This window comes from Rattus norvegicus, chromosome 15, assembly GCF_021556685.1.
Source record: "Rattus norvegicus strain SHRSP/BbbUtx chromosome 15, alternate assembly SHRSP_T2T, whole genome shotgun sequence".
Lineage (NCBI taxonomy): Eukaryota > Metazoa > Chordata > Mammalia > Rodentia > Muridae > Rattus > Rattus norvegicus.
In genome coordinates, this window is record NC_141548.1 from 91,639,097 (window position 1) to 91,711,185 (window position 72,089).

Sequence of the window (72,089 nt, forward strand, 5' to 3'; positions counted from 1 at the left end):
AAATCTATATCAAAAATTAAGTTTAAACGGTGATAATTATCTGGTTAATATTTAAATAACCACAGTACAGCTAACAATGACTATTTAACTATAGTAGTTTCTTTTCTTGCTGTTTCTGAGAAAATACCTGAGCAATGTATCTGAGAGAAGGAAAGGTGACTTTGGAGTTAGAGCGGGGACACGCACTCCTTTACTGTGGCTAGGGTGTGGGACAAAGCGAGATGGAAGGTCAGCTCCAATTCCATTCTCAGTTTTATTCATTTATACATTTCACAGGTCTCACTGATAGTGAATGCTTCTACTTCAATTAATGCCATCTAGAAACTCCTTCCCAGTCATGCTAAGGATTTTGTCCATGGCTGGTCATAGAATGTGTCAGAGAAACAACCAGTGTAAGCCATCACATCGCTATAACATCTCAACGGCCAATATTATTTAATTCAAAATGCACCTAGACTAATTTTAAATATATATTAAATGTATAAGAACTTTCATCATTGGCCCAAGTAAGAGCAATAGAAGCCCCATTCATGACTTAGTAATTTTGCTCTATAATGTTTGTTTTATTTATTATTAATTCTTTGGTTTTTATTTTTCTGTGCTTACTATATCTCTAACACACTTGGTAGAATTTAGAGGAAAGTTTAACAAGTTCATCGAGCCTTATATCTTTATATGGTGTGCTAACATTCAACTTGGATCAGCAGTCTTGCATGGGAAGAACCATCTTTAGAAAGAATTCACCAATACTTTTAGATATCAGGTTAATTTTGATGTTTATCTTTGCTCTACAGGTCGAAGGATAAGCATCAGAATTTCAGTAAGTAGGTAGATTAGAGCAACCACTGTTCGTTATGCTACGATGACAAGATGACTTTCCATTCACAAAGAAAAAGTGAAGGGAAAATCAAATTAAAATGCATGATTATACATGGACTGACCCTGGACTCTGACCCCATAGGTAGCAATGAATATCCTAGTAAGAGCACCAGTGGAAGGGGAAGCCCTGGGTCCTGCTAAGACTGAACCCCCAGTGAACTAATCTATGGAGGGAGGACGGCAATGGGGGGAGGGTTGGGAGGGGAACACCCATAAGGAAGGGGAGGGGGGAGGGGGATGTTTGCCCGGAAACCGGGAAAGGGAATAACACTCGAAATGTATATAAGAAATACTCAAGTTAATAAAAAAAAAAGAAAAAAAAATAAAAAAATAAAAATAAAATAAAAAAAATAAAAAAAATGCACGATTTGGAATCTCAGTATAACAGGCCCCTCAGATTTTAAAAATTGGCATTTTTCTTTCCTTATATATGCCTCTGACACCATATGCTTTGCCTATAGTACATATGTGTAACAGTATACATTCTCTAGACAGGTGACTTCTGTACACAGATTTTTTTTTCATATATTGGGAACTCTGGATGTAGCAACATTGTGTCAGATCTTCTTCATTATGGGCAAGGAGGCAGAAATTACAAATGACTGCCAGCCTCAAATTTGATAATTCAGTAAGGAGGAAAGGATGATTTCTCCGAAGAGGGCCATTCTGTCCTAAAATAACTGTAAGCAAATTGTTTTGATGAGCATGCATGTGTATGTGTGCAGGAACATTCACACATATGCCTTCTTTCCTAGTCTCCATTACTCATCTTATTTTTGCTAGTGTTTCACATTGAATAGCCTATAGGACATGGCAGATTTGCATTCTCTGTTGCTGTTCTCTGAGTGAGCTCATTTATTCCTTTCACTTTAAATATTCCCTCTACACACACAGCGTACAATGTCATATCTGTGCATTAGGCTTTTCTTTGAACTTCCACTTTGCATCTAACTGCTTTACAGATTTAATAACTCAGAAGCTTATATATAGATGTCCATCACATGTTTTGTCTCTCACATCAGGAAAAGTAATTTAATCGTCCAGCTGCTCAATCAGAACACTTGGCACCATCTCTTTTAGAGGCCATACCCAATTCTTAAACCCCTTTTAGCTTAATTTTTGAGACATATTTATTTACATATGTTTTTGTCTCCCTTGTATCTACAGATAAAAGTTATTACCCATTTTGGAACAATTTGTTTCCCTATATTAGACAATTTCTAGAAATATTTTTATTCACAAACCCATAGGTAAAAGCATTCAGTGTGTGGAAATCAGGGATGCTAACGATAACCCATGCAGAAGAGAGGATCCCCTTGCAAAAAAGTACACTGCTCAAAAATGGAAATTATATCGATATTGAGAAATATCCACAGAAACTAAGATACTATCTATTATTACTTTACTTATCTATGCATTGTCTGATGGATATACTTCTATGTACCTTTTGATGTTTCTCTGTATCCACTGACATTCATAAACAAGGACTCCGGAATATGCTGTTTTCAGGTTAAGAGGCTTTTCTGATCATAAACATTACATGAATGGTGATCACTCCCTTCTGATTGCTTCAAATGTAGACTTCTTGAAGAGTTTTCCTTCTCCACTCAAAGCTTCAATCATCCTTCTCTGTACCTTTGAGCACTTTATTTTCTCTTTGAATTTTAATCATATTCCTATCATTTTACTAACCATTAAGGGAGAGTGTAATATAATAAAGAACCTCTTTGATGCTTATTGATATACTTCTTACTAGACTTTATTTAATAATCCATGAATCCAAAAATGTTTGTTTGACTCAAAATGGATTGAACAAATAAATGCTTCTCAAAAAAATTAATAGCCAATAGTAAATTATAAAAATCTAATACCTTTAACCATCAAAGCAAACGGTAAATGACTATAGTTTCAATGTGGCCAATGCTTCTTGTCACCATGGTATGACCTATCTATCATGATAGACTGTACCTCTGAAATGTGAGTTCCAGTTTCCCTGACTCCCTTAAAAATATTTTCATATTTCTTTTCATATGGTATGTTAAAAAGACACTTATTCATATTTAAAGTTATGAATAAGTTTTGAATTTTTATTAATTTTTTTAACTTAAAACATTTTAAACTTAACTATGTATTGATCATATTCTTCTGTCCAAATCATTTTTCTTTCCTAATTCTTTCTCTATCCACCCAACTTTAAGTTCTTTCTCAACAAACAAAAATCCAGTACAACTACAAAACCAAGAAAACATGATTAAAACCAAATTCTGAAACAAAACAAAAACCCACAAAATTGTAGTCTGAAAAAGACACACACACACACACACACACACACACACACACACACACACACACACACACACACAACCTGTACAGTCCATTATATATGTCAGTCAACTACTCCTGAACATGAGTCCTGTCCTGGAGTAGTTGATATACTCAGTATAACTCTTTTGGAGAAAACTGAATTTCCCTCTCCCAGGTTGTACAAATGGCAGTTCAGCTGTTAATGTTTACCCTGATGTCTAAATATTAATGCAATTTTAAAAAATATAACTGATAAAATATAGTAAGTACAATAAAAATTATACAATAAATGTAAGACAAAACAGAAGGAAAAGAAAAAGCCCAAGAGCAGACACAAGAGTCAGAATACTAGTCCGTCATGTACAAAAACTAGTCCTTCTGGCACTTGGGCATCTCTTCATGACGCTCAGTTGAAAGTCATTTATGATAATACAGATTTAGAAGTGGCAATATTTTTCTCTCAACACTGCTAGCTCCCAAATAATTGATACTGAAACTATCAGATTTATTTAACAAGCCTTAAGGCATAACAAATGATCAGATATTAATCTATTCTAATCCTCTAAACTATTCTAGCTACTTCCCAGCCAAAATCCCCCTGGTACTTGTATTTCAGTATTAATCTGATTCTCTTTGCTTCATGTGAGCTCTCATGGTGGCTCCTGGTCCTGACACCTGTGAATCCTCTCCTTTCTCTCTACCTGTGCCATGGGATCAGAGGACCCTACTATCTCTGCCAAGTCAGTGGCTGATCAGATTTTTATTGACCAATCAGAGGTAATTGAAAAAAATTTGCACAATATAAAGATCAGGGGATTTTTGGAATAAGCATTACAATGGCATGTTCAGATGGCAACTAGGTATGAAGACACAGAAATCAGCATTCTAGTAATACAAAGATAATTTTTACACAGTACACAATAGCTTTATGCAAGAACAACCATAATAAACAGAAGACCTGTTAAAGACTTGTGCAGGCCCTGTGTACGTTATCTCACTGTCTGTGAGTTCATATAAGTTTTGCAGCTGGGGATTTATCTGCTTCCCCTAGTGTCTTCTATCTCCTCTGACATTTACACTCTTTCGATCTCCTTTTCCTGTGGTCTCCTTGAGTACTGAGTGGAGGCATTTGGTGGAAGTGTCTTGTTTAGGGATGAGTATACCACTTTCTGCATAATGCCTAGGCCTGCCCCTCTATATTGGTTCCCATATGCTGTAAGAGGAGGCTTCTGTGATGAAAACTGAACCAGGCCCTGGTCAGTCAGTACAGCGTCTGTTTTGGGTTTGGCTTATTTCTTGTGGAGTGGGCCTTAAGTCAGATCAATTATTGCTTGATTCATCCCAGAACTTTTTTTTTCTTTCTTTTTTTCGGAGCTGGGGACCGAACCCAGGGCCTTGAGCTTGCTAGGCAAGCGCTCTACCACTGAGCTAAATCCCCAACCCACTGAGCTAAATCCCCAACCCCAGAACTTTTGACAATACTTATTCAACTCACGGAAGACAGAGATGTTGAGTGGTGCATATAGAGTCTTCACCACTTTGTTCTAGCATTTTTGGTACAGAGACCTATTTTGCATGCTCTCAATAGACAATGAATGCCAAGCCACCTACAAACGGCTTCTCTGCAAATGTGTACTGCATCCATTGTATTTTCATCTTTCCACTCTTACTTATTCCTTCCAGCTTCTCCCAGATCTTCGCACTCAACTCCATTTACTTTGTTTGTAGAGCCCTGCATTGCATCACGGTCAACTTTCCAGGAGTCATACTCATGAAGGAAACGTACTCTAGCTGCTATTACAGTCAATGTTCTTCAGCTAGGAGTGAATGCTGTGTGCCCCTAGCCAGTACAAACTAGAATAGTGAATGGCTTTTATGAATTACTTTTATGCAGTTCTTATTCCAGTTACCATCGCTACTGTGGGTTTGTAAGCCCAACAGTCCTTGTTTATCTAGAAGATGCTCTTTGGCATGATCACCTCTGAACTGTGACTCTTACATACTTTCTCTCTCATATTCTACATATCCCTCCAGCCTTGAAGACATAGGTGTGAAATAGATGTCCCGTGTGTGGCTAAGCTCTTGTACTTACCAGTGGTGAGATTCTGAACTTAACAACTATCACCTGTAAAAATATGTTTTTCTGATGAGGACTGAGACTTATGCTGCTCCATGGGTAAAAAAAAAAAAGATGCTCACTGAGAATGTAGCTGCAAAAATATGTCTGCCGTGGGTTAACACCTAGGGTCTAATAACTCCTAAGTTATGAGCTCTTGACCAGAATTGAAGTTTAGTCTATGGAGAGATGTGTTTTTTCATGTGGAGAAGGAATATATGCAGATAGACAGTAATGAAAGATATTTGTTACCTGCATAATGTAATTAATGCTACTGTTATACACATGAAGAATATCTTACCAGTCCAGTTATTTCTGAAGCACTCAGCTGGATGAGAGTCCTGTTGACTTTTCTCACCTGCTCTGAACACAAGCCAGTATGGAGAAAGTTTCCAATTCAGTACAAGCCTTGTTTCCTAGTCTACAATAGCATCTGGTTATTCCTCCCTCTGGACCCAATTTTGCCCTTTTTCCTCAGCAGTTAGATTCAGGTTTGTGTCTTCATTCTCACTGTGACCACCAGAGGCTTGACTCCTACTGAAAAATGCAGCTTCTTCTCCTTCCCTAAAATTACATTTAGTTTGTTAACTTAGCAGTAAACACTCTTAAAATCTATTTGCTTCCTATATTCTCATGAAACTTAAAACCTCTCATTGTATGTAATGGCAATTTTGTAACCGACATAAACTTTTATATACTGATCTGTTTTCAGTGTGATCTATATTATTATTTTATAATTAACATTAGTGCTTAAGATAAGAATAATAGAACTTGTGTCCATCTAGGTCAACCAAGGCCTGGGTTATGGAGGAAAGAGAATAATCTGGCATTAAAAAGGACATATATTGTGAATTTATTTATCAGTAAATTGTGACATATGGCAATGATATTTGTCTATTATTTTAACATAGCACATTCATGATGGAGAGTATAAGAATGTTGGTAAACACCAATCCTTGAAACTATTAATGATATGCTTACAACCAGGATAAGGTTGTCTTCTAAGATGCTTCATGGAGTAGGTGACCCAGACAGACACAGACACCCACAATCAAACAGTAGATGGGGCTTGGGGACTCTTGTGGAAGAATAGGAAGAATGACTTTGGCCCTGAAGGGGATAGGAACTCCACAAGAAGACCAACAGAGTCAACAAACGTGGACCCTTGAGGCTCTCAGTGTCTGAACTGCCAACCAAAAAACATACATGTGCTGAACCTACGCCTCCCCACTCATATGTACAGCTTAGTATTCACATGAATCTTGAACAACTGAATAGGGGCTATCCCAAAAGCTGTTGCCTGTAAGTGGGATATGTTCTTTTAGAGGGGCTGCCTTGTCTAGCCTCAATGGGAGAGAAGCATCTAACCTCACAGAGACTTTAAGGGTGATAGAATACTTGAGGTTGGGTACCTGCTCAGAGAAGAAGGGGGAGAGAGGGTGAGAGAAATATTGTGGGAGAGGGTGACCTAGAGAAGGGCAGTGAGCAGGAGGTAAAGAGAATAAGTTAAAAAAATAAATTTCAAAAGACGAAAGAGAGTATTTATTTAAACGGCATTTTAGGGGGTTTCCAGAGGAAACACAGGGAAAGGAGATAACATTTGAAATGTAAATAAATAAAATATCCAATAAAATTAAACTGCATTTTGAATGTTAAAAAAATTCTTTGAATATTAAAGTCCACCAAATTAGTGACAATTCCACAAAGGTTGGAGGAAGAGGCAAGCATTGTCTGACTTGACTTAATGCTCGACATGAATTGAGACACATACTCAGTAGTGCTTTTGTAATTAAGAGCCTGAGATTACAGTAAAAATCCAAATAATACAGGCTCAAAATGTCATGAAAAATGGATCATAATGATATTTTGCTATACTCAAAGACTATTGCCTTATTCAAGCCTTATCAGAGAAGTTTCATTCTGCACAATGTAGTACTGAATGCAGAAAATGACAGCCAGACTTTAGGTAGAGAGCGAGAGAGCAAGAGAGCTAGAGTGAGAGCAAGAACGAGAGAGAGAGAGAGAGAGAGAGAGAGAGAGAGAGAGAGAGAGAGAGAGAGTAAGAAGTAATGGAGGACACCATAAAAACAAGTCCCTTTAAGTGAATTGAGCAAAACTCATAAGAGCTCAAAGAAAGTGAATACAGAGAGTACACAGGTCTGCTCCAGGTCTTTCTTGTAGTCTAGCTTCCAGTTTAGTATTTTTATGGGAACCGACATTTGTGAACAAATGGGTCTTTCCGGTACCGTTTCTTGGAGCTCTTTTCCCTTTGTTTTAGTGAAAGCTTGGATATGATGGTTTTGTTTGATACTATTATATTTATCTTGTTTAAAAGTAAGGGCCAATGTTCTTAACCAGATTAACAATACTGGGTATGTGAAATCTCATTCCTGTGATGCAGAATGCCTGAGCTATAAGGTATGTATTATCATACCTACATGCTCTATCATAGAATGAGCCGGAGAGCTAAACGATTTCTTCTTTAATCTGCTTTTTTAATCTGCTCCTATATTATCTAACTACCAGACCCAGGACAAGACATATCTTTGACCATTTTCTCTCTGGTTTTTAGAATACACTACAATTTCACCCCGAAATGTCATATATATATATATATATATATATATATATATACACATCCTTTAACTTGGATATATACATATATGTTTAAAGGATATATATATATCCTTCACTATTTTCTCACAATTTTCTTCTTTAAATATTCCTTTATAGGAATCTTTCTTTTTCCAACACCCAGAAATACAAAGACAGACATATGCTTTTTATCGTCAAAGAATTCACCACATAAACATTAAAGAAATAAAACATATTTATTGAAAACCTAGTGTCCAAACTCAACATTATCTTGAATATTTGTATAAGCCATAAGTATTTTGAAAATGAATTATTATTATAGAAAATTTTGGAAATTCTATCTGATATTTAGCATTGATTCTTTTTTTACTCTAAAGTACCCATGATAAAGGGAGAGATTTTGAAGCTTGAAGACTGATGTAGAGAAAGAGCAGTAACAAACCATTTATACAGATGTTGTATCTAGATAATTTTGTACTCCTTTCCCATTGTATGGTCATATAAGAGGATTTTACATTATCTCTATTCTGCCTTCAAGAGATTTACAGCAGGAAGTTAATGAAGCACTCAGCAGAATTTTAGACACAAAACAGGCACGGAAGGGGAAGATTACATCAGAGAAAGACAGACTTAATTGCATTGAAGATAACAAGTGGTCTCTTTAGGTGTGTGTAGTAGAGAAATAAATGAGAAATAACTGTCCAGCCAAGCTAAACAAAGCCATCAACCTGCTGCCTGAAGAAGCACTGGGAGGAGCTCAGGAGGAGGGATGCACTGATTCCATAAGCCATAATGAGTAAGATGTTTTCTTTAACCCAGAGAGATGCAGATAAAGAGGAAACCAGTATGGAAAGTAAAGCAATTGCATGTAATAAGAAAATGAAAGCAAACCAACAACAAATACACTTCAAGATATTCACCAGGTTTGTCCTGCTGAGCAGCATAAATACGCCACCTGGGATGCCAAGACTAAATGGACACTTGAGCAAACAATTTTACTTAAAGTACTCTTGCTGTAAAATTATGAAAAAAAATGCAGTCTTTTATCCCACACTAGGTCTGGCACCATAGTGCCCCAAGATATCTGGTGGATATCATCATCTGTTAGCAAAGCGTCTCACCCACTCTGCTCCATCCCATATCACACTGCAGATGGCTTCTCTCTGAGTCTGGCAACAATCTCTACCCATCTAGTTCCCAAGGCAGGTTGCCACCATGTCAGAAATAAAAATCCCAGTTGCATGGTGGCCTAGTGTCCCCAGCCACCACATACTCACTTGAACTTAAATCACCACATGAAAGAACATGCAACACAATAACCACAGATCCAATTGATAAGATATCATTGCCACCCAGACATACAAAGCCCTGTACACATCCATCCCTTAAGAATATTCAGAACAGCTTGTAAATGTGCAGAGAGGAATCTTAACATCTGCCTCCATGTTCTCTCGGCTGCCTCTCCCTCTTGTTCCAGTCTCCTCCCCTCTCGAAAACTTTTCTCCCACCCATCCTTCCTTCTCATCCAATGACAGGCCTCGTTCTCTCTTGTACCTGCCTTCACCTGTGTAAGGACATTATCCCACAATATACAATTTTTCTAATAATGTAATAGGAACTTTCCATTAGTGTTAACATAAATAACTAGTGTTTTCATTTTGTGGAAACCATTCTGCACAAAATAACCAACACCTAAATATATGACCATATTTTCAGATGAAAATGATACTTCAAGTGATGCTGTTTATATTTTTGCTGTGAGCATTGCATTATATGTTCATCTCAGCATTCTTTTGCTCCAATTTGTCTAAAAGGTCACTTTTATTATCATCTTTTCCTATGGAATAATCTATATACCAAGTCTTCAAATTGATTTCAAAATTAATAGTAGCCCATTTAAAATAATTTAGTTCATTCATTCTAATTACCATTATGTGCTATATTGATTATTTAAATATGCAAATGTATATGCATTTGAGTTGGAATGATGTTAAGGTATTTACAATTCGATACATTGGAAACTATCAGAATGTACTTTTTTTAATATTCTTCAATAGCTAGGTAAATGTATTCATATTTTATATAAATGTGGATGTGTTACTTTATATCTTCATATAATGAAATGTATAGGATTCTAATGCGTTACATACAGTTTGATTTTGCCTTAATATGACAACTTTGTGCCTCAATTATTTTCACAATAATGTACTATTAAATATACATATATATATACATATTTATGCATGTAATAGTAATTTGTTGAGAAATAAAGGCCATGAATTTGATGGAGAGCAGAATGGATTTAGAAGGAATAAAGTAAGGTCAGAGAGCTGTAATCATCTATAATCTCAAATAATAAGAATATTTATTTTATAAATAATTTTTTTTCTTCAAAAGTATTGTATATTTATTCAATATACACTGATAATATTAATCCACGGCTAACTTCTGCCAGCTCTCCCAGTACTACCACTTCATCTCCCTCCAAGCTGCAGACCTTCCTTTTTGATATCGATAATCTGCTGTGTTTGATTAGTACTGTGAGTGGAGGAGTGGCCATGACCTCTATCATTGTCCAGGTTCCCACAGGCAAGTAGTTCTCCATTCCCCTTCAGCCATTGATGAACTGCCAATGGTTACTGTGAAAAGTGAGGAGGCCGGATTTCAGGCAGCCTTGACTCTATAAGCCTCCTATGCAGGCAAACTCAGCTGCTGAGACTTGATGAATGTCTTGGTGCACAGCCTGCCTAGAGCTGGCACCTAGTAGCTTTACTCCACATCTGCTCCTTGTTAGTAACCTTCACAAAGACCGAGCAGAAAGAGGGAAAATTGTTAACCCACACTGTACATTATGACTACCCTTGCTTCTGTTTCTGCAAATACTTCTTTGGGAAATGGAATGGCTAAACCCAACTATATGTTAATGCTTAATGAAATAACATCTGTTGCTATATTTACCTCAGGCTAGTCTGCTGACATCTGCCTCTGATTTATCTGTAACCTCCTTACTACCACAGATAGACGGTTCCAGGATAATCTTTTTATAATTATTGGATGTAATTCCTTTATAGTTAATGAAGCTGACTTTTCATTATATTTAGATGTTCTTTGTGTTACTGACTAAGAGCGTTCTTTTTATTTTCCTTTTTACATTTTAGTACAAAATTATTCCTGTAAAAATCAATCAACTAATATTTTAGATACATGCTTTAAAATATCATCATGAGTGAGGTAATCCAGACCCAAAAGAGCATGCATGGTTTGCACTCACTAATAATTGGATATTAGCCAAAAAAGTACAGAATACCCAATATATACCCCACAGATCATAAGAAGTTAAACAAGAAGGAAGGGCCAAGTGAGGATGCTTCAATCTCATTTAGAAAGAGCAACAAAATAATCATGGGTGGCAGAGGGAGGGAGGGACTTGAGTGGGAAAGGGGAAGGGGCGGACAAATGGGGATCAGAATCAGCTATGAATGGAGACAGCATAGAAGCCCAGAGAGCCAGGAGAATGAATAGAAATCTGAGGCTTCCAGGGTCGGAGATTGGGAGAACTTCTACAAAATCACAGTCCTGGTGTGGCTCGCAGAACTCAGTGTGGGCAATCTTAGCTGAAATACCCAACAGTGGGGAGACAGAAGCTCTTGAGATCACCTTCAGTTGTTAGACAGGGCCCCTAGTGGAGCAATGGGAGCACCAACCCACCATCAAATATTTCAACCCAGAACTATTCCAATCTAATAGAAACGCAGGGACAAAAATGGAGCAGAACCTGAAGGAATGGATGACCAGTGACTGACCCAACTTGGAAATCATTCGATGGGATGGAACCAAACCCAGACACTATTACTGATGCTGTTTTGCTTGCAGACAGAAGCCCAGCGTGGTTTTCTTCCGGGAGGCTCTACTAGCAGCTAACTTGAGACAGATGCAGATACTAACAGCCAACAATTGGACTGAGGTTGGAAACGCCTATGGGAGAGTTAAAGGAACTAAATGGGATGGCAACCCCATAGCAAGGCCAACGCTTTCAACTAACCTTGAGTCCTGGGTGCTCCCAGAGACTAAGTCACCAACCAAAGAGCATATATAGGCTAGTCCTAGGTCCCCCACTCCCCAGCTGATGGCATATGTGTAGCCTTGTCTGGCCTTAGTTGAAGGTGAGCCCAATCATGGAGAGACGTGATGTCTTATGAAACAGGGATGCAGGCAGAGAGGACACCCTCACAGAAGCAAAGTAAAGGAGGGATGAGGGTAAAAACTCTGAGTAGGGGGACCAGGAAAAGGATAAACATTTGGTATATGAATAAATGAATTATCTAATTAATAAAACATTTTTTAAAAAAGAGTAGTCTCTCGATTGTAGTTAGAAAAAGAGTTTGGCTATTATTTTATTCATTCGATTCAAAACATTTTCTTGAGTGATGATTTTGATATTTAGTAAGTATAAAATGTTACAAAGAAAGACATCAATTAATCTCTTCTTATTTCCTTAATATTTTCATTTCATTTATTTATTTGGTATGGGATTAAATACACACATACCACAGTACTTATGTGGAAGTCAGAGGACAGCCGACAGTAGTGACTTGCCTTCCACTGTGTCGTTCCTGGAGATAGATAGGGTCCTCAGGTATGGCAGCAATTACTTTGTTTAATTGAGCCATTCTGTAGGCATACAATTAAATTTTTAATTTTGTTTCCTATTCTCTTCATTCTTCAATGATAAAGCAGTTTTTCCTAAGGATTGTGAGGTGTATACTTACCTGTATTTACTTTCTCAAAAACTCAATTTACTATGTTACCTATAATTCACTTTATTTTATATAACATCATGTATTTTCTATGTATTATCATTGTAGTAAAGATTTAGCTGGAAATTTCATAGCTATTTTTATGGTTGTCTAGAAACAGAGATAATTATAAACTCTAGTAATACATCACCATTGTGTATAAATAAATATATTTTTCAATATCTGGTCATTCTTTGGTTTTATTAAGCATAATAATTGAACTCTGTCTTTGTTTTGTTTCTGAAATTTTAATATTGAAAATCTTGTTTGAACTATTAACTTATCCAAAACATTTAATAACTGAATTCCTTTGTTGATATTTTGTGAAAAGAAACAGAGGCTATTTTCACTTTCACTATTCTGATTCCGTTTGACTACTCAAACAGATCTATTTAAAATATGGTCTGATGATAATAATCAAAGTTCACATTACATTTTAATAATACTTTTTGTTTGTAAGTATATGTTTCTTAGTATCAATCTGTTTTTAATGGCCATGTTATCTACCTCTTTATATCTTAACTGATTTTATTGTAAATATTTTCAAAAACCTTTTTGATATTATAGTTTAGTTAGATAGTTTCTGCCTTTCCTTTTCCACCCCTCCCTTCCATATGTCCCCTGATTATCCATTTTTATCTCCTCCAAATTAATGGCTTCTTTGTTTTTGATTGTTGTTACATACATTATATATATATATATATATATATATATATATGTGTGTGTGTGTGTGTGTGTGTGTCTGTGTGTGTCTGTGTGTGTGTGTGTGTGTGTGTGTGTATTTTGGTTAGAAGGAGAGTGAAAGGTTTCTATTTTGAATGTCTGTCGCATAGTTACAATATGTTTTCACTTTTCTTACACCTTTGTGTGCTTTCTCTGGGGCTTCCTCATCTTTAAGTTCACATTAGGAAGAAAAGCACTGACACAGAGGTGTTCTCCAGGGAGAGTTCCTGGCTGGCTGATCCCTGTTGTTTATCTGTTGAAATATCTACAATTTCACAGAACATTGAGATCAGACAAGGTCATTCTGTTCCCATGATGGAGCAGGATAAAACAGAACACTGCACAGAGCCATACACAGTCAAAACAAGAACACCATGTGTTCCAGAAAAATGATCACACTACACATTTCCATCAGTAAATGTGTAGGACTGTCATTTATTTACCAATTACAAAGGAACACATTCCACTTTCCCACTTCTACAAAACTAATTTTCTCATTATGATTACACATTTCCAGGTCTCTCAGACAAAACTAAACCTCAGATTCCAGAATCCTCTGCCAGCTTACTTAACTCAAAAACAAATCAAATTACAAATACTTTTCAACAATTCTTTACAGCCATTTGAGTTATATTTTGCTTCTTCTTTCATTATATAAACATGGCAAATGTATGCATGTACGTATTACTGGTGGGTTTCGATGTGTGTTGGAATGTGCAAACTGTTCTTTGTGTCTTTACACTGTTATTCAAATTTTCTTTTTTGTGGAAGTATAAAATTTTTATTAATAGGTTATTTTATTTATTTACATTTCATATGTTGTCCCCATTCCTGGTCTTCCCTCCGCAATCTCCCCATCACATCCCTCCTCCCCTTTGCCTCTAAGAGTGTCCCCCACCAACTTGCCAACTCCTGCCTCACCTCTCTAGCAGTCCCCTTCTCTGGGTCAACAAGCCTTCACAGGACCAAGGACCTCTCCTTCCACTGATGTCAGATAAGGCCATCCTCTGCTACATATGTACCTGGAGCTATGGATCCATCCATGTGTACTTTTTGGTTGGTGGTTTAGTCCCTGGGAGCTCTTGGGGTGGGGGGATTAAATTTTCTAAGTAACTATCAAAACACTTCTTAGGTTTTTGATTCCATCAAATCTAAAATTCATCTCCTCATGTTACATTGTTTTATCTTATTTGCACTACACAAAATTAGCCTAAATTCATATTTTGAAAATTGAGATGTCATTAAGATATTCTACAGCTCAATTTATGAAGATTCTACTGAAAATCAGGTTTTGTAAAGAAATCTTTGAGGAGGGTTTTTTTTTTAAGCATTTCAATACCTTTTAATAACTCGGAAGCCTGGATAGTGCAAATGAAAAGTAGTTTGCAGCTGTTTGGGTAACATTTTAGTTTCTTGGCACGAAAGTATGGAGTGGATAAGAATATGAACAGTTTTTCCCTTAAATTTTCTGATTTGCCTATCAGAATACAGAACAATGCTTGTGAGAAATGCTTCTTTTGATGCCTGGTGAGTGGACGTTACAATATAAAACATTTCCTTTGAAAAAAAGAACTATGCTTTGACCAGAGCCCCAGGCTTCCTTGTATAAACTTGAACTTCTATAAACGTATTTTTCACATATTTCTCCAGGTCTTTTCGAGGAAGTGTACTTTGAGTGTGTGTCTGCCCCAATCCCCTGCTTCTGTAGAAAATATTGTACTGATGAATGAATGCCAAATCTCACCCTTCCAGGTAAGTAATTGCTGCTGCCCCTTTAATACATGGGGAGTTACGTCATTAATTTGTTTCTGAACCGAATGGAGATAATCTTGTCCAACTTCTTATGTATGTAGTTGCTTTATATACCCAGAAGTAATTGAAGGGAACTTCTCTGAAGAATTTGCTAACAGTGTAAAAAAGATCAAACTGAAAACTTTTCCTTCAGCTATCTTTAGTGAAACAGTGCAATAGCTTTATACTTTTATTATTTGTATGCTGTTGCTCTCAACATAAATCTGCCATAGTAATTAAAACTCTTTTTATTCTTTGATATGTTTAAAGAAGAAACATTGGTTTAAAATTCTAGTATACTCAGCTTTTATCATGGCACATTTGTACCAAGGCCTTTGTTAAATAGATTCTTAAAATTTGGATACAGAGTTATGTTCACAGGTTAATATGTATGAACTGTGGCTCTCAGTTCACTTCCATAATCCACACTGTTTAATATCAGTAAATGAACTACTTGTGATGGGGATTGTTCTGGGATTATTTAAATGAGAAAATGTATTCTGACTGCCACTCGATTGACAGGTGCCCTATCTAGGCTATTTCATTTCTCTAATATACAGGAGTTTTAAAATTTTATATGTATATATAAAACCTTGACCTTTATATATATATATATATATATGTATATATATCATATATATATATGATCAAAAGAATTAAGAAACTGAGGAAGAATGGAAGAGATGGGTTATAAGAATAGAAACTTACTTTCCCTGTCTCAGAAGCATTTGGGTATTATCGAAATGGGGAATAAGTGTCTCAAAACAGCCACTGCAAGGGGAAAGAAGTAAAGTTAGAAAACCCCTAACAGGACATCCAATAGAACATACATCATTTATGTAGTCTCTCAGGAAAGGAAACTAATTGTTTCTCATTTTGTAAAAAGTATGCACATTGTAGAATAATTTTCATATGTCTGTATATACAAAAATAATTACTTATGAATTTATGTTCAGTAGGATGGTGTTTATATATGTCTCAGTCAGGGTTTTTATTACTGCAAAACACATCATGAACAAGAAACCATTTGGGGCAGAAAGGGTTTATTTAGCTTATACTTCCACATTTCTGTTCAACATCAAAGGAAGTCAGGACTTTTCAGTCCTGACTCCAGCAGGTCAGGAAGCAGGAGCTGATGCAGAGGCCATGGACAGATATTTCTTACTGGCTTGCTTAGCTAGTTTGCTTTCTTTCTTTCTTTCTTTCTTTCTTTCTTTCTTTCTTTCTTTCTTTCTTTCTCTCTATCTTTCTTTTTCTTCCTTCCTTCCTTTCTTTCTTTCTTTCTTTCTTTTCCTTTTCCAATTGGATATTTAATTTATTTACATTTCTTTTCAATATATTTATTTCTTTTGGATATTTTATGCATTTACATTTCAAATGTTAACCCTTTCCCCTGTGCCCCCCCCCTGCTTCTATGATGATGCTCCCACTCCCACCTCCCTGTTCTGGCATTCCCCTACACTGGGGAAATGAGCCTTCACAGGACCAAGGACTTCTCCTTCTATTGATGACAGATAAAGTCATTCTCTGCTATATATGCAGCTGGAGCCATGGTATACGTACTCTTTGGTTGGTAGTTTAGTCCCCTGGAGCTCTGCGGTGTGTGATTGTTGTTTGTTTTTCCTATGGGGTTGCAAACCCCTTCAACTACTTTAGTCCTTTCTCTAACTCCTCCCTGGGGGTTCCCCATGCTCAATTCAATGGTTAGCTGCAAGCATCCTCATTTGTATCACTAAGGCTCTGCTTGCTTTCTTATATAACCCGGACTACCAGCCAGGATGGGCCCTTCCACCCTTGATCACTAATTGAGAAAATGTCTTACAGCTGGTTCTCATGGAGGTATTTCCTCAAGGGAGGCTCCTTTCTCTATGATAACTCCAAATTGTGTCAAGTTGGGATGCAAAACCAGCCAGTACAATATATATTCAAATAAAGTAAGATGTTTTGATTTAAAAAATTATAAGGACCCATATATGATATACATACTTATGATTCCAATAATATTCAAATAATTGAGTTGATCTTTGTTTATCCTGAAAAGTATACAGCAAGAAAAGTGAACTGAAAGATGTTCAATACTGTTTATACAATATAGAAAATATACAGGCTACTGATTATGTTTATTCAACTCTTATTCTACTCACTATTTGCTTTATTGCATTATTTTTCATTTTTCTTTTTATTGTATATATATATATTGTGTGTGTGTGTGTGTGTGTGTGTGTGTGTGTTGGCACACTTGTGCTATGGAAAAAAATTTGGAATCATAGAACAAATAATACAAGTCAGTTCTTTTATTTTTTTTTCCTCCTGTCTTATGAGTTCCTTTGATCCATCTGAGGTCCTGAGGTAGCAGAAAGTGTGAAATGTTTGTTTACAATGAATAAAGTATTATTTTGCTCTTGCATAATAATGAAGGTGATAAATACATAGTATTAGGAAATTTTAATAAAGTTTCTACTCTGCACTTTTATACTCCCTGTTTTATATATTTTATAATTGATTTCAGACTTAAAATACAATTTAGTTTCAAAAATCCACAAAACAAAACCAAATGCTCACATGTTCTCTGGTTGAAAAAACACAACAATCTTAGAATTAATAAATAATTTATTGTCAATGTTTCAACACCAGGTGATTTTTCAGAGTTGTACACACTCCCATTTGTTGCAAGAATAACTCCGTGGTGACTCAGTATCAATGATCTGTCAGGAATGTGACCCAACAATATGGGATGTTAATATAAATCTCAAAACTGGCAAAAATAATTGAGAAGATTATGAAGCTTTTCTCTTAGCTTCATCCTTTAATATTAAGTTGTAAACTGTATCCATATCTATTATTTTGATTTAATTAAGAAATATGTGCAAGTGGTATTTATTTATGGTGTTCCTAATATGTCCCAATCTGTCTTCATTAGAGTTTCCACTACTAAGAAGAGACACCATGACCACTACCATGGCATCTCTTTTAAGGAAAGCATTTATTTGGAGCTGGCTTAGAGTTTCAGTTGTTTTATCTGTGATTGCCGTGACAGGAAGCAATGGCAGCATGAAACAGCCATGGAGCTGGAGGAACCAAGAATTCTACATCTTGATCCACTGTCAGTCAAGATACATTAGTGTAGCTTGAATACAAGAGACCTCAAAGCCTACCTCTGCAATCTACAATGACACACTTCCTCCTACAAGGCCACACCTCCTAATAGTGCTATGTCTTATGGGCCAAGCATACACACACATAGGTCATAGGAGCCATGTCTATTGAAAGCACTGCACTATCCACAAGTGGGGATCCATAATTAATACAAAATATATGCAGTAGACAAAAGATTATAACACGTTAAAGGATGCAAAAGTAAAAGTGATGATTTCATACTAAAGGGGATCATTTTAATTTAAATTGCAGAAGATGGAAACACAATTATTCAGAAGCTATAAGATATGTATATCTGCATTATGTTTCTCGCAACATTGATCTAACTCTAAAGTATTAGAAAGTTAGATCTCAATATTAATTTATGAGAAGACAGAAAAGATTGCACTACAAATGTCAGTATATGGTTTTCTGGCACAATATAAAACAAAATAGAAGTATAGTGAAGGCATGAGTACATTATGTCATATCTCCTGTGTAGAGTAGCTTTTATTTACTCTTCTCAAAGAAACTGTGCTTTTAAATTCTATTCCATCACCATTTGCTTTCTTTGTTATGTTCTACAACCATCATTTGCTTTGTTCTTGTCTTGACTTCAAGTTTCTGATCTGTCTTTTTTTATTCTATAGTATAATATTCTAAGCTCTCCAATAAACAAATTAAGTAGTATTTGAGATGAAGTTACTAAGTAGAAATGGCTATTATTCTCTTTAGTAAGACCTGGTTCTGGAGGATAGCACCTTGAGATATTGGTACAATCCTAAGCTAAAATAGATTCAAAGGAACAAAATCACGTTATAGCATGTGGGGCCAATTGGCAAGTGCTAGCACATTAGCATTTCAGTTAAAGATAAATATATTGAATGTTTTTCTTCATATTGTGCTTGGCTTGCCAGCATTCAGTGTTTATCCAGAAGGTCTAGTGAACAACGCTAGAACATACTGAATAGTGATGAGTGCGGTGTAGTCAATAAATACCAGGAATTGCATTTAAGCCTGGGCTTTTGAGTATTTCTTAAAATATAGAAATATCTTACTGATTTGTGTCAGAAAGGCTTTATTCTTTCCTTTGTCTTTTCTTAGTCTGTGGTTATAGTCACTATAAAGGCGGAATTTTAAAGAAAAATTCTTAAATGTGAAACTCCAAGACTCTTTGTTGCAAAAGTACAAAATCTGAGAGCTCGATACTGCCATTTGCTCATCTTTTGCATTCACTGGAAGCAGACACAGATGCTAGGACAGCTGGTTTCACTGACAATAAGTCTTTATTGCTTGCGGGAGTGTGCCCTGAATGCCTGGGCCTATGCCTTCTGAGAGTTCTGACCATCTGCCCTTTAGAAAAGCTTTTACCCAAAGTACATTACATTATCTTGTCGAAGTTCATCACACACCCAAACTGGGCTCCGGGCATTGTTGAAATCTTGATATAAACAATACTCAGATAAAATGGCTTCTGAGGTTGTATATGCTCTTCCCCTATTACAGAAATACAATCCTCCTAGAATCAGTATGACCCTGGGGGAAAAAATAATGCATTTGAATTGTTCGTATTTCCTCTTCCATCCAGTGACATTTTCCTAAAATGTGTGAATATTAATCATAGGAAAATTCTCTTACAGGCAGGATCATTATGGTTCATTTCATATTGTCTTGGTTTGAAGGAATTTGTTTTGATTTCAGAGTGAAATTAGATTTCTAACAGCCTGTGAGCCATGAAGAGAGTTCAACTGGTTGTCAAATGGGTTAGCCAGCGAAAATGCATGATCACATATCTAGAAAGAAGACCTATATGTCACTATGGATAATATTGTATACATTTCTTTATAATGTTTTGAAGGGGTGCTTTTTGAAGTTTGCATATAACACTCTTGATTCCAATGGAAAAATGAAGTTATTTCATATGTAGTATATGTTAAACTGACAGAAAGACGTGTTTCCTGGCCGTTTTGCACACAAAAGCAGATTGGAGAGTTTGGGGACACCCAGAGTATGGGTCAAGCCACTCACTCAGAAATAAGAAAGGAAAATGGACACTGTGCTTCTAGACTCAACATGGAAATAGGTGGGGAAAAAATCATCCCTAGAATCACAGTGTCTCATCCATAGTAGAATCAATGTGTTATGCAACAATAAGGAGAAATGTTGTCCAGAAATAATGTGCTTATCGCACTGGCATATAACTAAGATCTAATTTTACAGTGAAGTTAGCATCAAGACTGATGCTTCTACTCTTACGGAGTGACTGGCCTTATTCTGTCCTCTCTGTGAATGGCCTAACACTGGACCAAGTAACAGCTCTTGCAAAACAGTTTATAATCCTGGAGGAGGAGAGCACATCGTTTTTAAATGAGAAAAAAAAAAGAGTATACTTCCCAATCTCAAACTGAATAAAAACAGCTAGTGGTAGCACATCTCATAACTAAGGCATCCCATGTCCCCACCCTCTTTTATTAATCATTTTATTCATTTACAGTTCAAATAATACCCCCTTCTCAGTTTCCCCTTGACAAAATTTCCATCTGATGCCCCTTCCCTTCCTCTTCTTTGCTTCTATAAGGGTGCTGCTCTGCCTATTCAACCACTCTGGCTTCATCACTCTTAGCATCCCCCTATGCTGGGGAATCAAGCCTCAACAGGACCAAAGGCCCCCCCTCCCATCCTCTGCTACATATGTAGCTGGAGCCATGGATCCCTCCACGTTTTACTTTTTGGTTGGTGGTTTAGTCCCTTGGAGCTCTGAGTGGTCCAGTTAGTTGATATTGTTTTTCCTATGGAATTGCAATCCCCTTCAGCTCCTTCAATCCTTTCCCCTAACTATTCCATTCAGGTCCCTGGGCTCAGTCCAATGGTTGGCTGTGAGTATCTACATCTGTTTTGGTCAGGGGTTATTAGAGCCTCTAGAGGACAGCTATACCAGGCTCTTGTCAAATGCTTCTTGGCATCAGCAATAGTGTCAGGTATTTGGTGTCTGCAGATGGGAAGGCTTTCGAGGTAGAACAGTCTCTGGATGGCCTTTCCTTCAGTCTCGGCTCTACTTTTTGTCCCTGTCTTTTCTTTGGACAGGAACAATTCTGAGCTAAAAGTTTTGAGATGTATGGGAGGCCCCATCCCTTAACTGGGGGCAGTAATCTTTATTGGAGGAGGTCTCTACAGGTCCTATCTCCCTTCCATTGGGTATTTTAACTAAAGTCATCCCTATTGGGTCCTTTGAGGCTCTCACTTTTCCTGGTGTCTTGAACTTTCTAGTGGCTACCCCTAGTTTCCCATCCCCTACTGCTACATATTTCTATTCACTTTCCTGACCCTTTTTACTTCCTTGCTGTCCCTTCCAATATCTGGTCCTGCCCCCTTTTTCCCTTCCTCTTCTCTCTTCCTTCCATGTCCCTCCCTTCTACCTCCTGTGATTATTTTGTTCCCCCCTTCTATGTAGAATTGAAGCATCCACACTTTGGTCTTCCTTCTCCATACAGTTTGTGGGTTTTATCATGGAAATTTCGAGCTTTTTGGCTAGTATCTACTTATCAGTTAGTACATACCATATGACTAGGTTACCTCACTTAGGATGATATTTTCTAATTCCATCAATTTGCATGCATATTTCATGAAGCCATTGTTTTAATAGCTGAGCAGTACTCCAATGTATATATGTAGCACATTTTCTGTATCGATTTTTCTATTGAGGGACATCTGGATTATTTCCAGCTTCTGCCTTATTATATAAGGCTGCTATAGACATAGTAGAGCATGTGTCCTTGTTATTATGTTGCAGAATCTTTGGATATATGCCCACAAGTGTTTTAGCTCAGTGTTCAGGTAAAACTACTTCCAATTTTCTGAGGAACCTCCAGATTGAATCCCATAATTTTTTATTTGTTTTCTTTAGTTTAGATATAGTTACATTCCAATTCTTGTTATAACACAACTTTATTAATCCATAGTAGCAGTATTAAGAGTAAAAATGTCACAGACATTAATTTCTGTTTCAACAGTTAGTAAATTCCTACTATATGCTAACTGCTTTTCCTATATATTTCAATCAAAAGATAAACATCATTGTCACAGTGCCCAGTTTTTTTTTTCCAATTCTGAAGCATTTTATCTGAATTATACCAAAAGGTGTACTATAATACATATTGGCTATTTAAATTTATTTTTATTCTTTCTTAATAAACTATGTATATCTTCAGGTGATCACTCTTTATCATTATATATGTGATAGAATAGTTACTATTCACAAATGGACAAAAAGCTTAATGTCCTGTTTTTTAGTAGCATGATCTCTAAATTGTAATGTGTTTATTGCAGACTTTGTACAAAGGATTTTAAGAAATAAGTGAAATAAGTTAGAATTATAAATTTAAAAATTTTATTTTAAGTGTTTATTTTACATTATAACTATATGATATCTGAATAATTAGTATATGATCTTATGTATAATGACACCAATAAATAGCTTTTCTCTCATAAAAGAGAACATGTCTATACTTACGTACATAGAGATTTTTTACTCCAAATTCTTGGAGATGGTGGTAGGAATTCATGCCAGTGAAGGTCATCCATATCTGTGAAGTTTCTAAGTTCATTATCTGTTTTTGAACACTCATTGGACAAACTAAGAAATATATTCTAAAGGTTCTTTTCCAAAAATTATATATCCAAGAAAATATCAAAGCATTGCTATACTTCTCCTGATTTCATATTTTTTCTGTTTTTTTTTTTCCGGAGCTGGGGACCGAACCCAGGGCCTTGCGCTTCCTAGGTAAGCGCTCTACCACTGAGCTAAATCCCCAGCCCCCCTGATTTCATATTTTTAAATCCTTAATTAGGATAGAAGCTACCATTTTAAGATTAAACATTTATATAAACTTGGCATCTGAGGCATTTACTTCTCATTTGTTCAGTATTCTATTTAGGATCTGATATGAAAGGTATGTTTGTGTCCTACTAATATTTCAGGTTTGTATCTCTTCCCATTAATGGCTGCCATTATGACATGGAGCTTCGGACAGGTGATTAGTCAGTATAATAAAATACTTATAAGTATAATCAGTATCTTTACAGAAAGACCACTTTTCTAACCATATACCTATGGAAAGGAGGAGCCTAACATGTTGCTCTCACCTGAGATTTTCATAACACCTTGACCAACTACGAGAAACAAATTGATGCAGTTCATTTGAGCTGATTAAAAGAGACCCCTAGGCATATACCCAAAAGATGCCCCAACATATAAAAAAGACACGTGCTCCACTATGTTCATTGCAGCCTTATTTATATTAGCCAGAAGCTGGAAAGAACCCAGATGCCCTTCAACAGAGGAATGGATACAGAAAATGTGGTACATCTACACAATGGAATATTACTCAGCTATCAAAAACAACGGCTTTATGAAATTCGTCGGCAAATGGTTGGAACTGGAAAATATCATCCTGAGTGAGCTAACCCAATCACAGAAAGACATACATGGTATGCACTCACTGATAAGTGGCTATTAGCCCAAATGCTTGAATTACCCTAGATGCCTAGAACAAATGAAACTCAAGACAGATGATCAAAATGTGAATGCTTCACTCCTTCTTTAAAAGGGGAAAAAGAATACCCTTGGCAGGGAAGAGAGAGGCAAAGATTAAAACAGAGACTGAAGGAACACCCATTCAGAGCCTGACCCACATGTGGCCCATACATATACAGCCACCCAATTAGACAAGATGGATGAAGCAAAGAAGTTCAGGCCGACAGGAGCCGGATGAAGATCTCTCATGAGAGACACAGCCAGAATACAGCAAATACAGAGGCGAATTCCAGCAGCAAACCACTGAACTGAGAATAGGACCCCCGTTGAAGGAATCAGAAAAAGAACTGGAAGAGCTTGAAGGGGCTCGAGACCCCATATGTACAACAATGCCAAGCAACCAGAGCTTCCAGGGACTAAGCCACTACCTAAAGACTATACATGGACTGACCCTGGACTCTGACCCCATAGGTAGCAATGAATATCCTAGTAAGAGCACCAGTGGAAGGGGAAGCCCTGGGTCCTGCTAAGACTGAACCCCCAGTGAACTAGACTGGTGGGGGGAGGGCGGCAATGGGGGGAGGGTTGGGAGGGGAACACCCATAAGGAAGGGGAGGGGGGAGGGGGATGTTTGCCCGGATACCGGGAAAGGGAATAACACTCCAAATGTATACAAGAAATACTCAAGTTAATAAAAAAAAAAAAAGAAAAAAAAAGAGAGACCCCTAGACCCAAGGTGGAGTTAGATTCTGACACTTGCACAAGCAATAAAATGCAAGATTGAATACAGTGCTAGTGCAGGAAGGGAAACTTAAAATTACATATTTTATATTGGACCATTTTAAGGGAGGAATGAAAAGAGCTGTGACTCAAGAGAATCAGTGAGATACTCACTTAGGAAGGAGAGGGAACAGTTTGTCTCAATTCTATTGGTGATGCTCCTTCTCTCATATTGAATAGATGACTGTAACGATGAATTTTTAAGAAGTTCAGTCATAGGTTCTGAAAAGTAAAGACAACAACTGAGATCATAATTTCAAAAATAATAAGATCTAGAGTTACCTAAAATTTAATGAGGACAGTGATGGAAAACTATGGGGGTTGCTTAAATCAAAACTAAGGATGTAGGAAGAAGCCTAGCTTGTAAAAGGAAGCTCCTTAGTATTAATCCAAAAATATTTTTAAAAGAGGAGTTTGAACTAAGATACTCTACATGGGTGAATAATGCTGACCTCAGAAGATATGGGTTTATAAATGAAAATCTTGATCCTAGGGATGAGCTAAAATATATTGTTCAGAGAGGGTACAGAAACAACCAAAAAAATGCAGGCAATTTTCAGCTCTCAAGGATTCTTGCAGCTAAATGATAAAACTTTACTGGTAAAGACCCTGCAGACTGTAGTTGGAGAACATAGAGACCTCTGTCGTGAACTTACCAGGTACTCTTTTCTTTGATGGTTTGTTTTCATAATGCTGGATGTTGGTGTTCAGACTATTGTGGGGGAAAAGGCATCACTGATCTTACCTGACATTGGACCCTGCATGCTATAATGCTGTTCTACACAAGGCAAGAAGTGTTCATTACTGAAGAAACGTCACGACACTTCATGATGGAACCAATTGCTCTTCTGTTCCACAGGACAATTCATGCCTGCTGGGTTAAATATGGTCAACATCGATGGAAATGAAGTCATAGTCCTTAGGGCAGAACCTATTGCTATTGCTTTGAAGACTAGTCATATTGGTAAACTTCCTTCTAAATATTTATTTTTATATCCACATATTATGTTGTTCCTGGTTTTGGTCAGAGTAACTTATTAATCCAGTGTTGAGTAGTTAATGAAGAGGCTCACAGAGCATTGTAGAAGTGAGGGCCGAAAAATGTAAGAACCAGAGGACAGAGACGCCTACTGTGACAAAGTATATTGTCAACATTACAGGGAAACCTCACTTATAAAATTCTAGCAATATGGTCACCTATACAAGACCTGTGTAATGATCATTTCAGTTGATATCTCAATGTAAATGGGAGAATCTCCCATCATACCCTAGTTGAAGAACTACATATAATGGCTACAGAAAGAAGGAGATTAAGTCTCCCACATGGAAGAATCCCTTATAAATGATCTAATCCAAAATGGTATGCATTGAACACGTATAACCCTAAAATAGACTTAGCAGGTTGTATATGTATATAACAAGTATAATAAAAGAATTGGCTATGATTTGAAAAGAGGTGGTAAGGACATGGAAAAAATGAAGGGAAAGAGGGCTAGGCAAAAATGATGTAAATACATTATTCACATACACAATTCTAGAATAACAATATTAACAAATCATACAGAAAATATGAAGACTGAAGACTAATAAATAATAAAATACTAAAATGTATTAACATAACAAAACATAATAAGTACTTCACATTTTGAGGGGGTAGCACTGCAGCAAAAATCTGGTTCTCATTTGTGCTACTTGCCTGTCATTTTGATCACCAAAGTCATTATTGAGCACAGGTGACCTATGAAATGACTTTCAGATTCAGATGGAGATACAAGGCAAAGAGCAAAAGAGATCTTCAAAAAACATGAAATGAGAGGCAGAAAATACTTTCTTGTATGATCTGTCCTTTCTCTCTTCAGGAACCTCCTCCAGGAACCTCATTCCACCAATTAATGTCAAAGGAGGTATTCAAAAGTGTCAAACTAACATCTTATCAGAAGGAATCAATACTTTCTCCACAGATCTTTGAAGCAAGAGTCAGGATAAATGTTCAGCTTTCCACGTCATTTATAGTTGCCGCAAGTCCCTTTCCTCAAAGCATCATCAACATGGACATGAACCTCATGAGTGAAATCACAGCTCCTAGGTGTTAATAAAAACCGTGGAAGTAGCTAGCAAAAATAATGAGGATGACTATAATATTTTTCTTGTATCTAATAACATATGAATCCACATATAGTCCTACTCAAACATTTATTAGGCTTATAACTTGGCATGTTCATTATAAATTGAAATATTACAAGCTGATATATAAATTTAAAACATCTAAATGCCTAAATATAATAGCTAAGCCTCAAAAGATATTGCTGATGTCACCTAATAAAGCTTTTAATCAATTGGCTGACTGAATTGTAGACCTGTGTTGCTGCCAGGTGTCAAGAGACAATAACTTCTCCATATCTGCCCTGTGATATTTAGTAGACAAAACAATCACCAAAAAGGTAAGGGAAGTATAAAGGTGAAAGAAGCCTCACTCACATGTCAGTGGCAACCAAGGGATGTGTAACTGTGACAGATGTGTAAAGGGACAGCATTAATAAAGTATCTGCCACTGCCACATTGCCAGACAAGCACAACCCTTTACTAAATTCTAAAGTTTATTCTTAAATGTGCATGTAAATAGAGGCCCCACTCCTCACCAATGAAGCTTCTCTTTACAGAAAATGGAGACTGTCACAGAAAAACACAACTGGATACAACACACAGATGAATATATATTTGGGAACTCAACTCCAGGGTGTTCCAATATCACAGTAATTGACTCGAACACTCAGGGAATGTCATAGAAAAAATTTAAGAGAAAAAGTACTATGCAGACTTTCATGAAACAGCATATCCTGAAAAATGGTTGCATAACTGTCGATACCGGGACAAGGGAAAGTGTTAATACCAGTGGACATGTCAACATGAGAGGGGGAAATTTAATGAGTCCCAATTCTAGTCAAAGACCTGCAGTAAACTGTTGAGTACTGGAAAATGAGTCTTAGTCTCTCCTAGGGTTATCATCCTTAGGAGCTAACAAAACAGAGAGGTTGGGCTTAAAATCACATATACATCATCTATGATATGGATTAGTATGTTGTATATTTGTGTGTATTTGTGCATACAAATACATATACATAACAATAATTATTCAATTAACAGGACCTAAAGGGCATGGAAAGTGTTGTGAGGGAGTTGAGATTATTTTATTTCATTATAAAATTCTTAATAAATAAAAATTTAAATTACATGTCTCCAAAAAGGATGTTGATATCACACTACAGTACATTCGAAAGTAGTAAGTCAATGTGTTGAGTACTTTATGCAATATATTCATTATATAGTGAGGATTATATAATATATATTATACATATTATATATTGATTATATATGTATATGCCTTTGTGTATGTACATATATTTACATACATATCACATGTGTGTACATATTTGTAGTTCAATAAGATTTTAAATTTCAGTAACATTTAAAATTGCAGTAAGATATCTCATCTAGATGGTTTAAAAGATATTATAAAATTTGTACATGGATGAAAGGTTGTCAAAAGTGCTGCAGATACGTTATCCTATGTCTGGTCTTTTTAATAAATCATATCCCTACTCACTTTTCAAATGCAAATTTTTTGTCTAAACTATGATGTCATCGTAAATGATGAATGACTCACACTGCAACATGCTCAATAGGAATATCTTATAATTCTAAGATGCCTTTGAATGAAAAGTAAAGCTTCAAGGTTCTTTGCAAAATACATATTTCATTTGCAGTTGACAACTTTTAAGGAAAAAGAATAGTCTATATCTATTGCATATCAGAATGTTGAGGAAAGTGGTTACTTTGTCACATTTGCTGGCTTTTGACTGTTACCAGTTTCTACTTAGTGTCCATTTTTGCCACATCTTTTCAGTTTGTTACAATTCTTTTGGTAAAACACACATGTCTTAGTTGTACTTTCTATTCACAGGTGATTTACATTTTTTATTTTTAATTTGGGGATTATAATACAATTATATTTCTATCATCCTTCTCTTGCCTCCAAAACCTCCCATGTGCTGTGTCTTGCTCCCTTTAGAATTTGTAGCCTTTCCCCAAATTCATTAAATATCATGTACTTAATTTGCCTATTATGTTTAATACCTCAGGTTCTTATTCTTTATTCTTACTCTTTAACAGTCTTACAATGTTAAAGCTTTTCTATATTATATTTCATATGGTAACATATATGCATGATATAGCAGGAGGTAACCATTGAGTAGTCATTTAGTTGCATTGGTGAACTTTTTATTTTAAAATTGAAAGTATTATGTATATATTATAAGATGAAACATAACAAAGTATCTTTAGGTCTTCAAACAAATTGGAAGGATTCATTTGAAAATCTGCTTATTAATGTTGCTGTGTCTGAAAATTATGTTGAACATAAGAAAACATAAGTGTGATGGTTTATGTATGCATGGCCCAGGGAATGGCACTATTATCAGGTGTGGCCATATTGGAATGTGTGTCAATAGGGTGTGGGCTTGAGACCTTCACATTATCTGCCTGCAAGTCAGCCTTCCACTGGCAGCCTTCAGATCTTCATCTCAGCTCCTCCTGTACCATGGCTTCCTGGAGGCAGCCATGCTCACCGACCGTGATGATACTGGATTGAACCTCTGAACCTGTAAGCCAGCCCCAATTAAATATAAACTTTTAATATTTTCAAAGTATTTTTATTTAGATAAACTTCCAAGAAAATTTATTTCTGCTTTATCTAATATATAATTTTTAAATATTGAATATTGTTTTAATTCTTATTTTAAATATGTCTATTTTAAATTAATCTTGTAAAAATATTTTTCCACACTGTGCCAGATATTTCTAAGATCTGTATATTAGCAAAAGGAGAGTTACTTATATCAAAGGGTGCATTTCATGCAAAGAGTTGAGTTGTTCAATTTGTTCCTTTCTCTGTACCTTTAGATATCTCAGAGTAATAGCAACAGCTCTGGGGATCCATGTTTATTAGTCTGATATCAAGACAGTATTAAAATAAGTATATACTAAAAATGGCCATTTTACCAAAAGCGATCTACAGATTCAATGCAATCTTCATCAAAATACCAATCCATTTCTTCAAAGAGTTAGACAGAAAAATTTGCAAATTCATCTGGAATAACAAAAAACCCAGGATAGCTAAAACTATCCTCAACAATAAAAGGACTTCTGGGGGAATCACTATCCCTGAACTCAAGCAGTATTACAGAGCAATAGTGATAAAAATTGCATGGTATTGGTACAGAGACAGACAGATAGACCAATGGAACAGAATTGAAGACCCAGAAATGAACCCACACACCTATGGACACTTGATTTTTGACAAAGGAGCCAAAACCATCAAATGGAAAAAAGATAGCATTTTCAGCAAATGGTGCTGGTTCAACTGGAGTTCAACATGTAAAAGAATGCAGATCGATCCATGCTTATCACCCTGTACAAAGCTTAAGTCCAAATGGATCAAGGACCTCCACATCAAACCAGATACACTCAAACTAATAGAAGAAAGAGTGGGGAAGAATCTAGAACACATGGGCACTGGAGAAAATTTCCTGAACAAAACACCAATGGCTTATGCTCTAAGATCAAGAATTGACAAATGGGATCTCATAAAACTGCAAAGCTTCTGTAAGGCAAAGGACACTGTGGTTAGGACAAAACGGCAACCAACAGATTGGGAAAAGATCTTTACCAATCCTACAACAGATAGAGGCCTTATATCTAAAATATACAAAGAACTCAAGAAGTTAGACTGCAGGGAGACAAATAACCCTATTAAAAAATGGGGTTCAGAGCTAAACAAAGAATTCACAGCTGAGGAATGCCAAATGGCTGAGAAACATCTAGAGAAATGTTCAACATCTTTAGTCATAAGGGAAATGCAAATCAAAACCACACTGAGATTTCACCTCACACCAGTGAGAATGGCAAAGATCAAAAACTCAGGGGACAGCAGATGCTGGCGAGGATGTGGAGAAAGAGGAACACTCCTCCATTGTTGGTGGGATTGCAGACTGGTACAACCATTCTGGAAATCAGTCTGGAGGTTCCTCAGAAAATTGGACATTGAAATACCTGAGGATACAGCTATACGTCTCGTGGGCATATACCCAAAAGATGCCCCAACATATAAAAAAGACACGTGCTCCACTATGTTCATCGCAGCCTTATTTATAATAGCCAGAAGCTGGAAAGAACCCAGATGCCCTTCATCAAAGGAATGGATAGAGAAAATGTAGTACATCTACACAATGGAATACTACTCAGCTATCAAAAACAATGACTTTATGAATTTTGTAGGCAAATGGTTGGAACTGGAAAATATCATCCTGAGTGAGGTAATCCAATCACAGAAAAACACACATGGTATGCACTCATTGATAAGTGGCTATTAGCCCAAATGCTTGAATTACCCTAGATGCCTAGAACACATGAAACTCAAGACAGATGATCAAAATGTGAATGCTTCACTCCTTCTTTAAAAGGGGAGCAAGAATACCCTTGGCAGGTAATAGAGAGGCAAAGATTAAAACAGAGACAGAAGGAACACCCATTCAGAGCCTGCCCCACATGTGGCCCATACATATACAGCCACCCAGTTAGACAAGATGGATGAAGCAAAGAAGTTCAGGCCGACAGGAGCCGGATGAAGATCTCTCATGAGAGACACAGCCAGAATACAGCAAATACATAGGCGAATGCCAGCAGCAAACCACTGAACTGAGAACAGGACCCCCGTTGAAGGAATCAGAGAAAGAACTGGAAAGCTTGAAGGGGCTCGAGACCCCATATGAACAACAATGCCAAGCAACCAGAGCTTCCAGGGACTAAGCCACTACCTAAAGACTATACATGGACTGACCCTGGACTCTGACCTCATAGGTAGCAATGAATATCCTAGTAAGAGCACCAGTGGAAGGGGAAGCCCTGGGTCCTGGTAAGACTGAACCCCCAGTGAACGTGATTGTTGGGGGGAGGTCGGCAATGGGGGGAGGATGGGGAGGGGAACACCCATAAAGAAGGGGAGGGGTTAGGGGGATGTTGGCCCGTAAACCGGGAAAGGGAATAACGCTCGAAATGTAAATAAAAAAATACTCAAGTTAATAAAAAATAAATAAAATAAAATAAAAAATAAGTATTACCTGTAAATATCCTTATGACATATTTATCTTTGCTTAACATTTGGAAACTCTGTAAACAGTAAGGTGGCCACACTCAGAATGTCTCAATAAAATTCTGGCAAACCGAATTCAAGAGCACATCAAAACAATCATCCACCATGATCAAGTAGGCTTCATCCCAGGCATGCAGGGATGGTTTAATATACGGAAAACCATCAACGTGATCCATTATATAAACAAACTGAAAGAACAGAACCACATGATCATTTCATTAGATGCTGAGAAAGCATTTGACAAAATTCAACACCCCTTCATGATAAAAGTCCTGGAAAGAATAGGAATTCAAGGCCCATACCTAAACATAGTAAAAGCCATATACAGCAAACCAGTTGCTAACATTAAACTAAATGGAGAGAAACTTGAAGCAATCCCACTAAAATCAGGGACTAGACAAGGCTGCCCACTCTCTCCCTACTTATTCAATATAGTTCTTGAAGTTCTAGCCAGAGCAATCAGACAACAAAAGGAGATCAAAGGGATACAGATCGGAAAAGAAGAGGTCAAAATATCACTATTTGCAGATGACATGATAGTATATTTAAGTGATCCCAAAAGTTCCACCAGAGAACTACTAAAGCTGATAAACAACTTCAGCAAAGTGGCTGGGTATAAAATTAACTGAAATAAATCAGTTGCCTTCCTCTATACAAAAGAGAAACAAGCCGAGAAAGAAATTAGGGAAACGACACCCTTCATAATAGACCCAAATAATATAAAGTACCTCGGTGTGACTTTAACCAAGCAAGTAAAAGATCTGTACAATAAGAACTTCAAGACACTGAGGAAAGAAATTGAAGAAGACCTCAGAAGATGGAAAGATCTCCCATGCTCATGGATTGGCAGGATTAATATGGTAAAAATGGCCATTTTACCAAAAGCAATCTACAGATTCAATGCAATCCCCATCAAAATACCAATCCAATTCTTCAAAGAGTTAGACAGAACAATTTGCAAATTCATCTGGAATAACAAAAAACCCAGGATAGCTAAAGCTATCCTCAACAATAAAAGGACTTCAGGGGGAATCACTATCCCTGAACTCAAGCAGTATTACAGAGCAATAGTGATAAAAACTGCATGGTATTGGTACAGAGACAGACAGATAGACCAATGGAATAGAATTGAAGACCCAGAAATGAACCCACACACCTATGGTCACTTGATTTTTGACAAAGGAGCCAAAACCATCCAATGGAAAAAAGATAGCATTTTCAGCAAATGGTGCTGGTTCAACTGGAGGGCAACATGTAGAAGAATGCAGATCGATCCATCCTTATCACCCTGTACAAAGCTTAAGTCCAAGTGGATCAAGGACCTCCACATCAAACCAGACACACTCAAACTAATAGAAGAAAAACTAGGGAAGCATCTGGAACACATGGGCACTGGAAAAAATTTCCTGAACAAAACACCAATGGCTTATGCTCTAAGATCAAGAATCAACAAATGGGATCTCATAAAACTGCAAAGCTTCTGTAAGGCAAAGGACACTGTGGTTAGGACAAAACGGCAACCAACAGATTGGGAAAAGATCTTTACCACTCCTACAACAGATAGAGGCCTTATTTCCAAAATATACAAAGAACTCAAGAAGTTAGACCGCAGGGAAACAAATAACCCTATTAAAAAATGGGGTTCAGAGCTAAACAAAGAATTCACAGCTGAGGAATGCCGAATGGCTGAGAAACACCTAAAGAAATGTTCAACATCTTTAGTCATAAGGGAAATGCAAATCAAAACAACCCTGAGATTTCACCTCACACCAGTGCGATTGGCTAAGATCAAAAACTCAGGGGACAGCAGATGCTGGCGAGGATGTGGAGAAAGAGGAACACTCCTCCATTGTTGGTGGGATTGCAGACTGGTAAAACCATTCTGGAAATCAGTCTGGAGGTTCCTCAGAAAATTGGACATTGAACTGCCTGAGGATCCAGCTATACCTCTCTTGGGCATATACCCAAAAGATGCCTCAACATATAAAAGAGACACGTGCTCCACTATGTTCATCGCAGCCTTATTTATAATAGCCAGAAAATGGAAAGAACCCAGATGCCCTTCAACAGAGGAATGGATACAGAAAATGTGGTACATCTACACAATGGAATATTACTCAGCTATCAAAAACAACGAGTTTATGAAATTCGTAGGCAAATGGTTGGAACTGGAAAATATCATCCTGAGTGAGCTAACCCAATCACAGAAAGACATACATGGTATGCACTCATTGATAAGTGGCTATTAGCCCAAATGCTTGAATTACCCTAGATCCCTAGAACAAACGAAACTCAAGACGGATGATCAAAATGTGAATGCTTCACTCCTTCTTTAAATGAGGAAAAAGAATACTCTTGGCAGGGAAGGGAGAGGCAAAGATTAAAACAGAGACTGAAGGAACACCCATTCAGAGCCTGCCCCACATGTGGCCCATACATATACAGCCACCCAATTAGACAAGATGGATGAAGCAAAGAAGTGCAGACCGACAGGAGCCGGATGTAGATCGCTCCTGAGAGACACAGCCAGAATACAGCAAATATAGAGGCGAATGCCAGCAGCAAACCACTGAACTGAGAATAGGTCCCCTATTGAAGGAATCAGAGAAAGAACTGGAAGAGCTTGAAGGGGCTCGTGACCCCAAAAGTACAACAATGCCAAGCAACCAGAGCTTCCAGGGACTAAGTCACTACCTAAAGACTATACATGGACTGACCCTGGACTCTGACCCCATAGGTAGCAATGAATATCCTAGTAAGAGCACCAGTGGAAGGGGAAGCCCTGGGTCCTGCTAAGACTGAACCCCCAGTGAACTAGTCTATGGGGGGAGGGCGGCAATGGGGGGAGGGTTTGGAGGGGAACACCCATAAGGAAGGGGAGGGGGGAGGGGGATGTTTGCCCGGAAACCGGGAAAGGGAATAACACTCCAAATGTATATAAGAAATACTCAAGTTAATAAAAAAAAAAAATCAAAAAAAAAAAAAGAATGTCTCAGAATATGGAGTACATCTTGTTAACTCAGCATGTAGGGTACACTATGTTATACTCAGAATATGTGGTACAGTTTGTTACACTCATCATGTAGGGTATACTATCTTATACTCAGAACTTGAGGTAGAGCTTCTTATACTCAGCATGTAGGGTACACTCTGTTACATGTAGAATGTAGGGTACAGTTTGTTACACTTCATTCAAAGCATACTACCTTATACTCAGAATTTGAGGTACAGCTTCTTATACTCAGGGTGTAGGGTACACTATGTTATACTCAGATTGTGGGTTACACCTTGTTACCCTCAGCACGTAGGGTATAATATGTTACAATCACCATATGATGATCATACTGCTAGTGTTTGATTTGGTGTAAAGAAAAACCAACCACCGTAAAAGCTACGGATTTTGGGGATGTGATAGCTTGCACCTGTGTTCTTAGGATCCAGGGGGTTGATGAAGGAGGATCATGAGTTTAGGGTTAGGGTCAATTGTATCGTGAGTACTGTCTGAGCTTTATTCAATTGTCTTAAAAAATTTAATTGAATATTTGTTAAACATACGTTTTCTACATCTGTTCCATGCAAATTTATACCTTTAAGGTGAGTACAAATTATTCTGAAACAGTAACAAAAAGAAAAAAATTATCATAGCTGAAAGTGTCAGTTGTTACTGAGAAATATATCTTGTCACCTTGGTACTATAGTAGTTACATTGTCACCAGGGTGCCCATAGGATCCTTGTGCTAACAGAAGACAAGAGACTTAAAACTAGTAGAGAGGCTATTGAGGAAGAAGAAACAGATTTGACAAGAGGAAGGGAGATAAAAGAGAGTGATGCAGAGAATATGTTTACAATATATTAGAAATATGCACAAAATATCAAGATTTAAAAAATAAAATTTACAAAACCTAAAATTGGATTGTGTTACTAAATTCAAAATTGAATAAGACTGAAAGCATACACTTTCCGTTGGTCTTCCACGCACATGAAAGCAGACTTCACTGGGATTAGTAATTTTCATCTGTGACTCAGAAAGTCTGACCTGAAGTCTTTAAGGAAGTGATTTTATAATCTAACTGATGCTCACACAGGGTTTTAGCTTAGGAAGGTCAATATAGCTGTGAGGAACATCTAAATCTTTCTAATGATGAGATGGTGACCATCTTCTGTGGTTTCTATTCTCTCTTTTAAACTGTGTGTTCAGGGCCTTCTTAAGAGTAAAACACTATATATCAGAGAAATGCTAGAAGTAGAAAGATACAAATGTTTGTAATCAGAATGAATGTTTGAATAGGAAGAAACATTGGATCAGTTCAATTCAAGATCGTTGTCACATCAAGGAAGGAATCTTTAAATGACACATAAACTCCAGATTATCACATTACAAGTATAACAAGCTGAGATCCTCTCCCTCCCTCCACCTTTCCCTCTCTCCTTCCCACCTTCCCTCCTACATCCTTCTCTTCTTCATGACTCTCTAAATGTAACACTCCATTGCAGAGTTGCTGATTATGAAATGTAATATTATCATCTTTAAGTCATCATTTATTTGTAATTAATAATCCTTACTACAAACGCCTTAGATTGTTTCTATTGTTAGATTCTATATTTACTAATAATTACTAAGGTCTTGAGCTTTGCAATTACATTTGTTCTATTACTATTTGCAAACTCATCAATATTTTTGAAGGAAAGGAGTAGAGTTGGACTCATAATCTGGATCCTAGGGAAAGAAAGCAAAGTAGGAATTTCACTGAGGTGGACTTTGAAGGCAGTGAAGGAAAGTATGCCAATGGTAGTAACAGAAGCAATTATGTCTTTATACTTTATTATTTAACTATGAAATGAAAGGGATATTTTGTATTTGATGTCTAAAATTTACACTGGTACTTAATAGGAAATCAAATTATTATAGCTGAATTTATTCCTTTCAAAATATGCAATTAGTTTTGATTTAAATTGGAGAAAAATGACAAAGCTTTTCATAGGCATAAAAATGTGTTTTCTAGAGATAAATATTTTAAAAGAATACAAAGATTTCACGATGTTAGTACTTAATTCCTCCTTAATTCATTATCACAATAAATAAAAATGCATTTCCTCTTTGCCCCTATAATTACACTATTTCTCAGCATCCATTTAGTTTAGGGAAGAAATAGTCAATATCAGTAAATTATAAATCCAAACACATAATTATGAAATGGGATATAAAACAATATTCCACCCTGTTATGGACATTGAAACATATTTGAAGTCTTCTAAAATAGGCTTGCTTTGAGATGTTTGGATCACTTCAAATCACACAAAAATATCCAACACAAAAGGATTCTGAGGTCCCTAGGAACTCCATAGATAACATATTGTTGATTGCACATCAAATGTGACTCCTAATGTCCGTGTCAGTTTTATCTACTGAAGTGAAACAAAGAAAGCAGCATAGGATGATATACTATTGACTGTTTGCTGATAAACAGTGCAATGCCTCCCTGGCTAACCAGTGAGTCCCCAGGGCCTTCCAGTTCGTAGTATCCTCACACTGAGTTTACAAGCACAGAGTTCCAAACAGTCTTTTTATATAGATCCTTGAGCTCAAACTCTAGACTCATGATTATATGACTTGGTCCTTCATTACCTGTCAAATCCCACCTTCTCCATTTCTCTCTTTTAATATATTATAAAGATAGTAAAGTTGCTCATATGTTGTGCCTTTGATATCTGATTGGTAGGGATCATTGAAAACAGTTGTTAGGAATACCTTTGTTGACCCATTCTTATAATGTACAAAATTGTACCCAGTGGGACAAATGTCATTTGAATATTATGGTTTTATTTTCCAAATATATAGAGAAGCTTAAGGCTTAGGTAGGAAAACAATTACTAAGAGTTCCAACTCATAATACCATGTTGCTATTCAGTTATGTGCATACTTCTCTTATTTTTCCTTTTTGCCACTTTCAGTGAATACAGATACTTTTCTCACAAAATACATCCCGAATATAGCCTTTTACCAGTTCTTCTCCATCTTTCCTCCCCTCTGCATCCATTTCTTTTCTGTCTCTCATTGGAAAAAAAAACAGGGTTCCAAAAGATAACAACCAAACAGCACAAAATAAATTATAAATAAGATGAAATAGAAACTAACATGTTAAAGCTGGAAAGAGCAAACCAACCAACGGTAGGAAAAGTGTGTCAAGAGAAGACAGGAGTCAGAAACACACCCATGCTTATAGTCAGGAGTCCCATATAATACTTAGTTAATAGCTATAATATGAATGCAGAGGACGTGGCACTGAACTCTGTAGGTCTTGTTCTTGCTGTTTTCATTTCTGTGAGCTCATTCTGTGAACCTTGCTCAGTTCAGATGGCCTTCCTATACCTGGAGTCTTGCATTCCCTCTTATCCTTACAATCTTTGTGTCCACAGGATTCCCTGTCCTCTGAGGGGAGGGATTTATTGAAGACTCTAACTGAGATTCTGTCTTTTCATAGTGTTTGGCTATGGGTCTATGTATCTGTTCTTGTCTGCTGCCAGAGAAAAACCCTCTGATGATGAGTGGTTAAAGCAGTGATCTACTATGAGTATAGCAGAATACTGTTAGGAATCATATCATCATCATCATCATCATCATCACCACCACCACCACCACCACCACCACCACCATCACCACCACCACCACCACCATCATCATCACATCACTATCATATCGCCATCATTATCATCATTTTGTCTAGTAGTGTTTGGTTTTGCTGTAGATCTACCAGCTGTCTAGTCTCTAGTTCTTTCTTACCCAAACCATGTCAGATGTGTGTTTCTTCTCCAGATGTGGTCCTTAAATCAAACCAGACATCGGTTGGCTACTACACACTTTCGATGATTTTTGCAAGCAGAATAGACTATAGTCCAAATATTTTGTTTCAGGATTGATATCCATGTTTCTCTTTTGGTCACCTGCAGAGAATACCTTCTCGCAGCAAAGAGACTAGAACACAGAGAAGGATCCATACAGGCTCTAAATCTCTCTAAGTAATAAGATTTGTGAATGTTGTCCTGGTCAAGGGGCGTCTAGGGGTTATTTTGCGGAGAGCAGCTTTTTGTCTTAACAATAACATGAGTTGTTTGTGGATTTCCTTGGGAACACGTTGGCCCAAAACTCAATTGAGGGAAACACAGTTCTTCTATTGGAAGCCTTTCTTGGCTACAAAAGTTGGTCAGTTGAGAGTCTGATTCCTCATTACTGTCGTACATATAAGGATCACTTTCATATCTTCAAAGAGATCTCCACTGTACTGTTTCCACACCAATCCTCAAATGTTCCACTATCCCCACTGTCTCCCCTCACACTCTCTCCCTCTATCCCATCCTCTACCACAGGATCTCCACCCTCTAATATTGTTCTCATTTATCTCCAGTCTGCCCATAAAATGTATTTTATCTTCCCCTCCCAAGGAGATCCATGCATTCCCAACTAGACTAATCTTCATCTACCTGCTCTGAACCTACTGATGCTAGCTTGGTTATCATTTACTTAATGGCTGGTAATCACCTATAATTAAAAGCATAGAATCTTTATCTTTCTGGATCTGTATGACTTCACACAGAGTTACTTTTACCAGTTCCACCCATCTGCCTGCAAACTTCATGATCTCATTAAAAAAAAGAAAAAACAGATAATTAACACTCTATTTTGAAAATGTCCACATTTTTTTAAACCATTCTTCTATGGAGGAACATGTAGGTTGTCTTAAATTTCTGCTAATTGTGAATAAAGCCACAATGATCATGGGTGAGCAAGCTTTTGAATAGATGCATAATTATGGTATAGCTGGGTACTGGGGTATATCTATCTAGATCCACCTTTTTCAGAAGTAATCATATCGATTTCCATAGTGGCTGTAGGAGTGTACACGCCCACCAACAATGGAGGAGTGTTTCCTTTGGTCCTTGTCTTCACCAGCATGAGCTGTCAATTATGTTATTGATCTTAGCTATTTTGGTAGGCATAAGATGGAATCCCAAAGTAATGTTGATTTGTATTTCCCTGAAGGCTAATATGTTGAGCATTTCCTGAAGAGTTTCTCAGCCATTTGCAATTTCTTTATCAAGAACTCTTTGTTTATATCTAAATTTTTTAATATAATTTTTTTCTTTTCTGTTTGTTTTATTTGATGATAAGTGTCCTTTCAACTACTGTAAAAACTTGTGTTTGAATTTTTATGAGGATTTTGCTGAGTCTGTCGATTGCTTTTGATAGGATGATCATATTTACTAGGTTATCTCACCTATCGAGGAGTATCAGGTCCTCCCATCTTCTAATATCTTCTTAAATCTCTTTTTTCAGTACTTAAAATTTTTGATGACAAAATTCTTTCAGTTGCCTGGTTAGATTTAACCCAAAGTATGTTTTACTCTTTGAGGCTACTGTGAAAGGCATTGTTTCCCTGATTTCTTCTGCAGTCAATTTTTTCATTTGTATACAGGACTACTGATCTTTTTGGTTATTTGCTTACTAATTCAGCCACTTTGCTGGAAGTGTTTATCAGACATATGGGTGCTTTTATCGGGGCTAACTATGATTTAATTCATGCTTCTGGTTACATTCACTGATTTTTGTTATTGAGTTATCTTTTGGGTGAAGACTACTTGACCATGGTTCTTGATGTGATTCTTCTTAATCCTGATATTTGGTCTCCTACAGGTAGAGTGCTTACCACAGCCATTGTCAAATTAAAATGCCAGCACTTTACTTAGATATGGTAACTATGGTTCCTTTCAGTCCTTTATGGAAAAAAATTAACACACTGCATATGTCAGTTCAATTTTCCTGTGTCATAGTGGATTTTTTACTGAGTCTTTCTTGTTTCTTTTTTATAGTTCTTCTGGCCATTGCTGTATTAAGTGTACCTGTGTTTACTTAGATGTTTAAGAAATAGAAAAAAATTAAACAAACCAAAACCTTTCTGGGAAATCATTATCCTTTGCATCACAATTCTAGGCTTATCAAAATATGATTAATTTACAACCAACCTCCTTGTTGAATAGAGGCTATTCTGATAAACAAAAGTAAATTTGGTAGCAGATTGAGGATTCAAAAGGATTCTCTTTTACCTAATGACACGAGCTGGCCTTGAATATTATTAATCACATTTGGTTCCTTCAGGTGCAATCAAGAAAATGATGAAAAGCCCTGAACAGAGGCTTGAATAATTTATTTTGCCACTCATTGAAATTGCTCTGTTGTTCCATGAAATTTCAAGATTCTGAGAGAGAGAAAAAGAGACAGAGACACAGAGACACACAGAGAGAAAGCCATAAAAGTTTAATGTTCCATAAAATCTGCAGCATACTGGTGTATGTAAGGTTGCATAAAATTTACTTAAAACTGTACTTTAGCAATTATAATTGAGTGAAAAGTAGTACCTTAGGCTTTTTGGTTTCAATAACTATTAGATCATGGTTTGTTATAATATTTCTAAGTACTATTGTCACACACACACATGTATATCACTATATAAATTCTGCAAGTATAATCAAGGTCCTTTAGAAATCCATGCTAGGATAATTACTAATAAAAGATAATTAAATGACACCGATAATGAAAAATATCACCAGCCGAAGTGGAAAGTTCAATAATTTTCCGCAGAAGTTGATTTGGGGCTCTATTTTGTGAAACAAATCATCATGTGTGAATTCCTATGAGAGTCGGCACTCTACCAAGGGCAAGCTGTAGTGCGGTCTACCAAGCTGCAACGAACATTAAAATATGAGCTTTTCCTCACATACTTTCCCAGATTGCATCACCATTCATTCACCTTTTCAAACCTTTGAATGAGAGATATTTATTTCCTTCCTGGCTTATTTCTACCCACATACACTTTTTAAGTTTCCTTTCAGTCCCGAATAACATCTATTCTCTCATACAGTCTCTCTAAACTTTCCTATTCTGAAAGTGGAATGAAGAATATGAAAAGACAGTAAATCATTTTACTAGTGATCAACAAAACAAAGGCTTCCATAGTTGCATGTTTTCTATCGATAGCTGTGTTTCTCCAATTGTGAAATGGAGATATGAAGTCCTGCAATGGCACCTTTATGTTTTGTGATTATCAGAAGAGATGACTGAATGAAGGCAAACTTAAGTGAACAAAGTTTATTACATTAGGCTAACCTTTAAGCTACCCACTTCAGGGAATAACCTGTTTCATGTCTACATTAATATATTTTTCATATTAGTGCAACAAAACATTTGTTTAGTCCTGCCTATGGTAAATTAGTTATTGCATAGGCTAATAGTAATTCCCCCTGCTAGATGAAAAGTCCTAATTTCTCAATGTGTTCCTTAGGCCCTGTCCTCCACCAGGTTAAACATCAGGTTATTTTACATTCTACCCTTCTTGCACTGTCCATGTGATCTCTAAACACCAAATGCTCTATACTGGCACCTCCTACTTTGTAATATTGCTATAAAAGTCCACGGTGTTGAACTTTATTAGAGTCCATGACCCTGGAAAGCAGTGGTGATTAAAGAGATGCCATTCTATCTCTGACCTCGCCAGTGATTTTGGATGATGCTTGAAGATTCTCTTTGTCCATACCAGTGACACAGCAGACTCCTATTTCCTATTCTCCAAATGCCATTTTTTACATCGCAAATGATTAGTTGAACTTTTGCACCTGCTGACAAAATTGTAAAAATGATCACCTTGACCAAATTGTAATTAGGATATTTATTCTCACTTTCAAGATCCATGCTTTTTGACCCTTAGCTTGACTCAGCATGGAACTTCCTAATATCTGCTCAAGAGAACCTGCATAGGACAATATGTATTCTGGTTGGCTTTCAGATGAAGGTATGGCTTTTCTCACGCCTGCTTCCTTCTAGCTGTGTTTATTTCTTTCACAAAATGAATGTTTTCTTTTTTTATCCTGATTTTTTAGATAATTTCAGAATTTAGCGTTTGACTATTCTCTCAGATATTGCTAAACTATTTTCTCACTGTTATAACAATCCTTTAAATTGAACTGCCCCCACATTTCAGTCCCAATATATTTTCAGTGACAAAGTTATCCTAGTTTTTCTGACTGTTTTACCTCATTTCTCCTCATTTCTACAATTTCCTCATCACTATTATCAGTTCATGTACCTTTCTGGCCTTTTTTATTTAACAAATTCTTGCTATTTTGCTGATTCACTTCCAAGGTGTTTTCTGTTGGTTGAGGTTATATGTTGGGCACTCAATCCTTTTTTTTAAATATATGCTTTATGTACTTTTATATTTTAAAATAATTTTTGATGCATACCTTGTATGTTTATATGGCAAGTAAAATAAAATATTTTTTTTAAAATTTCTGTCACTTACTTATCTTAAGGAGTTCTTCAGATTCATGAAGACTCTCAACTGGTTTTATTTATTTATTTATTTATTTATTTATTTTGATTATTTTGTGTTTCATTGTTTGGTGTTATCGTTTTGTAATTTTAATTATTTTCTATAATACATCACTGTAATTGAAGTTCCCACTGATTTCTACCAAGTAATTGAAGGAATACAGGAGATTATATTCATTTTATCTTACCAGTGTAACTTGGGTCTGAAGAGGAATTTAATCTAGCAACAAGACTGCTTTCGCAAGGAATGAGATCCAAAGATCTTCTGAGTCTTTGTGATCTGGACAGAATGCAAACAAGCCCCAAATTACAGTATGATCTGGCGGAAATACAGACATGCCCCTAATAGTATTCACCTTTCATCACCCCCACCAAAAACAATTGATATCTGATTGAGTGGCCGACAAAGTGACAAATCAGAAAAAGGGTTGAGAGGATGAGTCAGAGATAGGATATACCCAAGTCATGGAGACCAGCACAGGAAAGAAAAGCTATTGAAGAGCAGCACAGGGCGAGTCAGTGCATTGAGTACGGTGCAGTGGAGTTGAGTTCATGAGTTCCAGTCCCAGTCCCAGTCAGCAGAAGCAGTCAAAGCCAGAACATAAAAAGGAGCCAGAAGATAAGAACAAAATCCCAGACTTAGTCTGAGGCCAAGCAGAGAAATTCAGTGAAAAACCAAGAAAAGACAGTTTGAATTTGTCAGCTTGGAGAAGAGTTTGAGCTAGAAGAACTGAGTTGAGCCAGTCAACCAGGGTTTCGAAAAACTTATTCAGCACTATGTCTCTGAGAAGACATTAACAGCTGGCAAAGGAAAATTACTTTTATATGATTCTTTCTGTAACAATACATTGAAATCCAATACAAAATGTATAATAAATACAAACATGTAGTTTTTACTAATATAATGATTTACTGAACTTTATCAATCCAGTGTTATGAAGAAAAGAAAATGAAGGTATGAGACTAAGTTCTTTGGCAGCATTAAAATTCATATTAGTTAAAAGTTGAATAAAGTAAATACTGGATTCAATATTAAACCTCTGAAATCCCAAAATCTCATGTGATATATTGGATTGGATATTAAAATTCCAGTAAATTAGTAAAATACTCATAAAAGTATGAATGAAAGCATATAAGCAGTTACTTTTGCATAACTGTTATCAACACATATATAAAAACTATGAACTTTTTAGTCTCATGGTTTCATAGCTGTCATTAGCTTGTATCTAGGAACACAAAGAGGAGCAGAAGTGTTCAAATCATGTCGGCCAGGAAACAGATAAAACAACACAAGATAAGGCCACACCTTTGTTTATAGAACTAGGTATAAACTTGAGGTCCTATATGGAATTCTAAGCCAGTCCATATCACATATCTACATGTCTTGACTTTGTTTTAAAGAAAGAGTCAAATGTGAAAAAGAAACAGAGGGAGAGAGGGAGGCTGGAAATGATGAAGATGGAGAGAGAATGTGATAAAAGGAGAGAGGAAAGGAAGATAGTGAGAGCAAGCCACTTCTGGGACACCTTCACAAACAGACTCACTAAGCTTTCTCCGTTCTTTAACTAAATCAAACAAGATTAGCCATGGCAGAAGCTTTTCAAATAAAATTTAAATTCAATTAATAAGGAAAGATAAATGGATAAATGGGAAAATGATTTCACTGTAAATGTTACCGGTTAAAGAAAATATTAGTGTATGGAGGCTTAAACAAGATGACAAAAACATGAACAATGGGATATTATAAGTCCTTGCCAGAACTCATTTATTCATTAGGTGAGCAGCGTAACTATACAGAACAGAAACAACAGCAGATTTCATTGACATAAGAGAGGTTTTGAGTACACCGATAGCTAAGCACATTAACATGACATGTTTCTACTTAATTTCTACTAAAGATTTTTCTTCTTAATAGCACACTAAGCACACATCATGAGAGTTATATTCTTACTGAGATGAAGAAAATACTACATTATTATTATTATTATTATTATTATTATTATTACCTAACCTGATAGACAACAAATTAACCAATAGTCCTTTAAAATATTAAGACTATTAAATAACATAGAAGACCACCCCCAAGACGATCTCTGCCCAGCATTGCCTAGTATGAGTGGGGCATAACATGTCTGATAGCATTGCTGACCTAACCTCAGACACCCAGGGGCCCTAGGCAACATTAAGATGATCAAATAAGTGCTGTAGAGATGGAAAAGGAGAAGGATGCTTGCCCAACAAAGAGAGTCAGAACTGAAGACTTAAGGACAGTGAGGGACAGACTGATATGAGTAGCCAATGACTTCACCTTTGGCCAACAGGAAACGGCACTTTTAGGACATTTGTCTTTGTTGGAGTAGATGTGTCCATGGTGGAGGAGGTATGTCATGATGGGGTGGGCTTTGAGTTCTCCTAGGCTAAACTCTATAAGTGTGGTCTTATAGTGCCACCAAAGACCATATCTGTGTTCTTGACTATCTTAGTATTTTAATGATGTGAAGAGATACCATGACCAAGGCAACTCTTCTAAAGGCAAACATTTAATTGGAACTGGCTTACAATTTCAGAGACTTAGTACATTATCATCATGGAGGAAGCATGGCATCCTGTGAGCAGACATGGTGCTGGAAGAGTCCAAGAGTTCTACATCTTGAAACAAAAGCAGTCAGGAGGAGACCAACACCTACAGAAAACCAAGAAGAGACTGGAATTCTACACTGGGCAGGAATCCTAGTAAAATTTCATCATTGATAATGTGGCAGAAACCAGAGGTCGTGACTCATTTAACTGAATATTTGCAATCAAAATGTGGAGAAAAAAAAGGAAGCATCTTCTGGTAAGCACTGGGACATACTCTACCTTCCCCAGTGAGACTTATTTTTCTCTTGAGATGGCGACCATAAGGGAAGAGAATAGGTAGGAAGGAATGGGAAGATGAATAAGATTGGGGTGCATGATGTGAAATTCACAAAGTATCATTAAGAAGTTAAATAAAAAAGATCATTAAGTAACAAAATGGTTTCAATTTTTCTAATTCCAAGTACAAAAGACTCTTTTGATAGTGTGTGCTTATGAGAAAGAAGAGTTTGTTCGAAAGAAACTTTATTTAGAAATAAATGAACATGAACTAGAGCTGACACGAACCATACTAACAGGTCAATAAGTTTTTTTTTTTTAAAAATTAATCATTCTGTTCCTTTACATCTCAAACAATATCACAATTCCTGGTTACTCCTCCACAAATCCTCCCCTTTGCCTATATGAGAGTGCCCCCCCCCTTGTATAGAGATATAAAAGTAAACCAAAAACAAAATGGATAAGAGTGTTAATAATTATAGCATGAGTTTAAATGTATAACAACACCTGATATAACAACACATGGATAGAGTAAACCCAATACCACAGTAATTTGCTTTTACTTTCACTATGCTGTTCTCTTCACAGTGCTTTTTTTTTTCTGGGAAATGTTCCCATTAACTTTGGTTCCTCTCTTTCTTTTAGGAATACATTTCTTTATTTGTAGCTCATGGGTGATTTTTTTTTCTTACAGTATTTTATTCAGAATATCCAGATTTTTGTCCCTTGAGAAAATGATCCTCATTATTATTTGAAGTGGGGATATTCTTTCATTTTCTTTATTTTGTAAGTACAAGTTCTCTGATTCCCAGCCTCCAGGTCTGTTTCTTCATCACAGCAATTTGTAATTGTTTCCACATAGTGAGCCATGCAATTGATTCACCCAGATTCAGAGACTGAATTCAGCCTGAGCTATCTCTGTGACAAAGACTGACTCCCTATGATCTTCAGACTTCTCACAGGTTAAATGAGGATAGAGATAATTATCCCATAAAACCAGTAGAATGGAGAATCATTCGTGGATGACAAAGAAGGATGAGATTGGAGAAGGTGAATCATAAGTTCTTGCACAGAAATGCGATGTATGTTAGAGCAGAAGAAATGCTATCACATTAAGATTATTTGAAGCCTATTGTCTAGCTGTTAAAAAAAAACAGAACAGTGTTATGAGAACTATGGAGGACAGTCATTTCTGTTCAGCCATTTGTGTTCATCACTTAACATTAATCCAGATGACAAATAATTATAGATCCACATCTCAGTGTCAGGCAATTTTACAGAGAATCAGTGACTAAGTTTCAATAGGATAAAAGTCATGGACCCTAGGAACAAAAGCAATAACACTTGTCTAGAAAATAATTGCTGGATGCTTACATGGCAAATGAATGAACAGAGAAACACTGAAAACTGTTTTAATGTGGGAGGACAGAGGATTTAAAGTGACAGCAACAGCAGAATAAAATTTAGTAATACACTATGGGTGGAGAATAGATGGGCTAGCAACTTTAGGAAGTAGGTGTGAATTAAGTGCTTCCTTTTTTTCTTTTCAATTATTGGACTTTTTTTTTACTTATTTTTAAATGTTATTCCCTTTCCTGATTTCCCCTCTGGAAATCCCCTATCCTGTCCCCTCTTCCCCTACTTCTATGAGGGTGCTCCCCCACCCAACTACTCTCTCCTGCTTCCCTGCCCTGGCATTCTCCTATACTGGGGCATGCAGCCTTGACAGGACCAATGGCCTTTCCTCCCATTTATGCCCAACAAGGTCACCCACTGCTACACATGTAGCTGGAGTCATGGGTCATTCCATGTGTACTCTTAGGTTGGTGGTTTAGTCCCTGGGATCCCTGGGGTTTCTGGTTGGTTGATATTGTTCTTCCTATGGGGTAGCAAAGCCCTTTAGCTCCTTCTGTCATTTCTCTCCTCCATTGAGGACCCAGGTCTCAGTCCAGTGGTTGGCTGCCAGCATCCGTCTCTGTATTTGTCGCCAAGTATTTGAAAATACTTAGGAGACAGCTATATCAGGCTCTTGTCAGCATGCACTTGCTGGCATCCCCAATAGTGTCTGGGTTTTGTGTCTGTATATGGGATAGAGAGATGGCTCAGCAGTTAAGAGCATTGACTACTAATCTTCCAGAGGTCCTGAGTTCAATTTTAGCAACCACATGGTGGCTCAGAACCATCTGTAATGGGGATCCGATACCCTCTTCTTGTGGGTCTGGAGAGAGTGACAGTGTACTCACATACATAAAATAAATAAATAAATGTAAAAGTAAATTTTAAATGCTTTCTAAATGCAGGCTTCAGATGTGTATAGTATGAATGTACCCCAAGGCTCAAAATTGTTAAATGAATATTAACTTTATAATAAATGTTAATTTGCTTATTTCATTTCCTCATATTTATTAATTGGATTATATTTTATCACTTACAATCTCTTTAGCAAGGACATTATATATATATATATATATATATATATTTCTTTGCCTGTGTAATATTTATACATGTGTGTGCACATAGGAATAGGTACACGTGCATATGCACATGCTAGTGCAATGGGTTAACATTTATTTGTGTACATGTGGAGGGCATAGATCAATTTTTAATTGTTCTTTAATTGACATCAACTATTTTTTTGATACCTAATCATTCACTGGTTTGAATGTCTGGCTTAGCATTCTAGGGAACAGTCTATTTCTGTCTCTCTAGTTTTGGGATTAAATTACAACTTCCTCCTCTTTCTTTACAAACATTGTGAAGATCAATTTATACAGCACTTCATTTACTGATATCAACTTCAGCCCTATTTCTTTGTTCTTGTGATTTCTATGGCAAAGCATTTAAATTTCTAGTTCTACAAATTATTTTTTTTTCTTTTTTCGGAGCTGAGGACCGAACCCAGGGCCTTGCGCTTGCTAGGCAAGCGCTCTACCACTGAGCTAAATCCCCAACCCCTCTACGAATTATTAATAATATATGTTGCAATTTACAATTAACTGTATCTAGAATATGCACATGTCTATATGAGTTACATAGAGTATAAATATAAACATATATCATTGTATAGAATGTTATGCAATGTTAGAATATAAAATTCTGAACCTATTATTTTTTATTTGTGATTCTTTTGATTCATCATTTAGGCAGAAATTTCTTTCCTTCAAAGAGATTGTTGCAAAAAAGTAATTTTAAAGCAACTTATCTTTGATCTTTCTTTTTTTTTTTTTTTTTTTGGTTCTTTTTTTTGGAGCTGGGGACCGAACCCAGGGCCTTGCGCTTCCTAGGTAAGCGCTCTACCACTGAGCTAAATCCCCAGCCCATCTTTGATCTTTCTTATACCTAATATCCATCACAGATCAACAGTGAGTGCTGTACATTTTACGCAATTTTGCAGCAGAACCCGAAAATTTGAGATTGATTAAGACAGCACAGAGGAATAAAATACTCTTATCTACTTTGCTCAAAAGGCCATCTTCTAGTGGTATGTAATTATTTATTTAGATAATTTAAAAAATAAATAATACTCTAAATATAGCATGTGAGTCATTGAGGGACACGTTGGTCATTTCATAGCTCATGTTGTCAATGAGTATTTCATTCCAGAGAACTAATTTTATTTGGTTGGGCCACTAGTAGACAATTCTAGTGAACCATGCTCCATTAGGATGGCTGAATTGGTGATTTAGCTCATATGCTATAGGTATTTGCTCTTAATTGAAGAGCAATTGCAATTGACCTGAACTAGTCAAGAGATCCTGCTAAATCCAGAGGAACAGAGAAAAAGTTCCCTATATGGGAACCACTTTTTTTAAATGGAAAAAAAAAGAAACTCTACATTAATGAATATGATTTGAGGGTTATAGTCTTTGTTTTGTCCAGTCACTGTGAAGAAAAACCTGGAAAAAGCTATTGAAAAGTCAAGAAAGGAGGATTATTGCTTGGACTTATGGTTTGAGAGTATAGTCCATTCTGTCGGTAAAGAGATAAAAGCAGATGCTTCAGGCAGCTGTCACATCACATCCACAGAGAAGGAACAGAGATTGAATGAATATCCAGGCCTCTTTCACTTTTTATCCAGGCCAGGCTACCAGCCTATGGAATACACTTAGAGTAAATCCAAATATTTTCAGCTGCATTCTTCCCTTACTGGAATACTTTCTTTGATATGCAGTTCCAAATTTGTAATGCTCACTTTGCATTTTGTAATTATATCTTGTTGTAAAACAAATTACTTTATCTTTTGTTCATTTGGAATCATATGAAGAAAATTCTGACTAAGATATATCACCATCTTTATTTTACACTGAAAAGATAATTATCCCAAATCTAAAATACCCTGCAAAAATGTTGTCACACTGAAAACATGACATGGCATTTCTAGTAGTTTTAAAGATTCCAACTTTACACCTGCACTAGGAGCTGACCCTGTGCCACAGCTCTCTGTACACAAACCCTTCTGGGAGAGACTGAATTCACAGAAGTGCTAAAAATCCTGAGAGGACAGGTGAGACCAATATTTCTGCTCGCATTCCTGGCCCAAGACTAACAGGTTTGGAGCCCTCAGGATTCAGGAACCAAGGAGCAGTTTGGAACAAAATCCTTCCAGTTTCTGTCCACACCTTGAGCTGACCATGTTCCACAGCTCTCTGTACCCAGATCCTCCTGGGAGAAAGCTGGTCTCTGAGTAGTGCTGACACAGAGGCTTATAGCAGTTGCAAGCCACTGTCAGAGACAGCAAGACCAGCTAACACCAGAGATCAGCACATGGCAAGAGGCAAGAGCAAGAACCTAAGCAACAGAAACCAGGATACTTGGCCTCATCAGAACCCAATTCCCCCACCACAGAGAGCCCTGGATACCACAACACACGAGAAAAGCAAGATTTTGATTTATAATCACAACACATAATGATGTTAGAGAAATTAAAGAAGTATATAAAAAACTTCCTTAAAGAAATGCTGGGCAACACAGTTAGAAGCCCTTAAGGAGAAAACACAAAAGTCACTTAAAGACTTACAGGAAAACACAACCAAACAGATGAATGAATTGAACAAAATCATCCAGGACCTAAGAATGGAAATAGAAACAATAAAGAAATCACAAAAGGAGACAACCCTAGAGATAGAAAACCTAGGAAAGAAAGATATCAGGAGTAATAGACACAAGCATCCTCAACCAAATACAAGTGATAGAAGAGAAAATCTTAGGTACAGAAAACACCACTGACACAACCGTCAAAGAAAATGCAAAACGCAAAAAGCTCATAACCCAAAACATCCAGAAAATCCAGGACACAATGTGAAGACCGAACCTAAGGACAATAGGTATAGAAGAGAGTGAAGATTCCCAACCTAAAGGGCCAGTAAATATCTTCAACAAAATTATAGAAGAAAACTAACCTAACCGAAGGAAATAGATGCCCATAAACATACAAGAAGCCTAAAGTACTCCCAATAGATAGGACCAGAAAAGAAACCCCTCCCATCACGTAATAGTCAAAACACCAAATGCAAAAAAACAAAACAAACAAACAAGAAACCCCCGAAATTTAAGTCTTTTTAGAATTTAATGAAGATGGAAGCAAAAAACCCAAACTTATAGGACACAAGGAAAGCAGAGCTAAGTGGAAAACTCACACATATAAGTGCTACCAAAAAAAATTAAAAAAACAGCAACAACAACAAAAAACAAAAAACAAAAGCAAAAAAACCAAAATACCAAAAAAAACCAAAAACCAAAACCCCCAGAAAACAAACAAACAAAAAATATTGGAACCACATACACTAGTAGCTTCACAGCACACCTAAAAGCTCTAGGACAAAACAAGGCAAACACACCTGAGTGGAGTAGATGGCAGGAAATCATCAAACTCAGAGCTGAAATCAACCAAGTAGAAACAAAAAGAATTATACAAAGAATCAACAAAACAAGGACCTGGTTCATTGAGAAGATCAACAAGATAGATAAGCCCTTACCCAAACTAACCAGAGGGCACTGAGAGATTATCCAAATTAATAAAATCAGAAATAAAAAGGGAAACATAACAATAGAAACTGAGGAAATTAAAAAAAATAACAGATCATATTATATAACCTATACTCAACAAAACTGGAAAATCTGGATGAAATGGACAATTTTCTAGACAGATAGTAGGTACCAAAGTTAAATCAGGATCAGATCAACCATCTAAACATTCGTATAACTCCTAAAAACAATAGAAGCAGTCATTAAAAGTCTCACAAACACAAAAGCTCGGACTAGATGGGTTTAGCGCAGATTTCTATCAGACCTTCAAGGAAGATCTAACACCAATACTGTTCAAATTATTCCTCAAAATAGAAAGAGAAATCCTACCCAATTCCTTAAATGAAGCTACAATTATGCTAAAACCTAAGTCACACAAAGACCAAACCAAGGTATAAAATTTCAGACTAATTTCTCTTCTGAATATCAACACAAAAATGCTCAATAAAATTCTTGCAAACTGAATCTAAGAACACATCATAAAGATCATCCATCATGATCAAGTAGGCTTCATCTCAGGGATGCAAGGATGGTTCAATATACAGAAATCCATCAATGGAATCCACTATACAAACAAACTCAAAGGAAAACAAACATATAATCATCAAATTAGATGCTGAGAAAGCATTTCACAAAATTCAATACCCCTTCACTTTAAAAGTCTTTGAAAGATCAGGAATTAAAGACATACCTAAACATAGTAAAAGCAATATACAGCAAACCAGTAGCCAACATCAAAATAAATGGAGAGAAACTTGAAGCAATCCCACTAAAATCAGGGACTAGACAAGACTATTTACCTATCCCTACCTATTCAATACAATATTCGAAGTCCTAGCCAAAGCAATCAGAAAAGAAAAGGAGGTCAAAGGGATACCAGTTGGAAAGAAAGAAGACAAAATATCACTATTTGCAGATGACATGATAATATACTTAAATGAACACAAAAATTACACTACAGAACTCCTAAACCAGATAAACAACTTCAGCAAAGTGGTGGGATATAAAATTAACTCAAACAAACTAGTAGCCTTCCTCTACTCAAAGAATAAACAGATAGAGAAAGAATTAGGGAAATGGCACCGTTCACATTAGTTATAAATAGTATAAAATACCTTGGTTTGAATCTAACCAAGCAAGAGAAATATCTGTAATACAAGACCTTCAAGTCTCTGAAAAAAGAAATCGAAGGCCTCAGACAATGGAAGGATCTCATATGCTCATGGATTGACAGAATTAATATTGTAAAAATGGCCATCTTGCTGAAAGCAGTGTACAGATTCAATCCAATCCCCATCAAAATTCTAACTCAATTCTTCATAGAATTGGAAAGAGCAATTTGCAGACTCATTTGGAATAACAAGAAACCCAGGATAGCGAAAACTTTCCTCAACAATAAAAGAACTTCTGGGAGAATCACCATCCCTGACGTCAAGCTGTATTACAGAACAATTGTGAGAAAAACTGTTAGGTATTGGTTCAGAGACAGTCAGGTAGATCAATGGAATAGAATTGAAGACCCAGAAATGAACCCACATACCTATGGTCACTTGATCTTTAAGAAAGGAGCTAATAACACCCAGTAGATAAAAGATAACATTTTCAACAAATGGTGCTGGTTCAACTGGAGGTCAGAATGTAGAAGAATGCAAATAGATACATTCTTGTTGGCTTGTACAACGCTCAAGTCCAAGTGGATGGAGGCCCTGTACATAAATCCAGATACACTCAAACTAATACATGAAAAAGTGGGGAAGAGCCTTTTACCACATATCCACTGGAGAATATTTTCTGAAAAGAACACCAATGGCTTATGCTCTAAAATCAACAATAGACAAATAGGACTTCATAAAATTGCAAAACTTCTGTTAGACAAAGGACACTGTCATTAGGGCAAAGTGGCAACCAACAGATTGGGAAAAGATACATATCCTATATCTGATTGTGGGCTAATATCCATTATACAAAGAACTCACAAGGTAGACTCCAGAGACTCAAATAACCCCATTAAAAATGGGGTACAGAGCTAAATAAAGAATTCTCAACTGAGGAATATCGAATGACTGAGAAGCACCTAAAGAAATGTACAACATCCATAGATATGAGGAAAAAGCAAACCACCTCACACCAGTCAGAATGGCTAAGATAGGTAGCAATGAATAGCCTAGTAAGAGCACGAGTGGAAGGGGAAGCCCTTGGTCCTGCCAAGACTGAACCCCCAGTGAACGTGATTGTTGGAGGGAGGGCGGTAATGGGGGAAGGATGGGGAGGGGAACACCCATATAGAAGGGGAGGGGGAGGGGTTAGGGGGATGTTGGCCGGAAACCTGAAAAGGGAATAACGATTGAAATGTAAATATGAAATACCCAATTTAATAAAGATGGAGGAAAAACAAAAAAACAAAACAAAACCAGGTGACAACAGATACTGGCAATGATGTGGAGAAAGAGGAACATTCCTCCATTTTTTTGGGGGGGGATTGCAAACTGGTACAACCACTCTGGAAATCAGACTGAAGGTTCTTCAGATAATTGAATATAGTATTACCTGAAGACCCAGCTATACCTCTCTTGGGCATACACCTTAGAGATGCTCCAACATATAACAAAGACACATGCTCCACTCTACTTATTGCAGCTTTCTTTATTATAGCCAGAAGCTGGAAAGAACCCAGATGTTCTTCAACAGAGGAATGGACACAAAAAAATGTGGTACATTTATACAACGGAATAATACTCAGCTATTAAAAACAGTGACTTCATGAAATTCATAGGCAAATGGATGGAATTTGAACATATCATCTTGAGTGAGGTCACCCTGTCACAAAAGAACACATATGGTATGCACTCACTCATAAGCGGATATTAGCTCAAAAGCTCAAAATACACAAGAAACATTCACAAACCACGTGAAGCACAAGAAGGAAGACCAGTCTGAATGCTTTAGACCTTCTTAGAAGAGGGACCAAAAATACTCACAGCAGGAAATACATTGACAAATTTTGGAGCAGAGACTGAAAGGCCATCCAGAGATTGCCCCACCTGGGATATCCATTGCACATACAGCCACCAAACACAGACGTATTGCTGATTCCAAAGTATTCGTAGTGACAGGAGCTGGATATAGCAGACCATTGAGAGGCTCTGCCAGAATCTGTTAAATACAGAAGTGAAGGAGAGCAACCAACCATTGAACTGAGAACAGGGTCGCCAGTGTAGAAGTTAGAGAAAGGACCTAACTAGCATAAGAAGAACACAATAGTAACTAATCAAACCCCCAAGAGTTCCCAGGGACTAAACCAGCATCCCAAGGGAACACAGTGATGGTTCTATGACTCAAATCACATGCGTAGTAGTGGATGGCCTTACTGGTCCTTAATGGGAGACCAATTGGTCTGGTCTAGGCTAGATGCCCCGGTATAGGGGAATGTCAGGGCAAGGAGGTGGGAGGGAGTGGGGGGGTGGATGAGGAAGCACCCTCATAGCATCATGGTAGGTGGGATAGTGGGTTTCTGGAGGGGAATTTAGGAAATGGGATAACATTTACAATGTAAATGAAAAAATGTAATTAAAAAATAAATGCACAAAAAAGATTTTATATTTTGACCATAGAGAAACTAGGACAATGTTTTTAAGAAGAATTGTGACAACTTAATAGGGTTATATTAATGTTGGAAAAAAAACAAATAAAGATATCTGATAAAAAATAATCTGGGTATAAGGCAAAAACACTCAAATTTATGTTAACATGGTAGAATTTTACTTTCCAAAAAACATCTTCTCTAAAGTGGACAGAAATAATAAAAGTCAAGGAAATGTAATTTTCATTATCTATATAAGAGGATAAAATTTAAAACTCAATAACTTTCATTCTTTTAAGTTTTAAGAACTTATCTGAGTTTGGTTGTTTTCTAGATCTTTTATGAGGCTTTATCAAACAAGTCATGCTGACTATTAGAGACAGGAAGCAGATGAAAGGGAATATAACTTATCAGGACACCGCATAACAAAATCTTTTATTTCATTATGAGTTTAGGGATGATTCCTATTTTCAATGTTCCTCATATTTCACAATTTATGAAAATGCAGGTTAAAATAATAAGAAATTAGAGACCATAGCTTTGCTCCCCCCCAAAAAAACCCTATAGATTCATGACAGCAGACAGAATCATTAACACATATCTAAATACATCAATGGCAAATGATCTCTCTTTAGACTGACTGTTTGGGAAGATACCTTAGAAAGGAGACAAAACTAGGTTATGATAGCTACTTCTGATACAAATTTTCCATTAGCTTCCATAATAATGATAGGTCAGAAAAAATCCACTTCCATTTGCTATGAAATGAGTTATGGAAAAAGTGTTGGGTATCAATTTTACACTCCAGCTCAGTATTAGAGCTGATAATAATAGAGTTCCTGTGCAGAACTAGGACAGAGGTGGGTTGAGAATGTGTGGGCTGAATAACAGGACAACAAGCCCAAGCTTTCATAAGACACAATACTTTTATACTTTGCAGTGTTTTCTGGCTTCAGGAAGTTATTCCTACTGGGAGGAGATCTTAATATTTGAATTTCAACATTAAGTTTTCATTTATCTGTTGGATAATTGCGAATTTCTTCGCTCCTTAGTTCTACATACATTAGGCAATACTGGAGGTTTAGAGGTTTAGAGTATGGTATAAGAAAAACTTTATTAATGCCCCAATCACAACTATTTTATTAAAGTAGAAAATTTAAAGTCAGTGAAAACAAAGTAAACACTACCATAATAACACATCTATATTTGTGAGTGGAAGAGCAAAAGCCTTCAAGATTAGACCTTTTGTGGCAGTGATATTAAAGAACCTATGGGTCTATTTACTAGTCACTAAAAAAGGATATGATTTTGATATTTGAAAAATTTTTTCCAAATCCTTGCCTTCCCCCTCTTTCAATAGGAAGCCTATAGAAGTTCAAAATCTTACTATTGAAAAAAATCCCTTCTCAGCAGTAGAGACATGAGAGAAAGAATCCTTTGCTCTGCATATATTCATTAGAGAAGAGATGTGTCTCTTTGAGCATGAAGTGGTGTGTTGGACCAATAATGTGAAACTTTTACTTTTATGCTTGAATTAAAATATTGCTCTGGGCTTTTACCCCACTCAACAAAGCACAGACTTTTATTTGGTATCATTTTTATTGCTGCTTTGCAAGATCTATTTTATTCTCGAATAAGGAAGTCATGCTGTGAAGTAAAAGCACTGCTCACTTTAAAGTACCTAAAGCCTTTGGAAAATGCCTTTAAACCTTGTTCTGCATCATCTGACGTGGTGGAATTTATATAATTGTCAAAGTCACAGATTTCACCTCAAACTTCAAGTAAATCAAGACAGGTCCAGAAATAACACAACACATATTTTCCAAGTATCGTGTGCATTGTTATATAATACCTCCAGCTTGACAAGAATATTCATTGTGATGATTATAATGGAGAGACCCATGGCTCCATCCCTATATGTAGCAGAGGATGGTATTGTTTGGCATCAAAGGAGGAGAAGGCCTTGGTTCTGTGAAGGCCCATTTTTCCAGTATAGGGGATGCCAAGACATTGAGGTAGAAATGGGTGGATGGGAGTGGCAGCATCTTGGTAGAAGCAGGGAAGGGGAGAGGGGTAAAGGGAGAAGGGGGAAAAGGGATAACATTTGCAATATAAATACATAAAATATCAAAAAAAGCAGTAAAGCTAGACAGGAAAATTAGGCTGGTAGTGAGGGGCTCCCCAAAGGGATTAATTTGAATATGGAGTTGTGATATATCCTAATGTATTTAAGAACATTTTTATTTATTTAAATAAAAGAATTTCATGGTGAGAAAACACTCAATTGGTTTATTTATTTATTTTTTTTTTGGAGAAGCACAGGATATTTCTTTTTGTGGAGCAGCTTATGTCTTTAGGTTCTAGATTTAGTATGAATCACGTTTAATCTATGACTTCAGGGATTCAGAAAATATTTCAGCCAGCAAGTATGCTTTAGGGGTATTCTGCGTTTACAGAAGTATTTGAAAACAGAGTTAGTATCTGTTCCTTATACTAGTTTTAACAGCCAACACATAAACTCTTGTCCCAGTTTACCTTCTTCCTTTTTTTCATTTGTGAATGTCAAAACAATAACATTTAGACGCACTTTCCTTAGGTAGAGAAAGTATACAAGACCCTTAGAAACAGTTTCATTTTATGCAAAGATACTTGCAGACATGTTCTCTTAATCCTGGTAGTGTGCGTGGGATATGACCTAACATTTTGAATGCTATACCTCAACATAAGGGTTGATGCCTTCCTGAATACAAAGGCACAGACTGGTTCACTAAAGAGAGATGATGACTATCACTTATCTTATTTACTATTGCTTAGTTAAATGAAAGAGCACACATACGTGTGTGTGAATACCATACTATATCAATGACTGTAGCACACAGTATTGAAATCTCTCCCCAGGCACCAGCTGTAGTTCTCCATGTTCAGAAAGTGGAGTAAGTGTTACCGTAAGTGGATTTGACATACGTTTATGGAGAGCAGACTTCAGTTTTAGAACAGTGTGATTTGCTTGGATGCTCCTATTGAGTCCTTAGGGCCAAAACCTCAACTATGTATAACCTAATCCTTGTACAGGAAGCTTCATTTGGTGACAAGAGGTAGCCAGTTGAAACTATCTCGTCCCCTGTTGTTTGGTGATTTCATTTAGATCCCATTCATACACACACACAGACACACAAACACAGATAGAAACACACACACAGACACAAACACACACAGACACACACACCCATCACAGACACACATACATACACACATACACATATATATATATATGTATATATATATAAATGTGATATAAAAGAGTAGTTTCTACATTAGGTTTTCAAAGCACCCCACACATGGACCCAAAATTTGGCTGTCTCTTCTCAGCTTTGCTACCTTATGTCCTGCTTCCCTTCCTCTCCCCAGTTGATCATCCTTTTCTATGTCCCTGCCATCCATTCATAACTATCTATTCTATTTCCTTACCCTAGGAATATCTATCAGTCATCTCATAGTTTCTTACTCTTTACCACATTTTTTTGTCATTTTAAGGATTGCAGCTTGGTTATCAGTGACTTCACAGCTAATATCTATATGCAAGCAAATACATACCTGTCTTTCTGCTTCAAGCATACCTCTGCCATTAAATATCCATCTATTTGTATATTCTACCATATATGAATTCATATTATTATTATAGTTTAGTAATACACACATACAGAGTCTAACACACACACACACACACACACACACGTGACTAATATTCCACCATGTTGATGTACCACATTTCTTTACTATTCCTCTGTTGAGGAACACCTATCTAGATTATTCTCAATTAACCATGTATTATAAATAGAATAGCATAGCTTTAAACTTGTTTGAGCAAGTATCTCTATTTTAGGATATAGCATCGTTTGGGTATATGCCCAAGACCAGTATAGCTAGAGTTTTAGATAGATCTATTTCTATGTTCTAGAGGAAACTTCACTCTGATTTCTGCAGTACATGTAAAAGATTTCATTCTCTCCAGCAATAGATGAAAGGTTCCTTTACTCCACATTGTCATCAGCATGAAGTGTCACTTGTTTTGCTGATCCTAGCCATTCTGATGGGTGTAAGACAAAATTTCAAATTAGTTTTGATTTGCATCTCTCTTACAACTAAGGACGTTGAACATTCTTTTAAGTGATTGTCAATCATTGAATTTCTTCTTTTGAAATGTTTTAATGTATACCCCATTTTCTTATTTTGATTATTTGTTTCCATGATATATGTTTTCTTTATTTCTTACATATTCTGGATATTAGGCCTTTATCAGATATGTAGTAGTTTTCTTATAAAACCGTTTTCAAGTCTGTAGGCTTTGCTTTGCCTGGACATTATTGCCCTTTGCCATAGAGATGATTTTCAGCTTTCTGCATCCCATTTAATAATTGTTGACCTTAGATCCTGAATTAAGGGTCTTCTGTACAAAAATCCTTAATTTATGAGAATGACTTCAAGAATAATCCCTAATTTATCTCCTATAGTAGGATTCACTATATCTGGTTTTATATTGAGGTTTATCTTCCATTTTGAGTATTTTTCAAGGCAATAAGTATGAGTATATTTGGCCTTTTTCAACATGCAGCCATCCAGTTTGATCAGTTTTATTTGCTAACAATGACATATTTTTCCAATGTGTATATGTGGCTTATCAAAATCAGTGTCCATAAGTGTGTACAGGTCTGCAATTTGATCCATTGTTCAATGTAGGATTTTGCTTTGTTTTGTTTATTTTTGAGACAATGATTCTGTGTGTAACTCTTACTGTTCTAGAATTCATTCTGTAAAACAGGCTCATGAGGTCAGAAATCTGCCTGCCTCTGCCTCTGTCGTGCTGGGATTAAAGCTGTGTGCCTCCATGCCCAAGCTTTGTGGGCATACCAAATGTGGGGATACCATGTTGTTTTTATTTCTTTATCTCTATAGTTCAATATGAAGTAGTGGTGCTTATATCTCCATTTGTTTCTTATTCTTGTTTTATTTATGGCCCAAACTGGCTTTGACAGGTCAGATACCCAAAGAAGGGGATTGGGAGTTGGTGATTAATTACTAAGCAGACTTTTCACTGAGGGAGGAAAACTTAATTCTCTGGGGCTGATGAGAGGGGCTAAAACATACACACACACACACAAACACACACACACACACACACACACAGAGAGACAGAGAGAGAGAGACAGAGAGACAGAGAGAGAGACAGAGAGAGAGAGACAGAGAGAGACAGAGAGACAGAGAGACAGAGAGACAGAGAGACAGAGAGAGAGAGAGAGAGAGATAGAGAGAGAAGCAATTTTCAAACAAACTCAAGCAAATTTAACTTCTCTCTCACAGGCTATATATGCCAATAAAGTCTTTCAAGCAGTATAAAGTTCACAATATGATTACATTCCAATTATTTTTAGTGAATGATTACAAAAGCCAGTATGTTCCCCAGGACCTATGTATGAATAAACATTTTATATATTTCAGGTGAAAAACAATATTCAAGGACCCACATACATTCATGTGTAAGTAAGATGCTATAGATTAACAAGGTGCAAACAAGCAAAATAATTTTTTCTCAGCTATTTCTCTCAATGTCAGGCTGTAATTTTCAGTTATAAAGAAAGAAGCAATCATTTTATTATTTGTCTCAAAAATTAATTTTATAAAATATCTTAAGACAATCACAAATGTAAGCTTTTACATAAAAACTCACTTTTACTTTAAATCCTCAAGATTCATTCTGACTCATTTTTTATGAAACCAAATCAGGAAGCTGAGATCAAAAACGGATACAAAAAATTAATCATCATCTCAATCACCAGCTCAGCTCTAGCAAGAAGCACATGTCACCTAGTACTACTTAGGTTGCCATTGTTCTTATTCCTTGACCTCAAATAGTCCTGCTCTCAATTATCATGTGGAGGGGTTTCTGAACAAACACACAACAAAAACAGTGTAACCTAACGTTACTATCAGTCTACATCTCGAAATTCTTTCTAAGGATGGTGGTTAATAATAAATCTGCTTTAGCACAAAGCTTGAAAAATATTTTCCCCACTGGATGGATTTAACTCCTTTTTCAAAGATCAAGTGACCACGGGTGTGTGGGTTCATTTCTGAGTCTTCAATTCTATTCCATTATGGGTCTAGCTGCCTGTCTCTGTACCAATACCATACAGTTTTTACCACTATTGCTCTATAATACAGCTTGAGGTCAGGAATTGTGATTCCCCCAGAAGTCCTTTTATTGTTGAGAATAGTTTTTGCTATCCTGGGATTTTTGTTATTCCAGCGGGGGGGGTAGCATTTTCAACAAATAGTGCTGGTTCAACTGGAGCTCAGCATGTAGAAAAATGCAGATCGATCCATTCTTATCTCCTGGTACAAAGTTCAAGTCCAAGTGGATCAAGGACCTCCACATGAAACCAGATACACTCAAACTAAAAGAAGAAAAAGTAGGAAAGAGACTTGAACACATAGGTACTTGGGACATTTTCTGGAACAAAACACTAATGGCTTATGCTCTAAGTCAAGAATTGACAAATGGATCCTCGTACAACTGCAAAGCTTCTGTAAGGCAAAGGACACTGTCATTAGGAAAAAATGGAAACCAACAGATTCGGAAAATACCTTTACCAATCCTACAACTGATAGAGGGCTAATATCCAATATATACAAAGAAATCAAGAAGTTAAACTCCAGAGAATCAAATTAAAAATGGGGTACAGAGTTAAGCAAAGAATTCTTAGCTGAGGAATATCAAGTGGCTGAGAAGTACCTAAAGAAATGTTCAACATTCTTAGTCATCAGGAAAAGTCAAATCAAAACAACCCTGAGACTCCACCTCACACCAGTCAGAATGGCTAGATCAAAAACTCAGGTGACAGAATTTTTGGTGGGATTGTAAATTGGTACAACCACTCTGGAAATCAGTATGGAGGTTCCTCAGAAAATCAGACATAGTATTACCTGAGGACCCAGCTACCACTCCTGGACATATACCCAAAAGATGGTCCAACATATAACAAGGACAAATGCTCCACTATGTTCATAGCAGCCTTATTTATCATAGCAAGAACCTGAAAAGAACCCAGATATCTTTCAATAGAGGGACGGATACAGAAAATGTATCTACACATCTACACAATGGAGTACTTCTCAACTATTAAAAAAATGTCTTCATGAAATTCGTAGGTAAATGAATGGAACTAAATATTATCCTGAGTGAGGTCACCCAATCTCAAAAATACACAACTGGTATGTACTCACAGATAAGTGGATATTAGCCCAAAAGCTCAGATTACCCAAGATACAACCCACAGACCACACAAAGCTCAAGAAAACTGACGACCAGAGCAAGAATGATTCAGTCCTTCTTAAAAGGGGGAACAAAAATATTCATAGGAGTGGATATGGAGACAAAGTTTGGAGCAGAGAGTGAAGGAATGGCCATTCAGAGCCTGCCCCACTTGGGGATCCAGTCCATGTCCATACAGCCACCAAACAAACACTATTGCTGATGCCAAGAAGTACATACTGACAGGAGCCTGATATAGCTGTCTCCTGACAGTCTGTCAGAGCATGACAAATACAGAGTCGAATGCTAGCAGCAAACCATTGCGCTGAGAACAGGGTCCCCCTTGGAGTAATTAGACAAAGGATTGAAGGAGCTGAAGGGATTTTCAACCCTTTAGGAACAATAATACCAAACAACCAGAGCTCCCAGGGACTAAACTACCACCCAAAGAATACACATGGACAGACCCATGGTTCGAGCTGCATATGTAGCAGAAGATGGCCTTGTTGGGCACCAGTGGGAGAAGAAATTATTGGTCCTGCTGAGGCTTGATCCCTCAGTGAAGGGGAATGTCAGGGTTGGGAGGCAGGAACTGGTGAGTGGATGCGTGGGGGACACCCTCGCACAAGAAAGTGGAAGGGGGATGGGATACGGGGTTTATGGACAAGAAACTCAGAAAGGGGATAACATTTGAAATGTAAATTTAAAAAATCCAATAAAAAAATGAAAAGAAAAATATCAATCATTATTGTGTATCAATGACATAGTCCAGTGAGAGACTGGAAACCCCCTAAGAGTTTTCAATAACTTATATATTATAATGGATGTAATAACTATGAAAGTAACACTCCGAACAAAACTGCAGAACAGCATAAAGTCCACAGGGCACACAGTCCTCCGGGCTTTGTGTCCCCTTGGCACACTCATCATGATGTGCTAACCAGTGGACCTCATTGCACGAATTCTAAAGCTGTTTGGTGGTTCCTTTTGCAAGGCTCCAATTGTTTATCTCATATGATGTTGAAACTTGTTCTTTCCAGATCTATGCTGCAATTTTGCAGAGGATTACATTGAGATTGGTTGTTATATGATGACAATTTTTAATAAGTAATCCTTTAATATCAGAGATTTTTCTATCTCCTGATATATTTAAATTTATTTCTTCAATGTCATAAATATTTACTCATACAAGTTTTTTATTCGTATTCACCAGATTATCTTACGTTTTAAGGGAACATTGTGAAAATGTTTTCTTAGTTTCTTTCTTATCCTTCTATCATTGGTATGTAGGAATGTAAGTTACTTTTATATCCACCTTCTTTACTGAAGGTATTTTTCAGCTGTAGATTTTTCTGGGTAGGAGTTTTCTACTTATTTCCGTATACTATTATATCACCTGGAAATAGTGGTGTTTTTACTTCTTCCTTTCTAATTTGCGTTCCCTTGATCTCCTTTAGTTGTGTTTTTGTTCTAGCTAAGATTTCAAGTACTAAATTAATTAGGAATGGAAAGAGTTGGTTAACCTTGTTTTGTTCCTGATTTTAGTGGAATTGATTTGAGTTTCTCTCCATTTGAGTAATAAGTTGGATATGTATGTGCTTGCTCTGAACTGCCTTTGTTATTATTCCTAATATCTTTGGAAATTTTATCATGGAAGAATGTTGGATATTTTTTCAAAGAACAGTTTGAGATGTGCAGTAATACATTGAATACTCTCCCTAGTACATTACCAAACCCAATTTTATCGTTATGGAAGCAAGTTACTTTCATTTTCTATTATGAAATGTGAAAAGACCAATTTTTTACATTAATTACCTACTGATTTCACATTTCTCCATTTATAATGATATATAACCTCAGATATTAGTTTTCTGCAGTAAATTACTAAATACGGTATAATTTATATCTGGGATATCATGAAGTTGAGAATTTAATAAGTCGTTACTTTTATAATACTATTTTAACATAATCCTTGGTCTCTTGTATCATATCCACCAGAGTTTTATGTCCTCTTTAAGATGCATTGAAAACATTCTTTTTCATGCTTGACAAATAAAGCAAAAAGTACATTCAATGAAAATGGTCAAAATGGTGATTTTTCCTTTATGCAGGATTGTCACTGTCCAGAAAATAGACATTGTTTTGTTTATTTAATGGCACCAGTGACAAATTCTATTTTAATTGCTACTCCTGGTTTGACTTCTGTCTGAGAAATATTTAAAGATTTTCTAATGGCAGTTTGACAAATGAAAAACGAAAAATTGGCTGCCGCTGCAGAGAGCCCGTGGGGAGCACCCCACGAGCGAACCTGAGCCTCGGGACCACAGGTAAGACCAAATTTTCTGCTGCAAGAAAGCTGCCTGGTGAGCTTGGGACACAGGAAAGCAGAATTTCTCTAGGACCGGGCACGTTCTGTGTTTACCGGAAGTCCCACACCCGCGGATCCCGGCCCGCAGCAGCTCTCTGCTCCCAGACCCGGTGAGAGAGAGACCCAACCGCCTGGTCAGGTGGGCACTCCTGAGGCTGCAGAGCGGAAAGGACCACCAACTCTGCTCACCCCTGCCCACATCCCTGGCCCAAGAGGAAACTGTATAAGGCCTCTGGGCTCCCGTGGGGGAGGGCCCAGGAGCAGCAGGACCCCTGTGCCTGAGACACCGCCGGACCCTGAAGGAAACAGACCGGATAAACAGTTCTCTGCACCCAAATCCCGTGGGAGGGAGAGCTAAACCTTCAGAGAGGCAGACAAGCCTGGGAAACCAGAAGTGACTGCTCCCTGCACACACATCTCGGACGCCAGAGGAAAAAGCCAAAGACCATCTGGAACCTTGGTGCACTGAAGTTCCCGGAAGGGGCGGCACAGGTCTTCCTGGTTGCTGCCGCTGCAGAGAGCCTGTGGGCAGCACCCCACGAGCGAACCTGAGCCTCGGGACCACAGGTAAGACCAAATTTTCTGCTGCAAGAAAGCTGCCTGGTGAACTCAAGACACAGGCCCACAGGAACAGCTGAAGACCTGTAGAGAGGAAAAACTACACGCCAGAAAGCAGAACACTCTGTCCCCATAACTGACTGAAAGAGAGGAAAACAGGTCTACAGCACTCCTGTCACACAGGCTTATAGGACAGTCTAGCCACTGTCAGAAATAGCAGAACAAAGTAACACTAGAGATAATCTGATGGCGAGAGGCAAGCGCAGGAACCCAAGCAACAGAAACCAAGACTACATGCCATCATCGGAGCCCAATTCTCCCACCAAAACAAACATGGAATATCCAAACACACCAGAAAAGCAAGATCTAGTTACAAAATCATATTTGATCATGATGCTGGAGGACTTCAAGAAAGACATGAGCACACTTAGGGAAGCACAGGAAAACATTAATAAACAAGTAAAAGCCTACAGAGAGGAATCGCAAAAATCCCTGAAAGAATTCCAGGAAAACACAATCAAACAGTTGAAGGAATTAAAAATGGAAATAGAAGCAATCAAGAAAGAACACATGGAAACAACCCTGGATATAGAAAACCAAAAGAAGAGACAAGGAGCTGTAGATACAAGCCTCACCAACAGAATTCAAGAGATGGAAGAGAGAATCTCAGGAGCAGAAGATTCCATAGAAATCATTGACTCAACTGTCAAAGATAATGTAAAGCGGAAAAAGCTACTGGTCCAAAACATACAGGAAATCCAGGACTCAATGAGAAGATCAAACCTAAGGATAATAGGTATAGAAGAGAGTGAGGACTCCCAGCTCAAAGGACCAGTAAATATCTTCAACAAAATCATAGAAGAAAACTTCCCTAACCTAAAAAAAGAGATACCCATAAACATACAAGAAGCCTACAGAACTCCAAATAGATTGGACCAGAAAAGAAACACCTCCCGTCACATAATTGTCAAAAAACCAAACGCACAAAATAAAGAAAGAATATTAAAAGCAGTAAGGGAAAAAGGTCAAGTAACATATAAAGGGAGACCTATCAGAATCACACCAGACTTCTCGCCAGAAACTATGAAGGCCAGAAGATCCTAGACTGATGTCATACAGACCCTAAGAGAACACAAATGCCAGCCCAGGTTACTGTATCCAGCAAAACTCTCAATTAACATTGATGGAGAAACCAAGATATTCCATGACAAAACCAAATTTACACAATATCTTTCTACAAATCCAGCACTACAAAGGATAATAAATGGTAAAGGCCAACATAAGGAGGCAAGCTATACCCTAGAAGAAGCAAGAAACTAATCGTCTTGGCAACAAAACAAAGAGAATGAAAGCACACAAACATAACCTTACATCCAAATATGAATATAAAGGGAAGCAATAATCACTATTCCTTAATATCCCTCAATATCAATGGCCTCAACTCCCCAATAAAAAGACATAGATTAACAAACTGGATACGCAATGAGGACCCTGCATTCTGCTGCCTACAGGAAACACACCTCAGAGACAAAGACAGACACTACCTCAGAGTGAAAGGCTGGAAAACAACTTTCCAAGCAAATGGTCAGAAGAAGCAAGCTGGAGTAGCCATTCTAATATCAAATAAAATCAATTTCCAACTAAAAGTCATCAAAAAAGATAAGGAAGGACACTTCATATTCATCAAAGGAAAAATCCACCAAGATGAACTCTCAATCCTAAATATCTATGCCCCAAATACAAGGGCACCTACATACGTAAAAGAAACCTTACTAAAGCTCAAAACACACATTGCACCTCACACAATAATAGTGGGAGACTTCAACACCCCACTCTCATCAATGGACAGATCATGGAAACAGAAATTAAACAGTGATGTCGACAGACTAAGAGAAGTCATGAGCCAAATGGACTTAACGGATATTTATAGAACATTCTATCCTAAAGCAAAAGGATATACCTTCTTCTCAGCTCCTCATGGTACTTTCTCCAAAATTGACCATATAATTGGTCAAAAAACGGGCCTCAACAGGTACAGAAAGATAGAGATAATCCCATGCGTGCTATCGGACCACCACGGCCTAAAACTGGTCTTCAATAACAATAAGGGAAGAATGCCCACATATACATGGAAATTGAACAATGCTCTACTCAATGATAACCTGGTCAAGGAAGAAATAAAGAAAGAAATTAAAAACTTTTTAGAATTTAATGAAAATGAAGATACAACATACCCAAACTTATGGGACACAATGAAAGCTGTGCAAAGAGGAAAACTCATAGCGCTGAGTGCCTGCAGAAAGAAACAGGAAAGAGCATATGTCAGCAGCTTGACAGCACACCTAAAAGCTCTAGAACAAAAAGAAGCAAATACACCCAGGAGGAGTAGAAGGCAGGAAATAATCAAACTCAGAGCTGAAATCAACCAAGTAGAAACAAAAAGGACCATAGAAAGAATCAACAGAACCAAAAGTTGGTTCTTTGAGAAAATCAACAAGATAGATAAACCCTTAGCCAGACTAACGAGAGGACACAGAGAGTGCGTCCAAATTAACAAAATTAGAAATGAAAAGGGAGACATAACTACAGATTCAGAGGAAATTCAAAAAATCATCAGATCTTACTATAAAAACCTATATTCAACAAAATTTGAAAATCTTCAGGAAATGGACAATTTCCTAGACAGATACCAGGTATCGAAGTTAAATCAGGAACAGATAAACCAGTTAAACAACCCCATAACTCCTAAGGAAATAGAAGCAGTCATTAAAGGTCTTCCAACCAAAAAGAGCCCAGGTCCAGACGGGTTTAGTGCAGAATTCTATCAAACCTTCATAGAAGACCTCATACCAATATTATCCAAACTATTCCACAAAATTGAAACAGATGGAGCACTACCGAATTCCTTCTACGAAGCCACAATTACTCTTATACCTAAACCACACAAAGACACAACAAAGAAAGAGAACTTCAGACCAATTTCCCTTATGAATATCGACGCAAAAATACTCAATAAAATTCTGGCAAACCGAATTCAAGAGCACATCAAAACAATCATCCACCATGATCAAGTAGGCTTCATCCCAGGCATGCAGGGATGGTTTAATATACGGAAAACCATCAACGTGATCCATCATATAAACAAACTGAAAGAACAAAACCACATGATCATTTCATTAGATGCTGAGAAAGCATTTGACAAAATTCAACACCCCTTCATGATAAAAGTCCTGGAAAGAATAGGAATTCAAGGCCCATACCTAAACATAGTAAAAGCCATATACAGCAAACCAGTTGCTAACATTAAACTAAATGGAGAGAAACTTGAAGCAATCCCACTAAAATCAGGGACTAGACAAGGCTGCCCACTCTCTCCCTACTTATTCAATATAGTTCTTGAAGTTCTAGCCAGAGCAATCAGACAACAAAAGGAGATCAAGGGGATACAGATCGGAAAAGAAGAAGTCAAAATATCACTATTTGCAGATGACATGATAGTATATTTAAGTGATCCCAAAAGTTCCACCAGAGAACTACTAAAGCTGATAAACAACTTCAGCAAAGTGGCTGGGTATAAAATTAACTCAAATAAATCAGTTGCCTTCCTCTATACAAAAGAGAAACAAGCCGAGAAAGAAATTAGGGAAACGACACCCTTCATAATAGACCCAAATAATATAAAGTACCTCGGTGTGACTTTAACCAAGCAAGTAAAAGATCTGTACAATAAGAACTTCAAGACACTGAGGAAAGAAATTGAAGAAGACCTCAGAAGATGGAAAGATCTCCCATGCTCATGGATTGGCAGGATTAATATAGTAAAAATGGCCATTTTACCAAAAGCAATCTACAGATTCAATGCAATCCCCATCAAAATACCAATCCAATTCTTCAAAGAGTTAGACAGAACAATTTGCAAATTCATCTGGAATAACAAAAAACCCAGGATAGCTAAAGCTATCCTCAACAATAAAAGGACTTCAGGGGGAATCACTATCCCTGAACTCAAGCAGTATTACAGAGCAATAGTGATAAAAACTGCATGGTATTGGTACAGAGACAGACAGATAGACCAATGGAATAGAATTGAAGACCCAGAAATGAACCCACACACCTATGGTCACTTGATTTTTGACAAAGGAGCCAAAACCATCCAATGGAAAAAAGATAGCATTTTCAGCAAATGGTGCTGGTTCAACTGGAGGGCAACATGTAGAAGAATGCAGATCGATCCATGCTTATCACCCTGTACAAAGCTTAAGTCCAAGTGGATCAAGGACCTCCACATCAAACCAGACACACTCAAACTAATAGAAGAAAAAACTAGGGAAGCATCTGGAACACATGGGCACTGGAAAAAATTTCCTGAACAAAACACCAATGGCTTATGCTCTAAGATCAAGAATCGACAAATGTGATCTCATAAAACTGCAAAGCTTCTGTAAGGCAAAGGACACGGTGGTTAGGACAAAACGGCAACCAACAGATTGGGAAAAGATCTTTACCAATCCTACAACAGATAGAGGCCTTATATCCAAAATATACAAAGAACTCAAGAAGTTAGACCGCAGGGAAACAAATAACCCTATTAAAAAATGGGGTTCAGAGCTAAACAAAGAATTCACAGCTGAGGAATGCCGAATGGCTGAGAAACACCTAAAGAAATGTTCCACATCTTTAGTCATAAGGGAAATGCAAATCAAAACAACCCTGAGATTTCACCTCACACCAGTGAGAATGGCTAAGATCAAAATCTCAGGTGACAGCAGATGCTGGCGAGGATGTGGAGAAAGAGGAACACTCCTCCATTGTTGGTGGGATTGCAGACTGGTAAAACCATTCTGGAAATCAGTCTGGAGGTTCCTCAGAAAATTGGACATTGAACTGCCTGAGGATCCAGCTATACCTCTCTTGGGCATATACCCAAAAGATGCCTCAACATATAAAAGAGACACGTGCTCCACTATGTTCATCGCAGCCTTATTTATAATAGCCAGAAAATGGAAAGAACCGAGATGCCCTTCAACAGAGGAATGGATACAGAAAATGTGGTACATCTACACAATGGAATATTACTCAGCTATCAAAAACAACGAGGCTATGAAATTCGTAGGCAAATGGTTGGAACTGGAAAATATCATCCTGAGTGAGCTAACCCAATCACAGAAAGACATACATGGTATGCACTCATTGATAAGTGGCTATTAGCCCAAATGCTTGAATTACCCTAGATCCCTAGAACAAACGAAACTCAAGACGGATGATCAAAATGTGAATGCTTCACTCCTTCTTTAAATGAGGAAAAAGAATACCCGTGGCTGGGAAGGGAGAGGCAAAGATTAAAACAGAGACTGAAGGAACACCCATTCAGAGCCTGCCCCACAGGTGGCCCATACATATACAGCCACCGAATTGGACAAGATGGATGAAGCAAAGAAGTGCAGACCGACAGGAGCTGGATGTAGATCGCTCCTGAGAGACACAGCCAGAATACAGCAAATACAGAGGCGAATGCCAGCAGCAAACCACTGAACTGAGTATAGTTCCCCCGTTGAAGGAATCAGAGAAAGAACTGAAAGAGCTTGAAGGGGCTCGAGACCCCAAAAGTACAACAATGTCAAGCAACCAGAGCTTCCAGGGACTAAGCCACTACCTAAAGACTATATATGGACTGACCCTGGACTCTGACCCCATAGGTAGCAATGAATATCCTAGTAAGAGCACCAGTGGAAGGGGAAGCCCTGGGTCCTGCTAAGACTGAACCCCCAGTGAACTAGACTATGGGGGGACGGCAGCAATGGGGGGAGGGTTGGGAGGGGATCACCCATAAGGAAGGGGAGGGGGAGGGGGATTTTGCCCGGAAACCGGGAAAGGGAATAACACTTGAAATGTATATAAGAAATACTCAAGTTAATAAAAAAAAAAAAAAAGAAAAAAAAAAGAAAAACGAAAAGTTTAAATAGAAGCAAGTTTTTAAAAAAATTGTTATTGTATCACTTGATGGCTGAACATATATAATAAAAGAGATACAGATTTCAAGCAATTAAGCTTTAAAATCCAAAAGTGGTAAAGTTTAAATTTAATCCTGATAATGGAACTGTTCAAAAGAGCATCATTACCTTAGAAATTATTGTCTCACTTTCAATTCCTTAGT